The following is a 70,658-nucleotide window of genomic DNA, read 5'->3' as shown; positions in this document are numbered from 1 at the left end:
ACCTTAACTCAAACCCAACCAAGTACTGTTCTCCCTGACTTGTCTGGAATTTAGCTACCTGGCAGAGGGCTGGGGAAGGTGGCTAATGGTCCCAGGGATTAGTGTTTGGTTTCCATTTGATCCTCCCATCTCAGCCCCATGCCTTTACTTAGTTTTCTGATGAGTCTCATGTTCCCAGTTCCAGTCCAAACTCTCTTATACTCACTCTTCTTTTTCTCACATCTTTATTGGAGTATAAATGCTTTACAATGTTGTGTTAGTTTCTGCTGTACAACAGAGTGAATCAGCTATATGTATACATATATCCCCCATCCCCTCCCTCTTGCTTCTCCCTCCCACCCTCCCTATCCCACCCCTCTAGGTGGTCACAAAGTACCAAGCTGATCTCCCTGTGCTATGCGGCTGCTTCCCACTAGCTATCTATTTTACATTTGGTAGTGTATACATGTCCATGCCACTCTCTCACTTCATCCCAGCTTCCCCCTCCCCCGCCATGTCCTTAAGTCTGTTCTCTACATCTGCATCTATATTCCTGCCCTGCCAATAGGTTCATCTGTACCGTTTTTTAAAATTCCATATATATGCTTTAGCATACGGTATTTGTTTTTTCTCGTTCTGACTTACTTCATTCTGTATGACAGATTCTAGGTCCATCCACCTCACTACAAATAACTCAGTTTTGTTCCTTTTTATGGCTGAGTAATATTCCATTGTATATATGTGTCACATCTTCTTTATCCGTTCATCTGTTGATGGACATTTAGTTTGCTTCCATGTCTTGGCTACTGTAAATAGTGCTGCAATGAACACTGTGGTACATGTATCTTTTTGAATTATGATTTTCACAGGGTATATCTCCAGTAGTGGGATTGCTGGGTCATATGGTAGTTCTATTTTTAGTGTTTTAAGGAACCTCCATACTGTTCTCCATAGTGACTGTATCAATTTACATTCCCACCAACAGTGCAGGAGAGTTCCCTTTTCTCCACACCCTCTCCAGCATTTATTGTTTGTAGATTTTTTGATGATGGCCATTCTGACTGGTGTGAGGGGACACCTCATTGTGGTTTTGATTTGCATTTCTCTAATGATTTGTGATGTTGAGCATCTTTTCATGTATTTGTTGTCCATCTGTATGTCTTCTTTGGAGAGATGTCTATTTAGGTCTCTGCCCATTTTTGGATTGGGTTGTTTGTTTTTGTGATATTGAGCTGCATGAGTTGCTTGTATATTTTGGAGATTAATCCTTTGTCAGTTGCTTCGTTTGCAAATATTTTCTCCCACTCTGAAGTTTGTTTTTCATCTTCTTTATGTTTTCCTTTGCTGTGCAAGAGGCTTAAGTTTCATTAGTTCCCCTTGGTTTATTTTTGTTTTTATTTCGCTTACTCTAGGAGGTGGGTCATAAAAGATCTTGCTGTGATTTATGTCATAGAGTGTTCTGCCTATGGTTTCCTCTAAGAGTTTTATAGTGTCTGGCCTTACGTTTAGGTCTTTAATCCATTTTGAGTTTATTTTTGAGTATGGGGTTAGGGTGTGTTCTAATTTCATTCTTTTACATGGATCTATCCATTTTTTCCAGCACCACTTATTGAAGAGGCTGTCTTTTCTCCATTGTACATTCTTGCCTCCTTTGTCAAAGATAAGATGACCATATCTGCGTGGGTTTATCTCTGGGCTTTCTATCCTGTTCCATTGATCTATATTTCTGTTTTTGTGCCAGTACCATACTATCTTGATTACTGTAGCTTTGTAGTATAGTCTGAAGTCAGGGAGCCTGATTCCTCCAGCTCCGTTTTTCTTTCTTAAGATTGCTTTGGCTATTCGGGGTCTTTGTGTTTCCATAAAAATTGTAAAATTTCTTGTTCTAGTTCTGTGAAAAATGCCATTGGTAATTTGATAGGGATTGCACTGAACCTGTAGATTGCTTTGGGTAGTATAGTCATTTTCACAATATTGATTCTTCCAATCCAGGAGCACGGTATATCTCTCCATCTGTTTATGCTATCTTTGATTTAGTTCATCAGTGTTTTATAGTTTTCTGAGTACAGGTCTTTTGCCTCCTTAGGTAGGTTTATTCCTAGGTATTTTTCTCTTTTTGTTGTGATGGTAAATGGGATTGTTTCCTTACTTTCTCTTTCTGATCTTTCATTGTTAGTGTATAGGAATGCAAAAGGCTTCTGTGCATTAATTTTGTATCCTGCAACCTTACCAAATTCATTGATTAGTTCTTGTAGTTTTCTGGTGGCGTCTTTAGGATTTTCTATGTATAGTATCATGTCATCGGCAACAGTGACAGTTTTACTTCTTCTTTTCCAATTTGTGTTCTTTTTATTTCTTTTTCTTCTCTGATTGCTGTGGTTAGGACTTCCAATACTATTTTGAATAATAGTGGTGAGAGTGGACATCATTGTCTTGTTCCTGATCTTAGAGGAAATGCTTTCAGTTTTTCACTATTGAGAATGATATTTGCTGTGGGTTTGTCATATATGGCTTTTATTATGTTGGGGTAGGTTCCTTCTATGCCCGCTTTCTGGAGATTTTTTTTTATCATAAATGAGTGTTGAATTTTGTCAAATGCTTTTTCTGCATCCCTTGAGATGAGCATATGGTTTTTATTCTTTAATTTGTTAATATGGTGTATCACATTGTTTTGCATATATTGAAGAATCCTTGCATCTCTGAGATAAATCCCACTTGATCACGGTGTATGATCCTTTTAATGTGTTGTTGGATTCTGTTTGCTAGTATTTTGTGGAGGATTTTTGTGTCTATGTTCATCAGTGATATTGGTCTATAATTTTCTTTGTTTGTGATATTTGTCTTGTTTTGGTATCAGGGTGGTGGTGGCCTCAGAAAGAGTTTGGGAGTGTTCCTCCCTCCACAATTTTTTGGAAGAGTTTGAGAAGGATAGGTGTTAACTCTTCTCTAAATGTTTGATACAATTTGCCTGTGAAGCCATCTGGTCCTGGACTTTTGTTTGTTGGAAGATTTTTAATTAGTTTCAATTTCATTACCTGTGATTGGTCTGTTTATATTTTCTAATTCTTCCTGGTTCAACATTGGAAGGTTGTACTTTTCCAATAATTTGTCCATTTCTTCCAGGTTGTCCATTATATTGGCATATAGTTGCTTGTAGTAATCTCTTATGATTTTTTGTATTTCTGTGGTGTCAGTTGTAACCTCTCCTTTTTCATTTTTAATTTTATTGATTTGAGTCCTCTCCCTTTTTTTCTTGATGAGTCTGGCTAACGGTTTATCAATTTTGTTTATCTTCTCAAAGAACCAACTTTTAGTCTTATTGATCTTTGCTATTGTTTTCTTCATTTCTATTTCATTTATCTCTGCTCTGATCTTTATGATTTCTTTCCTTCTACTAACTTTGGGTTTTCTTTATTCTTCTTTTTCTAGTTGCTTTAGGGGTAAGGTTAGATTGTTTATTTGAGATTTTTCTTGTTTCTTCAGGTGAGGTTGAATTGCTATGAACTTCCCTCTTAGAACTGCTTTCGCTGCGTCCATAGGTTTTGGATCATCATGTTTTTGTTGTCTTTTTTTTTTTAGGTAGTTTTTGATTTCTTCTTTGATTTCTTCAGTGATCTCTTGGTTATTTAGCAGTGCACTGTTTAGCCTCCATGTGTTTGTATTTTTTACTTTTTTTCCCTGTAATTGATATCTAGTCTCCTAGTGTTGTGGTCAGAAAAGATTATTGATATGATTTCAGTTTTCTTAAATTTACTGAGGTTTGATTTGTGACCCAAGAGGTGATCTAATCTAGAGAATGTTCCGTGTGTACTTGAGAAGAAAGTATATTCTTCTGCTTTCAGGTGGAATGTCTTAAAAATATCAATTAAGTTTATCTGGTCTATTGTGTCACTTAAAGCTTGTGTTTCCTTATTTATTTTCTGTCTGGATGGTCTGTCTATTGGTGTAAGTGAGGTATTAAAGTCCCCCACTATTATTGTGTTGCTGTTGATTTCTCCTTTTATGGCTGTTAGTCTTTGCCTTATGTATTGAGGTGCTCCTATGTTGGGTGCATAAATATTTATAATTGTTATGTTTTCTTCTTGGATTGATCCCTTAATCATTATGTAGTGTCCTTCCTTATCTCTTTTTTAAAAAAAATATTTATTTTATTTTTATTATTTAGTTTTTGGCTGTGTTGGGTCTTCGATGCTGTATGGGCTTTCTCCAGTTGTGGTGAGTGGGGGCTACTTTTTGTTGTGGTGCACGGGCTTCTCACTGTGGTGGCTTTTCTTGTTGTGGAGCATGGGCTCTAGGCTCATGGGCTCTAGACCACAGGCTCAGTATTTGTGGCCCATGGGCTTAGTTGCTCTGCGGCATGTGGGATCTTCCCGGACCAGGGCTTGAATCCATGTCCCCTGCTGTGGTAGGCAGATTCTTAACCACTACACCACCAGGGAAGTCCTTTCCTTCTCTCTTGTAACAGTCTTTATTTTAAAGTCTATTTTATCTGATATGAGTATTGCTACTCCCGCTTTCTTGTGATTTCCATTTGCATGGAATATCTTTTTCCGTCTCCTCACTTTCAGTCTGTATGTGTCCCTAGGTCTGAAGTGGGTTTCTTAAATATAAGGGTCATGTTTTTGTATCCATTCAGCCAGTCTGTGTCTTTTGGTTGGAGCATTTAATCCATTTACATTCAAGGTGATTATTGATATATATGTTCCTAGTACCATTTTCTTAATTGATTTGGGTTTGTTTTTCTGGGTCTTTTTCTTCTCTTGTGTTTCCCACTTAGAGGAGTTCCTTTATCATTTGTTGTAAAGCTGGTTTGGTGGTGCTGAATTCTCATAGCTTTTGCTTGTCTGTAAAGCTTTTTATTTCTCTGTCAAATCTGAATGAGATCCTTGTTGGGTAGAGTAATCTTGGTTGTAAGTTCTTCCCTTTTGTCCCTTTAAATATGTCCTGCCACTCCCTTCTGGCCTGCAGAGTTTCTGCTGGAAGATCAGCTGTTAAACCTTATGGGGATTCCCTTGTATGTTTTTTGTTGCTTTTCACTTGCTGCTTTTAATATTTTTTCTTTGCATTTAATTTTTGATAGTTTAATATGTGTCGGTGTGTTTCTCTTTGGGTGTATCCTGTATTGGACTCTCTGTGCTTCCTGGACTTGATTGACTATTTCCTTTCCCATGTTAGGGAGGTTTTTGACAATAATCTCTTCAAATATTTCCTCTGACCCTTTCTTTTTCTCTTCTTCTTCTGGGATCCCTATAATTCGAATGTTAGTGCATTTAATGTTGTCCCAGAGGTCTCTGAGACAGTCCTTAATTCTTTTCATTATTTTTTCTTTATTCTGCTCCCCAGTAGCTATTTCCACCATTTTATCTTACAGCTCACTTATCCGTTCTTCTGCCTCAGTTATTCTGCTATTGATTCCTTCTAGAGTATTTTAAATTTCAGTTATTGTGTTGTTCATCACTGTTTGTTTGCTCTTTAGTTCTTCTAGATCCTTGTTAAATGTTTCTTGTATCTTCATTCTGTTTCTGAGATTTTGGATCATTTTTACTATCATTACTCTGAATTCTTTTTCAGGTAGGTTGCCTATTTCATCTTCATTTATTTGGTCTTGTAGGTTTTTGCCTTGATCCTTTATCTGTAACATATTTTTTTTGTCATTTCTTTCTTTTTTATTTCTCACTGCCTCTTTGATCAGGTCTTTATTCAAAATTAGTGTCCAAAATGATTTGACCTTTACCGAATAAACAAATTTAAGTTTATGCAGCAGCCTTCTTTTCCTCTGTGGTGGTTTTCTTTTCTGTGGGCTTCTTTTTAGTGAGCTTCTTTTCAGCTGCTGGTTTCTTGGTCACTGAAGACTTTTTTCCCACCAAAGGCTTCTTTGGCTTCTTCAGCTTCTTAATGCAAACAGCCTCCTTTCCTTTCTTTCCCACCACAGGCTTCTTGCCTGCAATCCCCTTCTCATCTGATTTGGCTTCTAGTGCTACTGCTGCCCTATCCATCCGGATTTTGTCATTCTTGGCCTGGTGAAGAATGGTGTTCCGGCACATGGTCTTTGCATATGGGTTTAGCTTCAACATGATTCTCAGATTTTTCAGTGGATTCTTCTTCAGGACTGCAATGAATCTTCTTGTGTGGTGCTCGGAGGGCTCTTTGGATCTCTGGGTTTTTCAAGATTCTGCTAAGGTCTTAAACGAGCATCTTGTGCATGGGGAGGTTGTAGTTACTCTTGAGGGAGGCAGCTTTATGCCAACTGCCACACAGCTCATCTAACTTGCAGAAAGCACTTTCAGTCCAAATGCAGAAACGTCCCACATGCCCACCAGGAGCAGGTTTCAAAATGTTCAGTTTGCTTACATTAAGCAGAGTAATTCCAGGGATGTTTCTGAAGGCCTTGATGATACCATTGTCCTCATTATAGATGATGCAGGGTCCCCTGTGCTGGATACGGCAACGGTTTCTCATTTTGCCTTTGCTAGCTCTCATTCGCTGCAAGGTGTAGACATTTTTGATATCATTCCAGGCCTTAAGTTTCTTCAGGAGCAAAACAGCCCCCTCGGTCTTCTTGTAGACTTTAACTTTATCTTCAATCCCCAAAGGAAGTTCAGGAACTTCCTCTATACTATGACCTTTAGACATGACCAGCTCTGGTAAAGCCGAGGCAGCCAGTGCAGAGCAGATGGCATATCGCTTCTGTGTTGTATTCACACTGCGGTGCCAACGTTGCCAGGTCTTGGTTGGAGCAAACATGCGGCCCCCATGACACATATTTCCAAAAGCACCCTGGCCAGAATGGTGAGTGCCACCACCTCAAACCCTGGGAATTCGAGCCACAGCTCTGCCAGTACCCCAAGACTCAGAACCGGTTTGATGACCTGTTAATTCACCAACAGCATAGGGCTGTCCGTTGTTTTTGCACAAGTTGGTGTGAACAAAGTTCACAATATCTGGTCGAATGGGAGACTTGAACACAGCAGACAAAGTGAGATTTTTGCCAGATGACTCCCCTTTTCAGAGTACACTGATATCAGTGGACGAGCACATGCCATGGTGGGGAGAGGAGAAGGCCATGCTCCCCTCAACCTGGCGGCTCCCACAAGAAAAAAAAAAGCTCATTTTTTGTTTTTTGATGGGTGGGGCTGTATTCCTGTCTTACTGGTTGTTTGGCCTGAGGCGTCCAGCACTGGAGTTTGCAGGCAGTTGGGTAGAGCCCGGTCTTGGTGCCAAGATGAGGACCTCCGGGAGGCCTCACTCCAATTAATATTCCCTGGGGTCTGAGGTTCTCTGTTAGTCCAGCAGTTTGGAGTTGGTGCTCCCACTACAGGAGTTTGGGCCCGACCTCCAGCTTGAGAACCAAGATCCCACAAGCCTCATGGCATGGCAAAAAAAGAAAAAAAGGAGCAGTACAATAACTGCTGAATAAAAAATAAAATAAAATTAGAAAGATAAAAGATATATTAGAGGGCTTCCCTGGTGGTGCAGTGGTTGAGAATCTGCCTGCCAATGCAGGGGACATGGGCTCGAGCCCTGGTCTGGGAAGATCCCACATGCCACGGAGCAACTAGGCCCCTGAGCCACAACTACTGAGCCTGCGCATGTGGAGCCTGTGCTCCGCAACAAGAAAGGCCGCGATAGTGAGAGGCCCGTGCACCGCGATGAAGAGTGGCCCCCGCTTGCCGCAACTAGAGAAAGCCCTCGCACAGAAACGAAGACCCAACACAGCCAAAAATAAATAAATAAATAAATTAATTAAACTATATATATATTAGGAAAAATAAAAATATAATTGAAACAACTGCAACAAGGTAGAACAAAACCACAGCAGAAAAGAGAAAATAAAAAAGGGGGCAACAAGCCAAAAGGAGCAGAAAAATAAAAGTATAAAGAATGAAATAAGAAAAATAAAAGATTAGAAAAAATATATACAAATGAATCCGCGACCACAATGTAAAACTAAACCCCAACCTAAAAGAAGAAAAAAGAAAGAAAGAAAAAAAAAAGGCCTTGGCTATGGGGGGAGGAGTTTAGGCCGGGTGGGGAGGGGAACTTAGGCAGGGGTGGGGTTTAGGGTGGGGCAGGGCCTAGGTGGGGTGACGTTTGAATGTAGGGTGGGGCCTAACCTCAGGACCCATGCAGCCGGAGAAGGCCTTGGGGGCGGGGCTTAGCACAGGCAACGTTCAAGTGTGGGTCGGGGCCTCTGCTTAGGACCTGCGTGGAAGGGGAGAGGCGGCACGTGTGGAGTGTGGAGTTCCGGAGTTTGGAGGTAAAGCCCTGGGTGAGGGTGTGTGGGTGGGGTTTTGCCCAGCGGTTGGAGGAGTCTCAGAGGGGGGTCTCTGAGTGTAGAGGTGGGGCCCTGGGTGGGTGTGTAGGGGCGGGGCTTGGGCTCTGCGAGAGAGGCTCCAAGGGCAGAGGATTAGGCCCAGGAGCCCAAGAGGCTCCCCAGTGCCTAAGTGGACAGGGAAAGCACTGCCGTGTTCCCTTCCTGTCCTCTGTGCTACCCCCTCTTGGTCTCCCCCAGGGTCTCCCCTGTCACCGCTGGACCCCTAACCATGGGTGCGTCCCCCTGGGTGTAGGAACTCCTCCCTTCCCCCAGCTGCCCCTCAGGGGTGCTGGTCCCGTCCTGCCTCCACTTCTCCTCCCCCCTCACTCCCCCCCACACCCCACGTCCTACCCAGTCGCTGGGGGTTCCTCCCGTCCCCTTAGGTGTCCGTGGTCCCCCACCGGTGCCTGATAGGTGCCCTAGTTGTGCGGAGACGCGAATTCCACGTCATCCTAGTCCGCCATCTTGACTCCACCCCCTATACTCATTCTTTTTTTTTTTAATTTTAAAGAATTTTAATACAAACCTAATATGAACTATTTCAGTCCCTCTTAACATGTAAGACCCTGACTCAAAGTACTTTGAGTTATCATAGAAACGGTTATTTTCAAGTATTGCACAATATAGGTACAAAATTAATGTTTATGATTACATGTTCTTCCATAATATATAGCAAAAATCTTTAAACCTTTAACAGAAAATACATTTTTTTTGAAAAAGCAAATATTCATACATTTTAATTCCACCACTAAAGGAATATCCTGTACACAATTTAGAATAGTTGATGTCATTTAGATGGCTATTTTACAATTTCAGTAAAAAAAAAAATACAACATGAAGCTGCTACTGTCACAGATCACTGTAGTAAAAAGATATAAATGCAATACTATGTCGTAGAAACAATATATATATAACCTCTGATATTTTACAAACTTTGTACTAAATTAAATTATACAATTAGAAGAGACCAATCAACCCACTTATTAGTGCCAATTTTTTATAAAAGAAAAAAGTCAGCCATGTCCTTGCTATATCTTAACTACTATAAGAGGCCATATCTGAGAGTATACTTTAAAATATACAGTCAGGGCTTCCCTGGTGGCGCAGTGGTTGAGAGTCCGCCTGCCGATGCAGGGGACTCGGGTTTGTGCCCCGGTCCGGGAAGATCTCACATGCCACGGAGCGGCTGGGCCCGTGAGCCATGGTCGCTGAGCCTCTGCGTCCGGAGGCTTGCTCCGCAACGGGAGAGGCCGCAACAGCGAGAGCCCCACGTACTGCAAAAAAATAAATAAATAAAATAATAAATAAAATATACAGTCAGTATAAAATAACTTTGTGCTTGGTTCGCAATGAAAAATGATGCATGTTTTATTTTTGTAACCAAGCTTGAATGTATCCTTACTATAAGCTTAAAAAAAAAAACTCAAGGAGGTTATAAAAAAAAATCCTCCTTGGGCCTGAGCATTTTAACTTGTACGATACATCTTTTCTTTTTTTTTAGTTAGCCATAACAGGCTGGAATGGCTGGTTAGAATACTGCATGTTATTTATTTTTTTAGAAGATGTTGGAGGTAGGAGTTAATTAATTAATTAATTTTTACTGTGTTGGGTCTTAGTTTCTGTGCGAGGACTTTCTCTAGTTGCGGCAAGTGGGGGGCCACTCTTCATCGCGGTGCACGGGCCTCTCACTATCACGGCCTCTCTTGTTGCGGAGCACAGGCTCCAGACGCACAGGCTCAGTAGTTGTGGCTCACGGGCCTAGTTGCTCCGCGGCTGTGGGATCCTCCCAGACCAGGGCTGGAACCCGTGTCCCCTGCATTAGCAGGCAGATAGATTCTCAACCACTGTGCCACCAGGGAAGCCCCTGCATGTTATTTAAGCTAAAATTCAAGCCATCTACAAACGACTTCTCGTGGAGGCATCCATAGGCCGCAAACACATCAAAGGCATTACTGTACTGGAGAGGACTGAGGTTAAGGGGACTGTCACCTGGGAACATTCTATTGATTCTACTACCTTGACCCTGCATATTAGGAAAAATCAATTCCTTGGCATTAGGAGAAAGAGCGGAGGTTTTCTGCTGTTGCTGCTGCTGCGGTGGTGGTGAGCTGGGATGGCTGTTGCTATTGCTGTGGCTTCTGCTGGCTGCCCGGGCCAAGCCCAGGCCGAGAGTGCACGGAGGAAGAGACGGCCTTCTGCTTCAGGAGGTCATTCACGTTCAAGCCGAGGTTGATAGGGGAAGTACGTGCAACCTTTTTGCTTCGACCACTATTCTTCATTTTGGTAGAGCCGAACTTGGTGGCAGCAAAAGTGGCAGTGGTAAAGGTTAAAGGCTGAGTGGACCTGGGCATGAATGGAGGGCTTACAGCAGCAGAGTGACCAAAGGGAGGAGATGGAGAGCTGGACGCTGATGAGGCTGGGTCACCTGTGGGCATAAAAACCGGGGCCTCTGGGGCTTCCCTGGTGGCGCAGTGGTTGAGAGTCCGCCTGCCGATGCAGGGGATACGGGTTCGTGCCCCGGTCCGGGAAGATCCCACATGCCATGGAGCGGCTGGGCCCGTGAGCCATGGCCTCTGAGCCTGCGCGTCCGGAGCCTGTGCTCCGCAACGGGAGAGGCCACAACAGTGAGAGGCCCGCATACCACAAAAAAAAAAAAAAAAAAAAAAAAACCGGGGCCTCTGGGTTCAAGCTGGTTTTGATCTCCTTTTCCAACTCACATCCATTTTCATGATTATCATCCACAAAACACCTTCACTGGTCCCTTTTCACCAGTTTGGAAGGAAATTTCAAATGGGTCGATCCAAACACTAGGATCCTGCGGCAGATTGCCACGAACGCCGTCAGTGTCCAAACCACTCTCTTTGGAGGCTTGTTCAATCACTGGGTCCACTTTCTCCCCTACGTGTATACATCTAAACCCTGATCCTTTGTATGGCTTTTCAGGATACCAGTGCCCTTCATATTTCTTCTTAAGAAATCTTCCAGGCTCTTCACCAAAAATGTTGACACGTCTGCTGGGAAGGGGCTGCTTCCACCACAGAGCTGGCCGCTGGGCAGGGGCACGGGAGGGTAGGCGGCGGGGAGCTGGCCGGGCTGAGGGCACGCCCACGCCGCCAGGCGGAGGTTGCGGAGGACGAGGGCCTCAGGAGCTCGCCCCTTCTGGCCTGGGGTGGCGAGGACGGGGTCAGGCAAGCGCGCTCACTTCTCCGCACAGCCCGGTGCCCGGCCCAGCGTCCCCATAGAGCGCCCACTCCGCGCCGGGCCAGGGCTTTGCTCCGTTCCCCCTACACTCATTCTTTAAAGACTCAACTTCTGGCCTCTGAGGAGGAAGAGGAGGGTGCTTTTTGTCTGACTGTGGGATCAGAGAAGGGTTGTAGCTGTTTAACTCGGTATATAATGGTCAACCAACAACAATTGCTTGGGTTACGGATTGCGTTCAAAGGCCCCCAACAAAACCTGACCAAGTGGTTTAGCAAGGTAAGTGTTGATTTTTAAAAAGAGTATAACACGAAGTCTAGTGGGAGTGATCCAGGCTGGTGCAGCAGCGGTGCACCCCATTTTCCTCTGTCTTTCTTTTCGGCCATTCTCAGTATGTGACTTTCATGTTTCTGGCATCCTTCCGGGCACTTTGATCACTCCTGGGCAGGAGGAAAGGGGAAGGGCAAAGGGGAAAGCTCATGCCTACTCGGTGTGTCCCCTTAATTCAAGAAAGCGTCCTTAGAAGTCCCCAAGTGGACTTTTCATTGGCCAGAAATGGGTCCCATGGCTGCCCCTAGTGGGAAGAGTCTCAGGGTGGAGTTTTTTGTTTTTGTTTTTGTGTTCAGATGGCCTTTAACTCAAAAAGGAGTTTTTATTTTTAACAGGGCACCCTGTATCCCTGAATAAAACCAAGTTCTCTGGGTAGGAAAGAAGGGTGACAGGATACTAGGTAGACAACCTGAAGCGACTGTCACCCCTGTCTCCCCACCTTTGGTAATTCCTGTGCTCCAAGTACGTAGCTTCTCAGGGCTTCACCTGAGTAAATTGATTCACCTCTAGGTAGATTGTAACTTCCTGTCATCTGCAGTTTGCTTTCCATCTTCCAAGGTGACCTCTTTTATCTGCCAGGGCCTTCTCTCCATTTCTCCCTGTCCTTGTGGCGATATACTTTTAAACATCATCTGTTATCATTTTAGTAGGATTTGGAAGGGAGGGATGACCCATATATGTGACTGATAACACCATTAAAAATCAGAGGTTGCCTAGAGCTCCAAGGAGGTGATTCTAAACACAGTGGCTCTTGGTTTTCTAGGAGGAGAGGAAGTGGAGGGCTCCCAGGGGGAGAGTGAGGAGGTGGGACCAGAGCAGGAGGAACCGGGAGGGACAGGGTGGGGCGTGTTAGCGGGACAGAGGAAGGGATTGAAGGGGAGGGAGGGAAGGAGGAAGAAAAGAAGAAAGGAAGGAACAACTTACATTTCCTGAACGTTGAGGAGGAGGAGACACCGATGCACCGCTTTACAACCCTCATCTCTTCTAACCTCAGCCACTCCGCGGACAACCCAAGTCCCCCCTGGTCTTTGGCCATAGTGGCCAGAGTGTGTCTGTTTCAGCCTCTTGTCTATGGCTTCAGGTCCTCCCAGGGTCACTGGGTAGCAACTCCCCAGCTCCACCACTCTCAGCCACGTGGGGAAAAGGCTTTCCCACTGGTCCCACTGGGGGCAGAGTGGGAATCGGTGAGCTCCCTCCAGCCCTTCTAGGGTGTGCAGAAGTCTTGGAGGGGACTTCCCGAGTGGTCCAGTGGCTAAGACTCTGTGTTCCCAATGCAGGGGGCCTGGGTTCGATCCCTGCTGCGGGAACTAGGTCCCGCATGCCACAACTAAAGATCCTGCATGCTGCAATGAAGATTCCACACGCAGCAATGAGGTCCTGGGTGCCACAACTGAGAGCCGGCGCAGCCAGTTAAAAAAAAAAATGTCTTGGGGCTTGCTCCCCGCCTCCCCCCAGGACTTTCATACAAGAAATGGGACTCAGACCTCTCTTTTCTGAGATTCCCGAACTCATTTAGGAGTTCGAGTACCCCTGACTCCAGGAGATGAATTTCTTGAGAAACAGGTCATGAGGCAGTTTTTAGGACCTCCACATAAACCTGTCCCAAGATTGTTCTTAGAAGATCTTAGATCCAGCTTTCTCCTCCTCCCTGCTGACCAGAGAATTTTTAATCAGTCAGGATGGGAAATGTGTGAGTGCAAATAGATTCTGCCTGCGGTTGGATTCCTAGAAATAGTTTTTATTTATAACTGGACTGTGGTTTTTAAACTCAAAAGCCAAAAATTTGAGGTCTGCAAGTCTCATTGGTAGTGCAGTCACGCTATAAAGAGAGATATGGGAGAGGGAAAGAAGGCACATAAATTTATTCCACGCCGTACAGTTAAAAAAAATGATATAGAAGAATTTAAAGTGAAAAGTAGGGCTTCCCTGGTGGCGCAGTGGTTGAGAATCCGCCTGCCGATGCAGGGGACACGGGTTCGTGTCCCGGTCTGGGAAGATCCCACATGCCGCACAGCGGCTGGGCCCGTGAACCATGGCCGCTGAGCCTGCGCGTCCGGAGCCTGCGCTCCGCAATGGGAGAGGCCACAACAGTGAGAGGCCCGCATACCACAATAAATAAATAAATAAAAATAAAAAATAAATAAATTAATTTTAAAAATAAAGTGAAAAGTAATAGTCTTCTGTCCCAAAATTTTTTAAAAATTTACTCTATTTTTATTGAAGTGTAGTTGATTCAAAATATTATGCTAGTTTCAGGTGTACAGCAAAGTGATTCCATTATATATATATAATACATATATATGTAAATTCTTTTTCAGATCCTTTTCCATTATAGGTTATTACAAGATATTGAATATAGTTTCCTGTGCTATGCAGTAGGACCTTGTTGTTTATCTATTTTATATCTGTTTTGTGTCTGTTAATCCCATACTCCTAATTTATCCCTCTCTCCCCTTCCCCCTTTGGTAACCATAAATTTGTTCTCCATGTCTGTGAGCTTGTTTCCGTTTTGTAAATAAGTTCACTTGTATTGTAGTTAGATTCCACATGTGATATCATATATTTGCCTTTGTCTGACTTAGTTCACTTAGTATGATAATCTCTAGGTCCATCCAAGTTGCTGCAAATGGCATGATTTCATTCTTTTTTAATGGTTGAGTAATATTCCATTCTATATGTATATACCACATTTTCTTTATCCATTGCTCTGTTGATGGACTTTTAGTTTGCTTCCATGTCCTGGCTATTGTTAACAGCGCTGCAGTGAACATTGGGAGTATGTGTGTATCCTTTCGGACCATCTTTTTCTCTGGATATATGCCCAGGAGTGGGATTGCAGGATCATACAATAGGTAACTCTATTTTTAGTTTTCTAAGGCACCTCCATACTGTTCTCCACGGTGGCTATACCAATTTACATTCCCACCAACGGTGTAGGAGGGTTCCCTTTTCTCCACACCCTCTCCAGCATTTATTGTTTGTAGATATTTTGATGATGGCCATTCTGACTGGTGTGAGGTGATATCGTATTATAGTTTTGATGTACATTTCTCTAATAATTAACGACGTTGAACATCTTTTCATGTGCTCCTTGGCCATCTGTATGTCTTTGGAGAAATGTCTATTTAGATCTTCTGCCCATTTTTTGATTGGGTTGTTTGTTTCTATGATATTAAGCTGCATGAGCTGTTTGTAAATTTTGGAGATTAATCCCTTGTCAGTCTCATCGTTTGCAAATATTTTCTCCCATTCTGTGGGTTGTCTTTTTGGTTTGTTTATGGTTTCCTTTGCTGTGCAAAAGCTTTTGAGTTTAATTAGGTCCAATTTGTTTATTTTTGTTTTTATTTCCATTACTCTGGGAGACGGATCGAAAAAGATATTGCTGCAATTTATGTCAGAGAGTGTTCTGCCTTTATTTTCCTCTAAGAGTTTTATAGTATCCAGTCTTACATTTAGTTGTTTAATTCTTTTTTTTTTTTTTTTTTTTTTTGCGGTACGCGGGCCTCTCACTGTTGTGGCCTCTCCCGTTGCGGAGCACAGGCTCCGGACGCACAGGCTCAGCGGCCAATGGCTCACAGGCCCAGCCGCTCCAGGGCATGTGGGATCTTCCCAGACGGGGGCACAAACCCGTGTCCCCTGCATCGGCAGGCGGACTCTCAACCACTGCGCCACCAGGGAAGCCCTTTAATCCATTTTGAGTTTATTTTTGTGTATGGTGTTAAAGTGTTCTAATTTCATTCTTTTACATGGAGCTGTCCAGTTTTCCCAGCACCATTTATTGAAGAGACTGTCTTCCCTCCATTGTATAGTCTTGCTTTCTTTGTCATAGGTTAAGTGTCTTGACTATTGATTGACTCTGAAAGTTGGAGATCAATAGCTCGTGTTTGCATTACTGTCCTTCCATCTCCAAGTCTTGGGCTCTCTCTGTCCTAAATGATTCAGCACCTCCTTCCATTCTAATACTGTAACTCAAATACTTTTGGAAAGAACTAAGATATAAGTCGTAAATAAAATCCTGTTTGTTCTATTAATGTATTACTAACCCTACGCTTTAAATTTGTCAATATCAATATCTCTTTATCTATCATCTTCTCATCCTAGACTGTAGTTCTCCTGGGGCCGCGATTATGTCTGGCAGCCCCTCCCTCTTTGTCACAGGCTTTTTGCCAAGCAGTTTGTTAATAACGTTTGTGCCGTGGCTGATAAAGGAGGATGAGGAGCATGGTGAGAGCAGGGTTTGAATCTCAGCCCTTTTCTTTTTTTTTTTTTTTTTTAAAGATTTATTTATTTTTGGCTGCGTTGGGTCTTCGTTGCTGCGCGTGGGCTTTCTCTACTTGCAGTGAACGGGGGCTACCCTTCGTTGCGGTGAGCGGGCTTCTCGTTGCGGTGGCTTCTCTTGTTGAGGAGTACGGACTCTAGGTATGCAGGCTTCATTAGTTTTGGCACGTGCGTTCAGTAGTTGTGGCTCTCAGGCTCTAGAGCGCAGGCTCAGTAGTTGTGGCACACGGGCTTAGTTGCTCCGCGGCATGTGGGATCTTCCCGGACCAGGGCTCGAACCCGTGTCCCCTGCATTGGCAGGCGGATTCTTAACCACTGCGCCACCAGAGAAGTCCCTCAGCCCTTTTCTAATGGGATAAATGAGACGCTCCTCTGGCTGGGAATTTACAGACTAGGCTGAAGGCACTTCTCTCAGAGAGGCATCATTTCTTACTGCCCTTCCCGGGGGTAGATGGAATCAAGCAGGTGTCCTCCAGGCCAGCTTCTGCGGTCCACTACAGTCCAGAGGTACAGGACGCCGTTACAGCTCTCTGGCCACAATCCGGCACTGTTCCCTTAAGGATCCCCTGGTAGAGGATTTACGATTATAATGTTGGCCACTGGTGGGAGCTTTCTCCATCCGCAGCCACTCTGATACAGATAAGGTCACGCTCTGTGTAGAGTTCTGTAACTTCCTCTTCTCACTCAGTAATGCAGCTTGGACCCCATTCTGTGTCAGTGCATGTAGAGCAATTGGTGGTTATTTAGATTGTTTACAACTCTTGGCAACTCTTGGTAAACATAATTGAGATGATCATTATGGTTCCTACATTGCTTGGATTGGAGCTGCTTACAACCCACTCTTCGCCTGCCTGTAGGAGAGAGGTTGTCCCTTCTCACCAGGAGAATGGCTGTGAAACTGGGCAATGGATTATGGGGTATGTGAAGCTATGCACCCCTCCTTGGCTCCCTCAGGATCTGGCTGCTTGCAGGCTACTCATCTCTGCTCCTTTCCTGTCCCAGGGGGTATTCTGGGGTATAATTGTCTGCACTTCTTATTTTTTTTTTTTTTTTTTGCGGTACACGGGCCTCTCACTGTTGTGGCCTCTCCCGTTGCGGAGCACAGGCTCCGGGCGCGCAGGCTCAGCGGCCATGGCTCACGGGCCCAGCCGCTCCGCGGCATGTGGGATCTTCCCGGACCGGGGCACGAACCCGTGTCCCCTGCATCGGCAGGCGGACTCTCAACCACTGCGCCACCAGGGAAGCCCTGCACTTCTTATAACACTCTGGGATGTAGGTAAGGGTGTTATCATTCCCATTTCCCCCCGTTTGTACATAACTGCTCTGCTCCTGCTTCAGTGATATCTTTTTTTGTTTGTTTTTTTGCTTGTTTTATTCTTTTTTTGCTTTCTTTCTCTCTTTAAATTTTTTAATTACTTTTTGTTGTTGTTTTCTTTTTCTTTTTTTTCTTGTTTGCTTCTGCCATGTCTTTCAGCTCACTGGGGCAGGCCGGGGATGGCGCCAGTAGATGGTAGCTGTTCACCGGAGCTTGGGTAAGTTCATTTTGGCCTAGAATTCAGCTTTATGGAGCTGATCTTTTGATCGCTATTTTACTCCCATGTATATTTTTCACTTGATTCAGAACTCGGAGGGAGAGATGTGAAAATTCAACACTCTCACAAACAACAGTGTGGGCTCTGGAGACAGGATCCAGTCTCAAATCCCAGTCCTTTCATTTACTAGTTTTGTGACCTCTGGCAAGTAACCTTCCCTGAGCCTCAATTTATACATCTGGAACATGGGGATTGTCATAATTAGCCACCTTTAGAGCTGTTTAAATAGTGGGTATAATGAACGTAATACATTTCTTGACATATTAAATGCCCAATAAATGTTAATTATTTTGACCTACACTCTGAAACAGTTCAAATGGCATAGAAATTATCTGATCCTTGCAGGTTAGTGAAAATTATTTAGTAAATCCATCTGGTCTGGGAGCTTTTTGTGAGTTAGATCAGGGGTCAGGAAGTCATGGCCCATGGGTCAAATCTGGCCCTACACCTGTTTTTGCGTGGCCTAAAAGCTAAGAATAGATTTTACTTTTTATTTATTTATTTATTTTCTTGAGGTACGCGGGCCTCTCAGTGCTGTGGCCTCTCCCGATGCGGAGCACAGGCTCTGGACGCGCAGGCTCAGCGGCCACAGCTTATGGGCCCAGCCGCTCCTTGGCATGTGGGATCTTCCCGGACCGGGGCACGAACCCGTGTCCCCTGCATCGGCAGGCAGACTCTCAACCGCTGCACCACCAGGGAAGCCCTACATTTTTTAAATGATTGAAAAAATCAAAGGAGGAATAATATTATTCATTTATTTATCTTGGAAAACTATTTTTTTATTGAAGTATATCTGACATATAACATTGGGTAAATTTAAGGTGTACAACAGGTTAATTTGATACATTTATATGTTGTAATATGATCGCCAGTGTAGCAATAATTAGCATGTCTGTCATGTCATATAATTATCATTTCTTTTTAGTGGTTGGAATGGTTAAGTTCTAGTCTCTTAGCAGGTCTGATGGTTATAATATAATATTGTTGTCTATATTCATTATGCTGTGCATTAGATCTCTAGGGCTTATTTACTACTTGTTGCAAGTTTGTGTCCTTAAACAACATCTGTCTTATACCCCCACCCCCCCATCCCCTGGGAGCCACCATTTTACTTTCTGTTTCTACACGTTTGGCTTTTTAAATTAGATTTAGCATATGAGGGTATCATACAGTATTTGTTTTTCTCTGTCTGACTTATCTCACTTAGCATAACGTCTCAAGCTCCATTCATGTTGTCGCAAATGGCAGGATGTCCTTTCTCATGACTGAATAATATTCCATGATATATAAATATATACCACATCTTCTTTATCCATTCGTCCACTGATGGGCACTTAGGTTGTTTCCATATCTTGGCTCCTGTGCATAATGGTGAAATGCACCATGGGAGTGCAAATACTTCCAAAAGAAGAAGAATACATTGTGACACTTGGAGATTATGTGGAAGTCAAATTTCAGTGTCCGTAAATAACGATTGATTGGGAGATGACCATCCTCATTTGTTACAGACTGTTTTCATGTTACAATGGCCGAGTTGAGCAGTTGCAGCAGAGGCCTGTGTGTCCCATCAAGCCTAGAATATTTCCTACCTGGCCCCTTACGGAAAACGTTTGCTGACCCTGAGGCAGACGACTGACACCTTTTAATTTCTTCTCTGCTTATTATCCCATTCAGAAATAGAGTAAGAGTAAGAGAGGAGGATTTTCTCCTTTGCCATGTTGAGCAGGCAGTGATGATGGCATAGCCAATGAGAGATGGTATGTAGATAGCAAATATCTCAATGAGATTGTCATTAGATTCCCGTCAATGTAGAGCAGGAAAATGTTAAAATGAAGCCTGAGTTTTCCATTCCCGTGCATTACAAGGTCAAGGGCCCACACTGAAATCCCGGAGTGTGTGTCTGCTTAGGGCAATCCTGGCGACCTTAATTGTTTCTTCTGAGCTGGACTATTGTCCCTCTGTTCAAATAAATCCAGACCGTTGTCTTCCAGGAGCCACTTCAGAATATGTTCCTTACCATCGATCAATGGAAAGAAATGATGTATGTGAAAGTATTGTGTGAAATGTGGACTAGAATAAAATGTTGACTATTATTGTTATTTTATACAAATGCGATTGTCTGGGTTTGTTTGGTTTGCTTGATCAACCCTGGCACAGCCTTTCCTGCTGCTTGCTGCAGTCCTATTTCTGCTTATCCTGGGTTTCATCTCTGCTGCCGATGTTGGGTTCTGTCCTTTGGATGGAGAAGAGGATGCCTGCAGACCCAGAGCTGCTGTTTATAATCAACATTACTGTAGTTTTATTTTTGTTAACAGAGCTCATCCTCTTTGTCTGATGGAACTCAGCTACCTTCCATCAATGTACAATGACCAAGGACATTGTTATGCCTTTGGGAAAGGGTTGATAGGGGGATGCAACAGCAACTAGGGTGTCAATGACAAAGTCACAGGTTCCCATCCTCCTGTATCCAGGCTAACTGCCAAGCCTCTGGGTAAATGTCTAAGTGTCCTAGACAAGGCATCCTGTATTGCCCTTTGGGTTTGGATTCTGTCATCGCTGCTCCAGGCAATTCTGTTAATCGTCTCCTTTGCCAACTTTACCCAAGGTTGGGCGGATCCAATGAGCAGATTCCCTTAAACTCACACGCCCCTGACTTGTAAGCCAGAGCCATCAACTTTCAGTGGGAACTGTGAGGGCTGGAGATGCCTTAAACCAGCGGACACTCTCCATAGCTGTATGGTCCAGTGAGAGTTTAACACCGGCCTATTTTATGCTTGGGCAATGAGGCTTTGTGCCCAAATTCATAATTTTATATTATCGCTATGTCCCTCATTGTGGGGGGGACCCAGAAGTTATAGTAACACTCTCTAGAGGCAACGCCTCGATAAAGTCCAGAGAATTTGCCAACGATGTCCTCTTCTGCCCCATTCCATCACCCACTCACTCCTGCACGCACTCCATTCCAGCCACTGCCACAGTAGACCACTGGAACTCTTCTCTCCGAGGTCGACAGCGTCCACTCAACCACCAAGTTTAAAAGACAGTTTTTCATTCTTACCTTGCATTTCATATCTGTCCTCAAAACCCCCTCTTCCTTACCTCCTGTGATCTTGCACCCGGGAGGATTAGAACACGCATCTCCAGATGCTGCAGGGTCCGTGTCAGGTGTGACCCTCACTCTGGAATTCTGGTGAGTCTGAGGCGACCTCCACATTAGTCAATGGAAGGAGAGGCGCTCAGCAGAAAGCCCACCGCCAGATCCTGTAGGCAGGAAGGCAGAGGAGCTGAAGCCTTTGTGCTGTGGCCTTGGTTAGTTAACCCGATTAAAACCCGTACTCAGACCTGCGTGAGAATCCCGGTCCTCTCTCTCAGCAGACATGTTCACTTCCTGTTTCAGAGGAGACAGAAGCCCCGGGCTGGATCCCAAGTGGTCACGTCTAATAAGCCCTTTGCGTGCCTTATCTGGCTTGACTCTGCAGATTTTACGTCACCCCTCCTTTCCACTGTGACCCCTCTTATGTCTCTGCCCTTATTTTATAAGTCTCCTTGGTGGCTTCCCTTCCTTCTGTTTGTCTAGACTTTTCTGACAGTCAATTCTCTTCTCTCTTCATGAGCTTGGTAATTTAAACCTCACTCATGGCTTCACTTAACAATTTTTGTGATCACTAAAGCCCTGTCTCCAGCCCAGGGCTCTCTTTTTTTTTTTTTTTTTTTTTGCGGTATGCGGGCCTCTCACTGTTGTGGCCTCTCCCGTTGCGGAGCACAGGCTCCGGACGCACAGGCTCAGCGGCCATGGCTCACGGGCTTAGCTGCTCCGCGGCATGTGGGATCTTCCCGGACCAGGGCACGAACCCGTGTCCCCTGCATCGGCAGGCGGATTCTCAACCACTGCGCCACCAGGGAAGCCAGGGCTCTCTTGATAGCTCCACATCTGCTTATTGGTTGCCCACGGGAGTATTCTAGGTGCTTCCAACTTGACAGATGGAACTCTGCTTCCTTCTTCCAGGCATCTTGTAGCACTCTGCCCCAGGCCCGACGTTTGTTCAGACACGTGGCACTGCCTGCAGCTCCCAGACGCATCATTCTCACCACTCCCTAGCGGCGTTTATGCTGCTGTGTGTTTCCTCCGCCGGGAAACTCCCTTCTCTTCCTTATTCCCCATGCCCCAGTTTTCTCAAGATGGAGTTCAGAAGTCATTCCAGCCAGGGTAGCCTTCCTCGAGCCCCTTTGCTGTTACCCTATGTGCACACCTGTGTGGAACTCATTACGCCGAATTCTGATTGTGTGCTTCTCTTCTTTCCCTGCTGGCTTGTGGTGAGCTCTCTGGGGCCAGAACCCCACCGATAGCACAGCCCCAGTCTCTTGCCATTCTGCTGTTGACTGAAGGAAAAACGCACAACATGGGAGCTGTGAGTTTGGGTTTTATTTGGGGACCTCACTGAGGACTCTAGCCTCTCAGGAGCTCTGAGAGAACCGCTCTGAAGAGGCAGGGGAGAGGCCAGTATACATATATGATGTTTGGCCGTGGAGTACGTGCAGGCAAGCAGACATCTCGGTAAGAGATTACGGGTGGTCACAAGGAGCAGATATCTCAGTTAATGGTTTGGTATTTTTGTGTGTGTGTATGGGAAGATGCAAGAATCTGGGTTCATTAAAATTCTTCCTGCGGGGCTTCCCTGGTGGCGCAGTGGTTGAGAGTCCGCCTGCCAATGCAGGGGACGCGGGTTCGTGCCCCAGTCCGGGAAGATCCCACATGCCACAGAGCGGCTGGGCCCGTGAGCCATGGCCGCTGGGCCTGCACATCTGGAGCCTGTGCTCCACAGTGGGAGAGGCCACAACAGTGAGAGGCCCGCGTACCGCAAAAAAAAAAAAAAAAAAATTCTTCCTGCGATTTCTCCGTCTAAGGGGACTGCTTCTCCCAAGCACAGAGTATCCTGTTATTGTCCTAATTTCCTCAGTGACTTAATCCTTGTAGGGCTGGGTGGTGAGCAACACCCTTTGTTCCTCTTTGTTTACATTGCTCTGTGTGAGGGAGAAGGCTTTTTAAAATCACAAATTATCCACTGATGTTAAAGTATATTTGAGAGTTCTGGCCACAGGTTTGCTCTCTTGCTTGTGCAATCAAACCACTTGGGAGTTTTAAAAAAAATACAGATGCCCCGTGCTCCCCTTTCTGGAGATTTTGACTCAATAGATTTGAGGTAAATTCCAGACTTCCAGACACTTGGACTAGTTAAACTCCACTAGTGGCTCTGTGGGGCAGCAGGACTGGGAACCACCGAGAAGGTCCTTTACTAACGAGGGACACGCTTATGAACTGCGTTATCGGTGAGCACGTTGGCAGGGTTTGGTAAGTCCCAGCCAGGGGGCAGCAGTGGTGCGCGCCTCAATCCCACAGGATGCTGGGGAGGTCCTGCAGCCAGCTCCCCCTCCGTCCCCAAGGAGCAGCGGGCACAGTAACGAAAGCCACGGAGACCTGGGTTCATGTTGTTGGCAGTTGCAGATCGTAGGACAGTTACTCTGTTTATATAAGTTAATGCAGTTTTCTCATTTGTAAAAGATGGCTAATAAAAGTGCCACACCATAGGTTTTATATGATGAATAAATTGTGTGGGTTTGTGTGTAAAATTTACCAGTCTGACACAAACTTAACTCTCAATAAAAGTTGACTACTATTTTCTTGTCCATTTTGTCAAGAAACGTGTCATGGGCTCTTCCTAGTTTAGAGCACTGACGAAAGCCACATAATCACCAATTTTCAGAACTAGAAGGAAACCTAGATTCACTTCCTCTCTCTGAAATAGATGGAGAAGCAAACACAGCTCATGGTTTCTGAGTCTGTAGACCCATGGACCCAAGTAGGTAGTCAAATCTCTCTTACAGCACTTGGAGCTGTGAAGAATTCTGCTGAACAGAGCTTGTGCTGGTGCAAGTATATTCCGTTACGTGGACGGATATCTCTCAAAGAGGGTTGTGTCCACATATTTTTATTACTCCAAAAGCTTTTCCCACTGGCTCAGGGTTTTTTTAGCTCATAGCTTATCCTTTTTCATGTCTGCCTTCCTCCTTGACTAGCTGGCTCTCTATTTCAATTCAGTCTTCCCATCCTTGGGGAATTGGTCCCTCCCTCCCGATGACTTGGTCAGCGTTCTGTCTTATGGCTGGGCTGGTACCATGCACATCTTTGGCAGCCATGACGAGGTTGTGGTTTACAAAAGTAAACTCAGTTAATGGATGCGAGCACCGTTGGACTTTAGCTCCATAATTGCAGGGGCAATATCTGGTTTTCTCTTCCTTGCTTAGAACGGTGCCAGGCTCGGAGAAGAGGAACAGCAGACATTCTTTGCTGGAAACATACAGTTGTCACCTTCCATACATGCTCTTGGGTTGCAAAAATATCTGCAGCTAATAACAATGGTGGTAATAGAAAGAGTAGAAACATTTGATTGCTAATTATGGCCAGACACTGTAGAAACACAATTTATTATATTTAATCCTTGCTACAAATGTATAAACTATAAACTATTACAATTTCCATTGTATAGTTGAGGCAGCCGAGTGTAGAAAGCGAGAAACTTGCTCAAAATTGTACATTTTCAAGGCCAGAAAGTCCACCTCAAGCATTGATGATCTGTGCATTGTAAAGAAAGTGGTACTTTCAGGTTGGATGTCTAGTAGTGGTAACATGTCAGATGGACTGGAGGTGGATGCAAGTTAATTTCCATCTCAGTTGCCCCTTGCACCTCAGTTTCTTTTTTTTTTTTTAACATCTTTATTGGAGTATAATTGCTTTACAATGGTGTGTTAGTTTCTGCTTTATAACAAAGTGAATCAGTTATACATATACATATGTTCCCATATCTCTTCCCTCTTGCATCTCCGTCCCGTACCTCAGTTTCTGATCAAAAAAATTTTTCTAGTCGAGGACTCCTCACTGTAGTTCCTTCATCTGTCTCTCTTTAATTCTTTTTTCATTCTTTTGTTTTTTAGACAAGATTATATATTAACAACAGCAAACACCGGCATGGATGTAAGCACCAGAAATTCTCATTCAGTGGGAATGCAAAACAGTACAGCCACCTTTGAAGGCACTTTGTTAGTCTCTTAAAAACTAAACATACTCTCACCATATAAGCCAGCAATTATGCTCTTTGGTATTTACCCCAAAGAGTTGACAACCTATGTCCACATGAAAACCAGACAAGGATGTTCATACCTGCTTTATTCATAGTTGCCCAACTTGGAAGCAATCAAGATTTTCAAGTAAGTGAGTGGATAAATAAACCATGGCACATCGGACAACGGACTGTTATTCAGTACTAAAAGGAAATGAGCTATCAAACCTTGAAAAGACACGGAGGAATCTAAATGCATATCACTAAGCGAAAGAAGCCCATCTGGAAAAGGATACATGCTGTATGATCCCCACTATATGATATCCTGTAAAAGGTAGAACTGTGGAGACAGTAAAAAGATCAGTGGTTTCCACAGGTTGAGAAGGAGGAAGAGATGAATACACATGGCACAGGTGATTTTTCAGGGCAGTGAGACTATTACACATGGTGCCATAATGAGGATAATTAGTATCATACATCTGTCGAACCCCATAGAACATACAACACCAAGAATGAACACTAAACTATGGATCTGGGGTGATAATGATGTGTCAATGTGTTACCAAGTCCAAGCTCATACTGCTTGCTGCCCAGCAAGCCAATAAATCGAGAGACAGGTTGCTGGGGCAAGGCATGACAACTTTATTAGGAAAGCCAGCAGACCGAGAAGATGCTGGACTTGCGTCCCAAAGAACCATCGTCCCTGAGTTAGAACTCAGGCTTCTTGTACACTAAAAGGGGTGGGGGGTAAAGTCAAACATTTCCTGGTTCCAGTCAGACTCCAGAGGGGATGTATTAATTTCTTCCTTCCAGGAGTCATTCACAGGTAGGCTTTGTCAGGAGATTTCCTGTGAGGTAAACAAAGGTATTTTAGCTTAATTCTCATTGCATGGGAGGCTGTGTGCCCAGGGATGGGCCATGATGTATAATTTAAGCTTGTAGGCACATCTCTTTAGTGATTAACTTACAGCCAAAGCAATAGAATACAAAGGTTAAAGTAAAAGAAACAGATCCAACATGGAGTCAGATTTGTTCTTTCCTATTACAAATGTAGGTTCATCAATGGAACAAATGAACTATCTGATGAGAGCTGTTGGTAGTTGGGAAAGCTGTGCCCGTGTGAGGGAGGGACTATATGGGAACTTTCTGCTCAATTTTGCTGTGGACCTAAAACTGCTGTAAAAAATAAAAGTCTGGGGGCTTCCCTGGTGGTGCAGTGGTTGAGAATCCACCTGCCAACGCAGGGGTCACGGATTCGTGTCCCTGTCCAGGAAGATCCCACATGCCGCGGAGCGGCTGGGCCCGTGAGCCATGGCCGCTAAGCCTGCGCGTCCGGAGCCTGTGCTCCGCGATGGGAGAGGCCACAGCAGTGAGAGGCCTGCACACCACAAAAAAAAAAAAAAAAAAAAAAAAAGTCTGCTTTCAAAAAAAGAGGGACATATGTTGTTAAAATATCCTCTTCAAGCAAGGGGAAAAATCCATGGAGAAAGACAAATCAAGGAATCAGTCATCACTTATAACAGCTGATCAACTATCAGGGAATTAAAGGCAGTCTATTGAAAACACCATTAGAACTCATTAGAATTCATCAAGTTAGCTGATCAGCATATAAACATCAAGCACAATCGATAAACCAGCTGTTACCAGTACATAACATAATGGAAATAATGATAAATGGATGAAGGTAATGATAGCAACAAAAGAAATATTGAAATATATTTAATTGGAAATATACAAACATTTAAGGGTAACATCATGAAACTTTACTCCTGGATAAAAAAGGGGGTCTACCATGAGGTTTTTGTATAGCAGTCAAAATACAGACACACACACACACACACACACACATAATATATATATGATTGTTTTAAGTTGCTGATCTCTTAATTGCAAATGGATTTTAAAAACCCTGCATTTGTACTCTCCTCCCATTACAATTACTGTTTTTGATATCATATTTTACATCTAATTATTTTGCATATCCCTTAACTGCTTGTTGTGGATACAGATGATTTTACTGCTTTTGTCTTTTAACCTCCCTACTAGCTTTGTGTGTGGATGGTTTCCTACCTTTATTGTATGTTACCTTCACTGGTGAGCTTTCACATTTCATAATTTTGTTTCTAGTTGTAGCCAAAAAAGGGGTCTAAATAAATGGAGGCACCCACCTTATTTTCAAGGAACTGTGAAAGCATTTAATGATGTCAACTGTTCTCACATTACAAATTCAGTGCAGTTCCCATTGGAATCCTAATATGATAGTTGTGGGTTTAGTTTAAATTCGAAAGTGCTGTTTGAATGTCTCAAAATTAGCACATACTCAGTTACTGAGTGGAGAGGAGGAGCCCGACTTTGGTCCCAGGTTCAAGCCCAGCTCTGGCACTTTCTACCTGTGGGGACACCAGCAAGGTGCTCACCCTTCCACCCTCAGTTTCCCCATCTGTAAAATAAGGCGACACAATACTGCCTACTTCATGGGATTTGTCTTAGGATAAATAAATTTATACAGGAAAAAATGTCCAGCACAGTATCTGGCAGTAAAAGTAGCTATGACACTTACGTAACAAAAAGGAAAAAAATATAAGTACTAAGCCAAACAAAGTAAATCACCTCTCTCCCAAAGTCAAATATCAAACTGAGTCTACCTGACTTTGCCAATGAGGAATGTTTATTTATCCTAAGTGCTAACAAACTGTGCTTCAGAATTTGGCCTTGTTCCATTGGGATTTCTCTCAGTTAAGAAGAGACCATTACTTTTTCAATCACTTCATTGTTTTAGGGCGAGTTCTAAGTGACTGTTATTATGGTTTTAGTATTCTTAGTATTGACTCTAGGAAAAAGGGTATAGGAAGGTGGTGGGTGGAGATAGATATTATTTATCCCAAGACGCACAGGGACTCTTGGGGACCCATGTCTTCAGCAGGATATGCTCTGGTCACTCGTGTCCTTTTGGCTGAGATTGGAAATCCCAGAGATTCTTTTTTTTTGGTTTTTTTTTTGTGGTACACGGACCTCTCACTGTTGTGGCCTCTCCCGTTGTGGAGCACAGGTTCCGGACGCACAGGCTCAGCGGCCATGGCTCATGGGCCCAGCCGCTCCGCAGCATGTGGGATCTTCCCGGACTGGGACACGAACCCGTGTCCCCTGCATCGGCAGGCGGATTCTCAACCACTGCGCCACCAGGGAAGCCCCCAGAGATTCTTTAGGTCTTGCAACTGATGAACATGTGTCCCACCTCCCCTTTCCTAATCCCTCTTGTTCCAATTTACCAAAGACAGTAGGTTTCTGCATCATCCGCCAGAATCTCAACACAGAGCCTTGACTGCATTTAGAGATCTGTGGACCTCAGAGAAACAGTTTAAAGTCTTATTTGGTGATACAGAAAAAGTTTGCTATATCAAGTGATTTCTACTTCTTTCCTCTAATAAAATCAAAAGAGGACCTGATTTAGCTGTGAGTGATAAATTATTAAAAATCATTTGGAGCGATAAATTACGAGGCCATTTTTAGCCTGTAGTTCAGGATGATTGAAAAAATTGAATGGCGTCGCTATCACAAAACTCATTCTTTCTGCAACTGCAAATTCATGTGACAAGTGTTTTCAGAGTTTACACCCATGAAGATGAAAAACATGAATAAAAGTACCTCATTTTAGCAATAATTCACAGTGTCCATGTATATGTAAAATCAAGAGTCCTCATTCAGTTCATGAAGAGATACGTTTATCAATAACATTTTACATCATGTTGGTTTTTTTTTTTTAATTTTTATTTTTATGGTGGTACGCGGGCCTCTCACTGTTGTGGCGTCTCACGTTGCGGAGCACAGGCTCCGGACACGCAGGCTCAGCGGCCATGGCTCACGGGCCCAGCCGCTCCGCGGCACGTGGGATCTTCCCGGACCGGGGCACGACGGATTCTCAACCACTGCGCCACCAGGGAAGCCCTACATCATGTATTTAAAAAGAATCAACAATTGAAATAAATGTCTGGTCTTCATGCAAAGTTGCAAGCATCTCTGCTGGTGCCCAAATCACCAATGCACCTTATCTTACAAACTCCTTGAAGCCATTTTCTTCTTTCTTCCCATGCCTTTCTGCGTTGTGGAGCCTATGAGACTTATGCCCTGAAGTTCCTCAGGGAAACGTGTGAGTGTTGTAGCCACTCCTTACTCCTCCCACAGACCACCTGCCAGCACCCCCCCTCCTACACCTAAGGCAGCTCAGACTTTGGGCCACGGCTGTGAGCTGTAGAGGGAGGCCCATGACATGGGAAAGGCCACTGGGCACCAGAGACTGTTTCCTTCGCCTTGTTCACCAACTCTTGCCATGAAGTGATGGCCCTGTGCTGTTTAAATCTCTTTTCTGTGTCATACCTTAGGCAGAAGGAGGTAGGAAAATATCAGAAATGCTTGGGTTGCTTCTGAATTCTCCATAACAGTTACTCATTTGTGTGCACTGGGCTACTTGTGCTGTTCATGGTGCTGGGGATCCAGCCCAGGTACCACTTGAGACAGAACCTAGAGTTTGGGGACCACCATCCACTTGTAAATTGACTTCGTCCACCATGTGGCATCAGCGGGGTACTGCCATGAGCCAGTGATATCAGGTGCACTATTTGGATGGTCCAAGGCCTCCTCTCCTGAGAAGGCAGAGCTGTGTTCATCACAATACATTTTGCCTCAATAATACAATTTTTAACTTTGTATTTGGAATTAACTTCAAACACGCAGAAACATTGTAATGATATGTATAATAGAAGACCATCCTGTCATTACCCAGATGCACTTTTTAAAAAACATTGAAGTATAGTTGGTGTACAATATTCTATAAGTTGCAAGTGTACAACAGAGTCACAATTTTTCAAGGTTTTATTCCATTTATAGTTATTATAAAATATTGGATATGTTCCCTGTGTTGTACAATATATCCCCTGTAGCTTATACATAATAGTTTTAATTCCCTCCCACCCTCCCTCTCCCCACTGGTAACCACTAGTTTGTTCTCTCTACCTGTGAGTCTGTCTGTTTTTTGTTACAGTCACTAATTTATTGTATTTTTAAGATTCCACATATGAGTGGTACCATACAATATCTGTCTTTCTCTGTCTGACTTATTTCACTGAGCGTAATACCCTCCAGGTCCATACATGGGGTCGCAAATGGCAACATTTCATTCTTTTCTGTGGCTGAGTAGTATTCCATTATATACACACCAGATGCGCTTATTGTTGATGCACTCCTTGATTTACTTTATATACATTCTTTTGGAGACTTCTTCTCACAAAGACACAGGCCAAAGACTTCAATACATGGAAGAAAAATTCCAACAGACATGCACAGCCTTTAACATGAAATTATACCCATATATTCCATTGGCCCCAAAGCTGTGGCAAGGCCATACATACATAAAGTCAGGGACAACGTAGGGATTAAAGAAGCTACAATAGGCAGATCTTTGGCGGTTGAGAACCCTCCCATGTCAAGAAGAACATGTGGACTGCATTTCATAGACTGAAAGAGCACAGCATTAATGAAACTGTCATGGGCTCCTGGTCTCCAGGCAGTGTTCCAGAGGTTTCCCTTACCGTGTAGAAGACACTTGAATGTCAAGGACTCTCCCTCCATCCGAAGTCCTTTTCTGCAGGAGTCAAGACTGCCAGACCAAGGTGAGGGAGGCACTGTTCCAATACGTCTGTTCTACCTGGAACGGATGTTACCGGAAGCAATTCCGAGGGAGAGCTGCCTTGCAGCAGTGAAGCCAGGTGTTAACAACTCTTCCTGCCCCTTCCACAGTAAGGTGAGCTGGTGTGTCCTTGAGATACACGTTCTCATTGTAGGGCAGCCCCACAGGTGCAGGAGACCCCTGAGGACAGCAAGTCACAACTCCTTCGCTGGTCCTTTCCTGACTAGGGGAGTTTGAGTCCTCTGCAAACACAAGTGCCACTTATGAAAATGGAAATAGCAGATTTTCGCCATCTTTCCCCTTGAGAAGAAAGGAGTAACCCTATGGTGTCCATGACAGGTTGAATGAAAAGGAAGGTTTTAAAAAAATTTTTGTTTATTTATTTGTTTGTTTTGGCTGTGTTGGGTCTTCGTTGCTGGGTGCGGGCTTTTTCTAGTTGCGGTGAGCAAGGGCTACTCTTTGTCGTGGTACGTGGGGTTCTCATTGCAGGAGAAGCGGTTGGCTCAGCAGTTGTGGTACGCAGGCCCTAGAGCATGCAGGCTCAGTAGTTGTGGTTCGTGGGCTCTAGAGCTCAGTCTCAGTAGTTGCGGCGCACGGGCTTAGTTGCTCCACAGCATATGGGATCTTCCCCAACCAAGGATTGAACCCATGTCCCCTGCATTGGCAGGCAGATTCTTAACCACTTTGCCAGAGGGAGGTCCCGGCCTCAGACTCTCTTGCCAGCTGCCTTCTCATTAGGTTCTCTAGTGGAAGGCACTGATGAAGATAGGGAGGCGGGAAGAGGGCAGAAGTCATGTGCTGCGGTATTGTTTAAGGGAGACAAGCTTTCTAGAATCCAGTTTAGAATTTGTCTATCTGTGGCAGACCACTAATTGGGGACCTGATGCCTTCCCACGATCAATAGAGAAAGAGGCAGAGAACTCAATCAATAAAATAAAGAATTTGAGGTGTGGCTCTGACTTGCCAGCCCTGGGCTATATGGACTATGTCAGCTTGAGAGAACCAGTTCATCTTCAGTCTCAGTAAATGGAGATACACTTTCTTCTTTACATGAGGGTCTGTATTGTGCTCATCTGGTGTACTGAAACTTTTTAACGGGAATCTGGACCTCTCATAAAGGTGTTTTGGTCCATGTATCATTGTGTTGTTTTTGTTTTTGTTTTTTTAAAAAAATATTTATTTATCTTTGGCTGCATTGGGTCTTCGTTGCTGTGCGCGGGCTTTCTCTATTTGCAGCGAGCGGGGGCTACTCTTCGTTGCAGTGGCTTCTCTTGTTGTGGAGCACGGGCTCTAGGTGTGTGGGCTTCAGTAGTTATGGCATGTGGGCTCAGTAATTGTGGCTCTCGCGGCCCTAGAGCACAGACTCAGTAGTTGTGGCGCACGGGCTTAGTTGCTCCGCGGCATGTGGGATCTTCCCGGACCAGGGATCGAACCTGTATCCCTTGCATTGGCAGGCGGATTCTTAACCACTGTGCCACCAGGGAAGCCCCGTGTATCATTGTTAAATCAGTCTTTCTGCGAGGGAATAAAGGCTGGGACTTCCGCCATCTTGCTGATTTCACTCTGGGGATATCCTAGTTCCTCTCTAATTTCCAGTAGCTACCACAGAGAGCATATAAAAGCTGCTGTAATTTTACATATTGTTGATACATCTAGCCACCTTACAAAGTATCTCATCTTACTATCTTAATACTGCTTGTTGTATTTCAAGAGCCTGTCTCATGTTTCCTGGCAAAACAATTATGCTCTCTGCAAATGAACGTGTTTTCTCTCTTCTTTGGAAATATTTAGGATTGGTTCACTTTATTCTTTTTGTCGCTACTTAGGGGGGTTGACACAAAGCAAGGTTGACTGACTGCATGTGACAGGCATATTTTTGTTTATCCTGGATTTTAATGGAAATGTCATTAGCATCCTTTATTTTATTTTATTTTTTTAATGATTTTTTTTTTTTTTTTTGGCCGTGCTACGTGGCTTGTGGGATCTTAGTTCCCCAAACAGGGATGGAACCCAGGCTCTCGGCAGTGACATCACCAAGTCCTAACCACTGGACCGCCAGGGAATTTCTGCATCCATTATTTTAGAACTGCACTTGCTCTTGGTATTGTAAATTATTTTTTTGTACCTAAATAGTTTTCTTCTATGCTTATTTTACTTTAAATTTTTATTAAGAATGGTCATTGAGTTTCATTAAATAACCTTCATCTAGTCATATAATAGGGAGATTTCTTTTTTTCAGTTGTTGAGATGATGATATTGATAGAGTGTATGATATTGAACTGCACCCTTGGTTTTGGAATTCCCTGTGTATGTTTCACATTTTAATCCAAGGCCACCTCTGGCCTATATTTAATGATTTCAGAGGAGAACTTTTATATACACAGACACACACACACACACACACACACACACACTGACATAATACTGTGGTCCTCAAAGCATGGTCCATGGGCCACTGTGGAACTCTGAGATTCTTACAAGGGGTCCTGGGAGATCAAACTCTTTTAATAATAATACTAAGTTATTATTTTTCAGGTCACTCTCATTCTCTTACAATTGTTCATTGCAGTTTTCCAGAGGCTATGTGATATGTGACACAGCAACAGATTTAATGCAGAAAAAAATATATTTCAGCAGTTTTCTATCAGTCATATGTTAAAGAGACTTGCAAAAATCTAAACATTGGTAATCCCAATGCAACGCAATTTTTTTGTCCTTTTGGAAAATATAAACTTTTTAATAAAGATATGCTATATATTAAAATATATGAATTTATTATTCTTATGATTAAATAAAAAATAAATATTTTATAAATGTCTCCATTTTAAACTCTGTGTAAATGTAGATATTTATAAGCCACTTAAACAGAAGCTCTTTTTTGTGGTCCTTAATCGTTTTTACGGTTATAATGGATTCCCCTTTCTGAGAACCACTGACATAATATAACCACAGACATGTAAGTACATTTTATATATGTATCATTTGAATAATACTAACTACCCTACTTATTATTTTCACTCCTAACTATCAATACTCATAAAAACAAGGAAGCCTGAGGGACCTTCCTAGTGGTCCAATGGTAAAGAATCCACCTTCCAAGATCCCACATGCCCTCAGGGCAACTAAGCCCCCGCACCACAACTACTGAGCTCGCACCTCAACTAGAGAGCCTGCATGCCGCAAACTACTGAGCCCAAGCGCTCTGGAACCCACGTGCCACAACTAGAGAAGAGAAAACCTGCACGCTGCAACTAGAGAGAAGCCCGTGCGCCACAGCGAAGAGCCTGCATGCCTCAGTGAAGATCCCGTGTGCCGCAACTAAGACCTGACGCAGCCAAAAAAAAAAAAAAAATAATAATAATAATTAAAAAAAAAAAAACAAGGACAGTTGAGAAGAAGTGGAAGTTGACAAAAGGACGATCAAGGAAGATCTCACTGAGAAGGAGACATTTGAGTAGAGACCAAGGAAACAAGAGAAATTGAAATGAGATTAAAACAGGATTGGTATGCACTGCATATTCCTATATGTGTTCAAAGGCAAATAATAATAAATTTTAAAATAGTATTCAGTTGTTAGATTGTGTATATTTGGCAAATACACTGCTCAGAGACAGGACTAAGTGGGCAATTAATAGATTTTTTTTGGATGTGGACCATTTTTTAAAGTTTTTGTTGAATTTGTTACAATATTGCTTCTGTTTTATGTTTTGTTTTGTTTTTCTTGCTGTGAGGCACGTGGGATCTTAGCTCCCTGACCAGGGATGGAACCCGTACCGCCCCCCCCCACCAGTGGAAGGTGAAGTCTAAACCACTGGACCACCAGGGAAGTCCCAATAGGTCTGAATCCAATAATTCTTTCAGTCTCTGATATTCTTTCTTTACCTCCAAAACACATATATATCTTCATCCTTCTACTTATTTTTATATGATCTCAGTGGTTTCTCTAAAAATGGTTATTACTGTTACATATGAGTCCAAGTTGGGGGACTGGAGCTGGGGGTGCCCCTCAGAACCCAGTGGGTGCTGAGAGTGGGCCGTGGGAGTATTTGCACTGGGGGTGGGTGTCAAGAGGTGCAGTGCCTGTGGAGCATTTGAAAGGGAAGCTTCCCCGGAACCTACTTTTCTAAATAACATCAGTGATAAAGTACACCTCCCTGAAGAGATATCAGTATAAGTTTTAATACTCGTTCTACCTTCCATCGCCCTGGAGCAGACCACTCCCAGAGCCCTGTCCCTGATACCCCCCCGACTCCATGCAGCCACCCAGGCACCCAGGCTTTCCTGATGGAGGCCTCAAGCATCTCTTAGGGCCTTAGGACTCTCCTGGATCTTGGCATCAGGTGGCAGATGGTGGAATAGGGAAGGGGCTTTCTGAGACAGCTCTGGAGGTGATGTTTCTCATGACTCCCACATTCCATCGACCTGAACTCAGTGACATGGCCACACCCCAGGGAAACAAAGCCAGCTGTGTGTCCCGGCGGCAGAGGAAAATGGCTTGGTAAATAGCAATCTAGTATCTGTTTTTCCGTTTTTTTTTTTTTTTTGCTTTTTAAAACTGCTTTACTGACTTCACAATATATAATGAACATCTCTCCGTGCAATAGGTGAAACTCTCCTGCTGATAGAAACGTACAGATTGGGTCAGAAACACAACATTCAATTAGAAGCTGGTAATAGGAGACCCACAAGAAACAAGTTAACACCAAAAGGTTTACAACGAAGGTACGTCACAAACATCTACGTTTAGGAAACGGTGCGTCTCTCTACTAACTTCAGGGAAAACATCAGGATTCAAGGCAGGAGGCCAAACTCATCATGATGGTCATGGTGAGGGGGGTCAGGGCTCACTGCCCGCAGACTGTGACTCACTGCTTTTCCCTCAGCTGCCTCGCCTCCTCCCCAATCCTTTCCATTTTGCCTTCTCTCATCCTTACCTGTGGCTCTCTAAGACTCTGAGTCATGTCCCATCTACACTGCAGGATGGGTTGCCTAATGCAGAACCGCCTACGATTTCCTCTAGGTACACAAACAATATTCACCAGCTCCCAGAGGGCCACAGGCTCTCCTTTCTTAGCATCTTGCCCCTTTTCATCCTTGTTTTCATCCTCCTGGTTGCCATGTTCCACGTTGAGAGTTTTACTGCTTGTTCCCCTTGGGACGCCATTGCTCCTCGGCCTGTCCTCGCGGTCTCCTGCTCTTCCCGATTCTTGCTGCAAGTGCGCCGCCGCGACACTTGGACTCGCAGACCGTTTTCTGTGGCCAAACGCCATGCCGCGGGGGGGATGGGGGCTGCCGTCTCTGCCCCGGGACCCCTGGAGAGGGGTCCATAGGCCATGTCCGCTCGCCCACGCCATCTCTGGGGACCACCCCCCCGCTCCGGGTGCCTTACCTGCTACCCCCGCACCTCCTACTCTTGGGGTCCCACCCCGGCCCGCACTCCCTCAGGGCCACCAGGAGCAGGGACAGAGAAGAGAGCGAGCGACGGCCGGGCTGATATCTGTTTTTAATATCCTTACTGTCTAGAGCATAAAGTATTTTGTAAATTGTTGATCTTAGTAGGCAAATACTATATTTCATTTCTTTTCCTTACATTGTTTTTTTAAAAATAATTTTTTTAAAATTTATTTTTATGTATTTTATTTTTTGGCCCTGTCACGCAGCATGTGGGATCTTAGTTCCTCGACCAGGGATGGAACCCGTGCCCCCTGCATTGGAAGCGCAAAGTCTTAACCACTGAGCCGCCAGGGAGGTCCCAATATTTCATTTCTAATCCTGTCACCCTCAGCAAGATCTATAAACAAAACACATTTTTTCAACGGCTTTATTATTATTATTTTTAAATTATTATTATTTTTTTGTGGTATGTGGGCCCCTCACTGTTGTGGCCTCTCCCGTTGCGGAGCACAGGCTCCGGATGTGCAGGCTCAGTGGCCACGGCTCACGGGCCCAGCAGCTCCGCGGCATGTGGGATCCTCCCGGACCAGAGCACGAACCCGTGTCCCTTGCATCGGCAGGCGGACTCTCAACCACTGCGCCACCAGGGAAGCCCTAGTTTTATATTTTTAGTTTTTACATTTAGGCCTATGATCCATCATGAATTAACCTGATAGATGGTATGAGAAGGGTGGGAGATTTTTAAATATATCCAGTTGTCCCAAGACAATTTTTTGAAAAACATTATCCTTCCCACACTGAACTGCCTTTCCACCTTTGTCAAAAACCAAGTGACTATGCATATGTAGTTCTATTTATGGACCCTAAACAGTTCCATGGATCTATTTGTCTATCTTTACACTAATACCATACTATCCTGATTACTGTAGCTTTGTAATAGTCTCGAAGTTATGCAGTGTAGCCCCCTCAAATTTGTTCTTATTGACATCTTAAGAACATTGAGTTTCCAATTCATGAACATTGTATTATACATATCCCTTTTAGGTCTTCATTAGTTTCTCTCAGCAATTTTTTTTTCTCTTTTTTTTACTATACAGGTCTTTCACATCTTTTGTCAAATTTACTAAGATTTTGATAATTTTGGACATTATCAATTGCGTTGTTTTTTAATTTCAACTTCTGGTTGTGCAAGGTAGGTGTGTAGAAATACAATCGCTTTTCATATATTAATCTTGAATCCTGCATCCATGCTAAACTCACTTATTAATCCTTTTGTAGACACTGTCAAATTGTCTACAAGTCATCTCTGAATATAATTTTAATTCTTTCTTTCTCGTACCTTTTTTCTTTACTGCCCTCTTGCACTGGCTAGAACCTCCAGTAAAATGTTCAGAATTAATGACAGTGGACATCCTTGCCTTGGACCTGTTAGTAGGAGGAATGCATCCCGACATTCACCATGTTTGCTGAAGATTTTTTGGTAGAAGGGTTTTTTCAAACTGGGGAATTTCCCTTTAAATTCTTATTTGCTTAAAGCTTTTATCATGAATCAGTGTTAAACTGTCCAACTCACTTTCTGTATCTATCAATTTAATCACATGATTTTCCCCCTGTATTAATATGGTGAATTACATTAATTGACTTTCAAATGTTAAACCTACTTTGCAATGCTGGGATAAACCCTATTTGGTTAAGATATATTATGCTCTTTATATGAGTTATTTGTTGGATTTCATTTGCTAAAACTCAAAGAACCTTGATGTTCATGGCATGTAATCTTCTAGCTTTCCTTTCTTGCAACATCTTTTGTCTGGTTTGGGGATCAGAGCAATGTTGACCACATAGATGGAGCAGGAAAATATTTTTTCCTCTTTGATTTCTTGGGAGAGGTTGTGTAGAATTGGTGTTATTTCTTCCTTGAACATTTACCGCTAATGATCTAAGCCTAGAGGGTTCTTTGTGAGATTTTATTTATTTTAAAAATTTATTTATTTTTGTCTGCATTGGGTCTTTGTTGCCGTGCACGGGCTTTCTCTAGTTGCGGCAAGTGGGGTCTACTCTTAGTTGTGGTGCGAGGGCTCCTCATTGAGATGGTGTCTCTTGTTGCACAGCACGGGCTCTAGGTGCACGGGCTTCAGTAGTTGTGGTGCGTGGGCTTCAGTAGTTGTGGCATGCGGGCTCAGTAGTTGTGGCGTACAGGCTTAGCTGCTCCGCGGCATGTGGGATCTTCCCGGACCGGGGATCAAACCCATGTCCCCTGATTTGGCAGGTGGATTCTTAACCACTGTAACACCAGTGAAGACCCTTTTTGTGAGATTTTAAGCTACAAATTAAACTTCTGTCATAGATAGGGCTGTTTAGATATTATATTTTTTCTTGAGTGAACTGAGATAATTTTTATCTTCCTAGGAATTTGTGTCCATGTCATCTAAATTGTCAAATTACCATAAGTTGTTCATAATATTCTCTTTTAGTTTTAGTTGACATAGGTCATTTATTTATTCTTTTTCTCCTTACCAGTCTCAACAGAGGTTTACATTCTTTTTTTATGAGCTTCTTAAAGAACCAGCTTTTGGTTTAATAAAGTTTTCTTTATCATTTTTCTCTTTCCAATGTCACTGACTTCTGCTCTACCTCTGTTATTTTCCTTCTTCTGCTTATATTTTTGTTTGCTCTTCTTTTTCTAGTTTCTTAAAGTGGATTTGACACTTTTTCTAACATAGGCATTTTAGTGCTATAAATTTCCCTCTAAGTACTGCTTCAGTTGCATCACAAGATACAAGGTCAATACGTCAAAGTATGGAAACTGCATTTCTATATACTAGCAATGAACAAGTAGAAACCAAAATGAGAAGGACAATACCATTTATAACAGCTCCAAGAAAATAAATACTTAGCTATACATCTAACAAAACGTATACAGGATCTGCATGCTGAAACTACAAAATGCTGATAAAAGAAACCAAAGATGTAAATAAATGAAGAGATATATCATGTTCATGGATTAGTAGACTCACTATCATAAACATGTGACTTCTCCCCAAACTTATAATATATAGATTTAATGTAATTTCAATCAAAATCCCAGCAGTGTTTTTGTACAGCTTCTAAAGTTTATACAGAAAAGCAAAATTGATAGAAAAGCCAAAATAATTTTGCAAAGAATAAAGATGGAGAGATCACACTACCAGATTTTTAAGACTTATACAAGCTACAGTAATCTTGACCATGTGGTATTGGTAAAAGGACAGACCCATAGATCACCGAAAGAGAATATAAAGTCTGGAAATAGACCCATACAAATATGGCTGATTGACTCTTGACAAAGATACAAAAAAAATTCAGTGAAAAGAATAGTCTTTTAAACAAATGGTTCTAGAACTGGACATCCATCTATATGCTCCCCAAAACAAAAAAACATAAACCTCACATTAAAAAAAAATTAACTCAAAACAGATCATAAGCCTAAATGTAATATATAAATCTATAAACTATTTAGAAGAAAATATAGGAGAAAATCTTTGAGAACTGGGGCTAGACAAAGATTTCTTAGACATGAAGCCAAAAAAAGCACAATCCATAAAAAGGAAAAAAAGTTGATAAATTGGATTTCATCAAATTAAAATTTTTGCTCTATGAAAAATACTGTTAAGTGAATGAAAAGACAAGTTGCAGACTAGGAGAAAATACTGCAAAGCATGTATCTGACATCAGATTTGTATCCATAATATGTAGAGATTCTAAACACAACAGTAAGAAAACTAACAACTCAATTTAAAAATGAACAAATGAGGGACTTCCCTGGTGGCCCTGTGGTTAAGACTCCGTGCTTCCACTGCAGGGGGCATGGGTTTGACACCTGGTCCCCTGGCTGGGGAAGTAAAATCTCTCATGCCATGTGGCATGGCAAAAAAAAGAAAAACCAGAAAGAAAACACAAGACACATGAAGAAAGAAATCATGTCGAACACTTTGCTAAAGAAGATACACAGATGGCAAGTAAGCACACGAGCAGATGTTCACCATCACCAGCTATTACGGAAACGCAAACTAAAACCACGATGAGAATTCACTACGCGTGTATTAGAATGGCTAAAATAAGAAGCACTGACAATATCAAGTACTAGTGAAGATAGAGTGCAACCTGTAACTACCTTTTTGCTGAATAACAATTTTTTTCTCAAACACACTATATAAATATGCTTTTATAAGAGGTAATATTTTGACATTGTGGTTTCAACCAAAGACACACTCACCAGTTGACTCAACACAACAGTTTCTCATCAGAGAACTTATGGAACAAATTTAAATTCGCACTGTATTTGAATGAACTATAAAATGTTTTTCTTTGCATGGTGGAATCTTCTAGATTTCAGCCTGTTGTGTGCATTCACTCTTTACTCATTTTAAAAAGCTCTCTTATATTCAGCCTTGACTTTGTCCTAAAGCAGGGTCAGCAAACATTTTCTGTAAAGGTTCATAGTAAATATTCTCAGCTTTGCGAACCATAAGGTCTCTGTTGTAACTACTTAACTCTGCCCTCAGCAGAGTAGCCGGAGACAACAGGCATTCATTTCTACTGTGCGGGTTCCAATGAAACTTTACAAAAATGGACTGTGACTTGATTTGGCCCATAGGCCCAAATTCACCAACCCCCATTTCCAGGGGCTGGAGTAGGAGATGATGCAGCTGTGGCACGTTTAGAACACGGTTGGCAGCGATGGGGCAGGGCCAGCTTCCATGGACACTAAGCATTTAATTAGTAGCTGCCTGGATTTGTTGGAGAAACATCTCAACTACTTGCACGTACTGGTCCCGAGGTAGTTTCAAGAGACGGCCCCTTCCTAACCCAGATCTCCTGCTTCAGCAGCACGTCCACGTTCTTAAGTCCTTTCACCATCTGTGCAGCAAGGGTGGGTGGAGCCTGAGGCGTGGAGGAGCTGAGGGCCTCTCTGAAGCAGCAGAGCTGTGTCAAGAGCCCAATTCCCCTGACCTCAACTCCAGGTCTTACCCACTGAATGAGCCCCCCTTTACAGGCGGGGCGCTCCCCAGAAAAACAGGAAGTACCATCACCTGCCCCAACATGAAAGTAACTGAAGCGTTTCTCAGGCTTGTCCAGGGCTGGCATCAGAATCACCCACTCCATCGGCATCTCTGGGGGTGGGACCCAGGTGACCTTGACGCACACACCCCAGGAGAATAAGCAGTTCCTACTCCTCCAGCCCATCCAGCAGCCCGAGACAGGGCCAGGGTCCAGGGCTTTCTGCAGAGAAGCCCAGTCTTCATGATACTCACAGCAGGCATGAAGGAATAGACTTTATTAATCTAGCTCTCAAACACTAGAGGCTAAAATTCAGCTGAACTCTAACAATCTATTTACACAGTGCTGTCAGCAGACCAGGCAAGGCTGGGCCTGGGTCTTCCCCGAACACCCATCAATCAAGCTCAGCCTCCCAACAGGCCTGAGCCGCTTTCCCCCTGTAGCCCACAGAGGATGTTTATATACACTTGACTGAACCCTCAGCGACAGGATACAAGGCAGGATGGCACCAGACCAACAGAGACACAGACATATAGACACAGATGAAGGCTGAGACTGTTGAGCTGGCCCGAGGGCCTGGCTCAGTGCTTTTTCAGGCTGTAGACCAGGCTGCCAGGGACCCTGGTGCCCTGCAGGGGCGGCGAGTTCCACACGGCAGAGCTGGTGCGCTTATGGTAGCGGGGCTTGCTCTTCTTGAAGATGTCCTCCAAGTCCAGTGGGAGAATGGTTCCGAAGAGCTCCAGAAGGTTCGGGGGGTGGTAGTACTGGTGGATGATGGCCTGGCTAAGCTGGGTGCCTGCAGGAGGACACCAAGGGCTGGGTCACTGCCCTGGGGCTCCCCCTGTCCCCCGACAAAGAGCCCTCGTCGCCCTCTCCACCTCAGCATTCCTTCACCTCCTGACAAATCAGCCCCTATCAGGGCCCTCCTCCAGCCGCGCCCCCCTCCACCCCAAACACTGATAACCTCTCACTGCGCGCTCCTACAGCTGCTCTCCAGCGACTCACGTGAGCCAGGCGCGCGGCTGAGCTCACTGGACGACCCCCTCGTCCCCATAGCCACCTCGGAGGCAGGCCCTCTACCTGCCCCGGTTTACAAGGGTGCCGTCTGCCCAGAGGCACACAGCTAGAGACTGGCGAGCTGGGACTTGAGGACAAGTCCAGCTCCACAACCAAAGCATCTGATGCCATCCTCGACTGCCTCGGTTGGCTACTCATCTCATCAGCACCACAGCCCCACAACGCCTGGTGCAGGCTGACATGGCCGGTGGCTCAGAGCCCGGCCAGCGAGGCTGAGGAGGACCCCGGGGGTCGGGAAGCAGAATGTGTGCCCAGCGCTTGCCCTGCACCAGGCCTTCCTACGCTAACTCACTTCATCCTCGATAGCCCTTCTCAGCTGGGTGCTCTTAGCACCCCCATTCCACAGATGGGAAAACTGAGTGAGAGTTTAAGTAGGCTGGTAAAGGTCAAGGGCTCCCCGGCCACGCTGACCCCTGCCCGCTGCCACCTCCGGAATGACTGGATGTTAAGGAGACGAAGTCCGATTCCAGTCACTGGGGTTCAGATGAGGTGAAACTCACAAAGCAAGCTCTCTTCTGTACAGCGCTGATCCCCTCCAGGGTTCTGGGCCCTTCCTCTGGGCAGAGAGACTGCAGTCCGCCCCGACCCCAGTTCGGCCAACTCCGTAAGGCAGCCGCTGCATATGCACTCACCCTGCTCGCTCCCCCCACAGGCCTTGCACCCAGGCCCGAGGTGGCGCCTTCACACTTAGCCACACTCCTGTTTAGAGGCCTGTAAACTCAGCGCCCAATCCTGCTGAGCCTCAGGTACCCCCGTCCCCATCTGCAACTCCTCTCCCAGCTGGCTGGAACCCCTTGCTCCAGCTCTGTGTGCTGCCGAAACCCCGCTGCTCTGAGCTCTATTCCCACCCCCAGGCAGCGTATTTGGGTCCCTGTGGCCTGCTGGGCGGGACTCCAAAGGGGCAGCCAGATAGAGTCTGAGGTGGGACACCCAGCACCACGCCTGCCGGCAGCCAGCTGAGATCTAATGCATCTGCTGAGAATGGAAGCGCCCAGCGTCGTAGGTCTGGTCCTCAGATGAGCCCACTGGCCACGGGGCGCCCATCCTTCCCCAGGCGCATCCCGAGGCCCGATGCAGACTTGTCGGCCAACGACTCAAGCTGCCAGCCCACGGGTACAACGGGCTCCTGACCCCCGCAGCCGCTGAGCCACCCCCTCCACGGCTCGAAGTCACAAGTGGGGACCCAGCTCTGCTGGGGAGCTCCGGGCCCCACTCACCTCTGGCCCAGTTGGGGATGGGTTTCCGGGGATGGGCCTCGTCATCGGTGGAGTCATCGCTGTTCAGGTCCATCCCGTAGTTGTCCGGGTTGATCTTAGGGGGCGCCCTGTGTCCCTGGGGAGTCATCTGATACGAGGTACAAGCTGGAGACTGGGAAAGATGAACAAGGCCTTCAGCTGCCTGCCCTGCAGGCTGGCGTCTCCCACCACTGGGGAGCGTGGGGCTCTCCCCTCATTTCACGGGAAAAAAAGAAAAAGGTTCAGGGGTCGCTTTTTAATTTAAAAAAAAAAAAAAAAAAACACACCACATACATGACTCCATGTCTTCCTTTTTCACGTGAAAGTATGTTGTAAACATCCTTTTAGGTTCGTGTCAGTGTGTGTCCTGTGACCCGCAGCAGGGCACTTCACTGGGAACCCCACGATTTGTAATTTAACCATGCGGTTCAGCTAACTTCCAAGTTTTCAACATCTTAAACCGTGTTGCAATGAAAACCTTATATTACCTTTTGTTGGTAACAGCATTAATAGCCTCAATGCGTGTCATTAGGGACTGGTTAAAGACATTCTGGTACCAATAACTGGAACACAGCGGTCAAAAGTAAGAGATTTGGGCTTCCCTGGTGGCGCAGTGGTTGAGAGTCCGCCTGCCGATGCAGGGGACGCGGGTTCGTGCCCCGGTCCGGGAAGATCCCACGTGCCGCAGAGCGGCTGGGCCCCTGAGCCATGGCCGCTGAGCCTGCGCGTCCGGAGCCCGTGCTCCGCAACGGGAGAGGCCACAGCAGTGAGAGGCCCGCGTACCGCAAAAAAAAAAAAAAAAAAAGTAAGAGATTTACAAGCAGTGAAACAGACAGATGTCTAGGATACATTAAATGAAAGGAAAAAAATGAGAAAAAAACCAAACTGCCAAATGGTATGAATTGTGGACTAAATGTCTGTATCCCCGCCCCCCAAATTCCCATGTTAAATCCTAACCCACGATGTGATGGTATTTGGAGGTGGGGCCTTCGGGAGGTACTCAGGTCATGAGGGCAGAGCCCTCATGAATGGGATTAGTTCCCTTAGAAAAGAGAGCTCCCTCTCCCCTTTGGCCACGTGAGGACACAGCGAGAAGACGGCCGTCTGTGAACCAGAGAGGAGGGCTCTCATCAGACAGTGGACCTGCCAGCGCCTTGACCCTGGACTTCCCAGCATGCCTGTCGTTTAAGCCACTCAGTCTAGGGTAATTTGTTGTAGCAGCACGAACAGACTAAGACAGGATGTATAGTCTGTGCCCATTTAAAACTATGTAGATGTGTGTGTGAGAGAAAGTGTGTGTATAAAATATATTTATACGTAAAATATAGAAAGATATATACCAGACTTAGACTTTCCCTCTGGGGATACCTTTCTTTTGCTTTTGCTTTCTATTCTTTTATAAAGTTTAGTTTCTTTTCTTTTCCTTTTTTTTTTTTTTTTACAACAAATTCTACTTTCCAAATAAGGAAGAAGATATATTTCAAAAATAGTAAAAAAAAAAAAAACCCTGGGCCAACTGTATTCTTCCACTTTCTTATGGTCCTGATATATACAGCTGTGCCTCCAGCTACTGGGAAGAGAATGATCAGAGCCAGGGGCCCTCTCCACCCTGGTGCCCGGGCCTCGCCTGCACATCCACGGTCACGTTCAGGCTTTGGCTGGCTGCCGCGGCCTCCCTGGCTTTCTCCTCCTGCTCCTCCTGTGGCCGCTTCTCAGCCAGGCGCTGCTGTTCTTCCTGGGACCCGGCAGACGGGCGGGATGTCATGGACCACGTGTGCGTCCTCCCCTCCCCCACACCAACGCCGCGCAGCAAGGCAGGCAGGGCGGCTTCCTGCACCGGGGGGGCCCCGGACCAGGCCTCCCCAGCCCAAAGCTCAGGGCAGACCCCGGGAGACCACAGGCCTGGCTCCCCCTTACCTTTTTCTTCTTCTCCTCCAGCTCCCTCAGCAGCCGCTCCTTCTGTAGCCGCAGGGCCTTCTCCCTCTCCTGCAGCTCCCTGAGGATGAGCGAGAGCCTGTCAGGGCAGGAAGCGGAGGCCCGGCCCTGTTCCGTCCTCACCAGGGAAGCCAGGCCCCTGGCATACGCCGTAGAAGAGGGAACGGCAGGACGGGCACGCCGGCTAAGAGCCAGCAGCTGCGCTTGCGCCCAAGGGGCTAGAAGCGCACAGCCGGGGGTGCGGGAGCACTCAGCCTCGAGGCCCCCCAAACCGGGCTCCCGCTCCTCCACACAACTTAGATCTCTGTGCCTCAGTCTTGCCTGCTGTACAATGGGGAGCACGACACCTTCCCTCCAGAGCTGCCACGAGAACACAGTGAGGTCATCTGAGCTACCGCCACTCGCCCTGACCCACAGGCCAACAGCCGGCCCCAAGCCTGACCCGAAGCAGGGAGGGGCCGTTCTCGGGCTCAGAGCCACCTCCACTTACTCGCTCGTGACCCTGAACAAGTCACGGGACCTCTCTGGACCTGTGTCCCCTTCTGGGAAGTGGAGCAGCTGGCACCCACGCTGCAGGTGTCTTCAGGTGAGGATTAAACAAGGAAATGCATGGAAAGCGTGGGGCTCGGTGCCCGCCCAAGCTGCCAAACGCTATGACCATCACCCCCTGAAGCCCCGGGCGCTGCCTGACACACATCCAATTCAAAAGCCACATCAGCTGCCGCCCTCTGTCCCCCTCCCAGACTCCTGTCTCTGATTCTGCCCACAGGACCAGGGGCCCCTTTGTGCCAAACCAACACGATGGCCCTGGCGCAGTCAGCCCTCTGGTTGTGACCCACCTCCTTCTCCACTGGGCCTGTAGCCACCCACAAAGACGGACACGGAAAGAAGTGCCGCCTGGTGTTTCCCAGCTCATCCGGTTGGAAGCAGAACAGAGACACAATCCCGGGTGACCCTGCCCGTTCGTACTCCTTGAATCTCCAGCAGCCAACACACCACGTTTGGGTGGTTCGCCTTGTTTGGAGCCAGGAAGAAAGCCTGTCCTTCTTTTCCTAAGTCCCGAGCGAAGGCGGGAGCTGGCTCTAGCTGACGGCTACATCGGTCTCTCACCCACACACCACACGCACAGGAGGACAGCTGATGTGGCGGCGAGGTGCTGCAGGGTCACCTGGGGGCCGGGCCACCGGGACCCCTCACCTCTCGGCCTGGAGCCGCCCCTGCTCGCGCTGCTCCGCCAGCCTCTTGGCCTCGGCCGCCCTCCGCAGCCGTTCCTGCTCCTCCTCCTTCCTCTTCTGCAGCAGCTCCTGGGAGCGCTTCTCCTCCTCCTCCTGTGACCAGAGAGCAAGGTCAGGGTCCGCAGGCCAGCCTGGGCTGCAGAGGCAAGAGCGGGTCTGGGAGGGAGGAATGGAGGCGTGGGGGGAGGAGCGGCTGGCCGGAGGGCCTGTCCTTCCCAGCAGCTCCTCTCCCGTCAAGAACAGCAGGGGCCGACTTCCCTGGTGGCGCAGTGGCTAAGAATCCGCCTGCCGATGCAGGGGACACGGGTTCGAGCCCCGGTCTGGGAAGATCCCACGTGCTGCGGAGCAACTAAAGCCCGTGCGCCACAACTACTGAGCTCGCGCTCTAGAGCCCACGAGCCACAACTGCTGAGCCCGTGCGCCACAACTACTGAAGCCTGTGCACCTAGACCCCGTGCTCCGCAACAAGAGAAGCCACCACGATGAGAAGCCCGCGCGCCTCAACGAAGAGTAGCCCCCGCTCGCCCCAACTAGAGAAAGCCCGCACAGCAAGAAGACCCAACGCAGCCAAAAATTTTTAAAAAGTAAATAAATTAAAAAAAAAAAGAAGAGCAGGGGCTGAGTCCAGGGACACTCCGTACGAGGCTCCATCCACAAGGACCACTGCAACCCGCTTGAGGAGCATCTTGCGACAACTTCTTTTGCTGCAGCAGCAGACTTAGTAGTTAAGGGTACAGACTGGAAGGAGCGAAACTCATGAGCTGGGCGACAGGAGGCAAGTCACAGAAGCCTTCTGGCCTCGGTTTTACCCTCATTGATAAAATGGGGACAACAGTCACGCCCACGCCTCCTAAGACTGCTGAGTTTACATCTGCGATGCACTTAGAACAGTGCCTGGCACAATGTAACTACTCCACAAATGTTAGCCATTGGTCTTATAACCCCCTAATGACAGACTTGTGTTCCCTAGAGTCATAAGACGGACAGTGCCCAGGAAGAGGCGGGCTCGTAATCTTAGAGGCAGAACGTTTAATCCTCACAACAACCCTATCCAGCAGATACCACTGCTACCTGAAGGAACCAAAGCACAGAGAGGTCAAATAACCCACCCAGGGTCACACAGCCAACAGATGGCAGAACTGAGACTGCAAGTCTGGCTCCGGAGTCCGTGCACTTAACCCTCAAACTGCTGCCTCTACAGAAAACACAAGGCAGGTCACCCTCCCCGTCCCCACCTCCATGGCCTTTGTTAAACCTTCTTGTGAGCTCAAGGCAGCCAAGACCCACCAAGATCAACCCGACAGAGGGGGGTGTCCCCAGCGGCCCAGGGGCACGGAGGCAGTGCCGTCCTCCCCCGCCTCCTCCTGACGCCCGAGCCCGGCGCTCGTACCTGCTGTAGCCACCTGAGCCTCCGCGCCTCCTCCTCCTGCCTCCTGCGCGCCTCCACCTCCTCCATCTTCTTGGCCGCCGCCTTCTTCTTGGCTTTCTCCTCGGCCAGCCGCTCCTCCTTGGCCTGCGGAGCCCACCCGCAGACGCCCATTGGAGCAGCCCCCCGCCACTCAGCCGTACAGGGTGGGGCCCAGTACTCTGCGGGGCAGACACTCCATGTCCCTGTGGCCCCGGCTGGCTCCCCACAGCCCGGGGGAGGGGGCACCCGGGGGCCAGTCGTGCCAGGAGCGCAGGGCTGTGCTCGGTCCAGGGCAGACCTTCCACCCTCCACGTGGCTCAGATCACACCCCACGGCCCACGGGCGGCCAGGAGAGGGATACAGGGCATCAGCCCCGTTAACTTCCCGAGGGGTCCAGTCCTAAGCCTCGGGCCGCCCCGTGTGATGGGCCTGGGTCCCGCCAGCGCACAGCCCACGGAAGCCGCTGCCCACAGCCCAAGGCCTGTACCTTCTCCGTCTTCTCGTCGATCTGAGCGAACTTCTGCTCGATCTGCTTCTTCTTCTCCTCCTTCATCTGCTCCACCCGTTCCCGGGCCTGCAGCACCTTACGGAGGCGCTCCTCACGCTTCCTGCGGGCACAGGGCGGTCAGGGGGGCCCAGCAGGGCCGGGGGAGCCGGAGGGGGCGGGCACTTACAGCTTCACCTCCTCCAGCCGTCGCCGCTTGTCCTCCTCCACCTTCTGCCGGCGGAGCTGCTCGGCCTCCTCCTTCCGCCGCAGGTTCTCCAGGCGCTGCCGCTCCTTCTCCTGGGGAGGGGGGGGTGTGTGTGGCGGTGGGGGAGTGAGGGCAGCCCCGCGCTGGGCCAGGACGACCCCAAAGGCCTCCCAAGGGCCTGAGTCACGAGTGCCCTCACCTGAGCCCTGCCAAGTTGTGGGCAACACGAAAGTCAGGCTCAAGACTGCATGATTCAGATTGATCTGCTGAACCAACTAGTACTTTTAAAAAGTTGTTTTTGAAATTATTATGTAGCCATATCACAAGAAGTTTGGAAAATAAAGGGAAAAAATGCCATCCCTAATCTACTTCTGTTAGCAGAGGTTATAACTATATAAAAAGTTGTATTTGAAAAAAGAGTTAAGAACGAGGGACTTCCCTGGTGGTGCAGTGGCTGAGAATCCTCCTGCCAAGGCAGCGGACACGGGTTCGAGCCCTGGTCCGGGAAGATCCCACACGCCGCGGAGCAACTAAGCCCGTGCGCCACAACTACTGAGCCTGCGCTCTAGAGCCCGTGAGCCACAACTACTGAGCCCACGTGCCTAAAGCCTGTGCTCTGCAACAAGAGGAGCCACTGCAATGAGAAGCCCACGCACCACAAGGAAGAGTAGCCCCCGCTCGCCGCAACTAAAAAAGCCCACGTGCAACAACAAAGACCCAACGCAGCCAAAAGTAATAATAAAAATTAAAAAAAAGAACCAGATTGGGAAGGGACAGAAAGGCAGCTTTGAAAGTTATGGTTAATGTTCTATTTAAGGGGGTGGATGGGTACACATGTGTTAATTCTTTATTAGTATGCTTTATAACTTTTATGAGTGTACACACACACACACAGTGTATCGACTCTTTCCTAACAGTTGAAAAAAAAAAGAAAATACTGTCAAATGCTAACAGAGGTTACTATATAGGCTGGTGACATAGATTAGGGATGGCATTTTTTCCCCTTCACTTTCCAAACTTGTGATATGGCTACATACCAATTTCAAAAACAACTTTTAAAAAGTCCTAGTTGCTTCAGCAGATTGATGCTGGTACCTTCCTCCTCCACAGGCCCAGAAAGCCCCAGGGGCACGGCCATAGCAGTAGGCAACCAGCAGGACAGGCGGGGCCTCCAAGCCCTCCCTGGCCAAGGACGAGACTGGTGCTTTACCAGTAATGGTCAGGGGATAAGGGTAGAGGCTGGGACCTGGCCTAGAGGCCCACCCCTCACCCCAACCTGGCTCCCATTAGACACCACCTCTGGGCTAAGCCACCCATCGGCCTCCCTCTCTCTGTACTAGTTACTGTCCATTTCTCCTTGGCCACTGACCTTGACTGCAGATTTCCCACCTAGAAATCTGGCCCCAAGGTAACACCATCCTAAAGATGGAGAGAAGGGCTCTGGTTAGGGGTGAGAGGGAGTAGACACTCCCATCTGTCTCTCCCAGTACACGTGGCTGTATAACCTAACAGAATGCACGGAGCAGTTATTTGAGGCCTCTGCAAGGTCAATAGCCGCAGGCAGACTGGGGAAGGAGACCAAACTTTGAAGCATCACCGAACCAGCAATGAGCTGAATGCATTTTTTTCCCTCCAGCACTACTCAGTGAAGCCTGAGACCCCAAAGAGATCACCGAGGTGCTGACAGAACTCCGGGAAGAGCCCTCTGGTTCTGACTCAAAACACTGTGTTTTTTTCCCTTTTCTCCCTTCTCTCATGCTCTGGCCCACATGCTGTACCACAAACAGGTACAGCAGCAGTTACTGGAACCTGCAGAGTCAAAACTCAAGGAGAACCTTCCATGCCACACTATGGAGCTGTGATCCCAAAACGCTGGGAAACACTGTTGCCTTTCTTTCTGTCTCCCAGCCGAAGGCCCTCAACGTGGTTAGGGGAGCACATAGCAGAGTAACTAAGGCCCCAGCTTCCTGGCTGGGGGGCAGAAAGGGGGAGCCCCAGAGAAGAGGAAAGTAATGGATAGATTGAGAAAGTAATACCATAAGGTTTTTATGAACTCCCGGGCACAGCACCAAACTGGAGATGTTTGGATTTGACCCGAACTATCACACCTGAAACTTTGAGAACTAAACTCACAGGCCGCCTGCCAGATCCCAGACAGACTGCTGACTGGCACACCCACGACAGATCCAAAGAGCACTGTAAAGGCTTTGAAATGTGAACGGATGTTGGAACCACAGGCCACAGAAAGCAGGTTGGAACCACAGCCAGAACCAGTGGGTTACTGCTAAAGCAAACTATCAACAGTCTCCATAAGATTTAAACAAGACCCAGAGTCTCCTAACATCACATTCAAAATGTGCAGGCTGCAATCCAGAATTACTAAGCATACAAGGACCAGAAAAATCTCAACTCCCACGGGAAAAGGCACCAATGCCAAGATGTCCGGTTGGAACTCTCTGACAAAAATGCTCCAACAAATAATCACAGCACTCTTAAGACAACTGGAAAAACAGAAAATCTCAGGAACTAGAAGATCTAAAGAAGAAGCAAATGGCGATTTTGGAACTAAAAATACAATAACTGAAAAAGAAAATTCAGTGGACAGATCCAAGAGCAGAATGGAGAAAACATGAAGATGAATCAATAAAATTTATCCAATCTAAACACAGAGAGAAAATATACTGAAGAAAAATTAACAAACCCTGAGGGAACTGTGAGATGACAACAAAAGTTCTATGAGGACTTCCCTGGTGGCCTAGTGGTTAGGATTCTGGGCTTTCACTGCAGTGGCCTGGGTTTAATCCCTGGTTGGGGAAGATCCTGCAAGCCGTGTGGCACGGCAAAAAAAAAAAAGTCTATGAAATGCTGAAAACAACCCCAAAACCTTGAAGAAATAATGGCTGAAGATGTCCAGATTTGCTGAAAGATATAAATCTACAGATTCAAGAAGGTCATCAAAACCCAAACAGGATAAACCCAAGGAAACTCATGTCCAGCCACAAAAGAATCAAAATGCTAAAAACTTAATATTAAAACAAAGGAAAAAAAATTCTGAAAAGCAGGCACCAGAAGAAAAAAGACACATTATCAGGGAGCAATGATCTGAATGACTGGGGATTTCTCATCAGAAAGTATCGAGGCCAGACGGAAGGAGCATATTTTAAGATTGCTAAAAGGAAAGAACTTTTAATCTGGAACTCTACCTATATTCAGTGAAAATATCCTTCAGAAATGAAGCGAAATAAACTTTCTCAAATAAAGGAAAACTAGAGAATTTGTTGCCAGCAGACTTCTTCTCAAAGAATTGCTAAAGGAAGTTTTTCAGACAGAAGAGAAATGATACCAGAAGGAAAACTAGAGAATTTGTTGCCAGCAGACTTCTTCTCAAAGAATTGCTAAAGGAAGTTTTTCAGACAGAAGAGAAATGATACCAGAAGGAAAGGTGAAGCATCAAGAATGAAGAACAACAGAAATGACAAATATCTGGGTAAATATCAACAGACTTCTTTTCCTCGAGTTTCATTAAAATATTTGACAGTTGAAAGCAAAAATTATTCTGCTGGAGTCATCGATGTATGGAGATGGAATATGTAAGACAAGGATTCCACACAGTGGGAAGTCAAGGCATCTATAGGTGGTAAGGTTTCTACATTCCAATTCAACTGATAAGATACCGATGCTAAAGGGAATGTGAAAGTTAAGTATGTAATGCCTCAGAACAAACATTAAAAACCCTCAAAATGATATAATCCAAATCGCAAGAGACAAATTAAAATGGAATACTAAAAAACGTCAAGGGACCCCAAAAAAGGCAAGAAAGGGGAAACAGAAGAAAAAAACAAAGGTAACAGCCAACAATAATAAAACAGTAGACATAAATTGAAACATACCACTAAATATATCAAATAAGACACTGTTAGATTTTAAAAAGAAACAAAACAACCACCCTGACTCAACTATATGCTGTCTACAAGAAACTGACTTCAAATGTAATGATTGAGTTCAGAAGCATTATGCTGAGTGAGAGAAGCCAATCTCAAGAGGTCACCTGTTGTATGATTACACTCATGTGACATTCTCAAAAAGACAAAACTATAGTGATGAAGAACATGCGGTAGGGGCTGGGGAGTTTTGTGGGGTGATGGAACTGCTCTGCACCCCAACTGCGGCAGTGATTACATAAACCTATGCTTTCACAAAGTATAGATTTCACCGTCTGATAATTTTTAACATAAATTTTACTGTAAAATGTTTTTTAATATAAATTTTTTTTTTTTAAAGATGGAAAGAGAGATGATCATGAGTCATAGAAGCCAAGCTGGGGTAGGAAGCCAGGCTGGAGGAGGATGCTGGCCTTGGGAGGACCCCTCAGGGAGGGAGCTGGTGGCCTTTTGCTCTCCAACCACACGGACCCAGGGAAACCCAGCAAGAGGCCACACTGGCCCGCTGGCCTCTGAGGAAAGCACCTGGGAAACAAAGGCCACGTGGCATCTGGAGCGCTCACCACCCTCTCTCTTCCTGCCCCTAGACTCCTGCTCTCAGCAGGGCTCAGCAAAACAGGCTTTTGTCCTGAAGCTTGACTATTAGGGTTTCCCAGCCCAGGTCAGAGAATTTATCCTGTTGCACTGTGAATTTTATAGAAAACAAGAGTTTCTTAGGTCGCAGAATCCGTGCTTCCTCTCTGCCCCAACCTTGGAAGGTGGGCTGCTCCCCACGGGCCACCATCAAGCCCAGAGCAGAGGGTGGGAGGGATCCAAAAGCTTGTGCAGCCCCTTCTGCCTCCAGGGGGCTCAAATGAGCAGCCTCTCTGCCATCCATCAAACCACCACTTCACGCCGATCCACGTGCTGGGTGTTTGGCACTTGCTACTACTCCCTGGTTCACCCAATCTCCCTGAATGAACCTCTGTCTCCACACTTTGTAGCCAAGGAAATTTAGGCCCAAAGGTTAGGAAACCAGTCCAATGCCACAGCGACCTACCTAGGTAGGTCCCCTGGCCTCCTGAGGACTGTCCCACCCGCGCAGATGTCGCATGCAGGGACCTGGGCTCCCCAAAGCAGGAAAGGGCAGCTTCCTGAACCTCTTGGTCATTCCTGCAAGGCCCTGATCAGTCTGGGGGGGGCACAGGTAGTTCCTTGTAGGAGGAAAAAGTCCGAGGCTGGTTCACTGCTGTGGGCCCAGGTGCCTCGTAGGGCCCTGGCACAAAGACAGGTACATCAGGACCACACAGCCTGCTTGCTGGCATGTTGGATGACACGCCATGGCCCTGTCCACCCAGATGGGACCAGCCTTCTTGCAGGAGAGGCCAGTTCAGGACCTGCCTGTCCAGCTGCTGGGCAGCCTCTTGACTCGCCAAGCTCCACGGCAGTGCTGCTGAGGCCCTAAGACCCCTGGCTGGAGGCAGAAGCCCTCCAGGTAGGTGGCCCCTCAAAGCGCCAGTGGACACTAAAGGACTCAGGGGGGCTGCAACCTTGCAGCTGCTCGGGAGACCCTGGGAGCTGGGACTGTGGGCCGAGCAGGTCCCAGGCCCCCGTGGCTCCCTGCACACAGCTGGTGGTCCAGCTCAGCTCTGGGGTGTCTGAGAAGAGAACAGCTTCTGTCTGTGGCCTTCTTTCTGGAGGATGGCACTGACAGTTCCACCGTTACCCAGCAGACCCAGATCTCCTTTCCCCACTGCCCCACCCCTCAAGGCAGCAGCTTAGGTCTGCGATCCTGTAAATCTCGGTGGCCTGGGATCAGAGATGCCTCGTCTATTCTCTTTGCAGCCCCAGACCCTGAGGGCCAGCCCGGCACCGGGGAGGTGGGAGGGACGTGGCTGGGGGGGAAACACTGCAAGATGTGGCCTGGTGACCCATCGCGGGTCACACCCCCTCTGCTTCTTCCTGCCTGGGGACCAGTCGCAGGTCACACCCCCTCTCATCCTCCTGGGCAGGCTCTGCAGAGGGAGGACACTGGCTCCAGAACTGCTGGGCCGGCGGGCCAGCCAGCCAGCAAGTCTAGCTCACCTCCCACCTCCCGGCCCCCTTAACGCCCCCACCGATGATGTTAGTGCCTCTACAAGTGCTGTCAGTTTTGCAGGGACAGGTAAGTGCTTACGGCGGGTAAGTGCTGCGTGGAGCTAGGTTACAAGGACAGGGAAAGGTTTTACTTACAACAAAGCTGCACTGTGGAGGAGAGGAGACAAGGAAAAAGCCAAGAGTTAATGCCAGGCGGAGGGCATCCTGGAAAGTAGGAGGCCCTCCCGAAGACACCATTGAGTCTGCTTGGGGCCCGCGCCCTCTCCCAGCGCCACCACCTCCTCTCGCGTCACCCAGCCCTCATCCCCAACAAGTCAGCGTCCACGTGAGTCCCTCACCTTAACTACTCAGGCCGCCGGGAAGGAACGGGGGCGGTGCCTGGGGACGGATAGCCATGGCGGTGGCCAGCCAGGCCAATTCTGCAATTTCCCAGCCCCGGATCCAAGACCCGGGAGGTCACCCTGAGCCGGCCGAGCCTCTAGGCTGCAGCGCAGAGCCCAAGGGGTCGGGACAGTCACTAGATGTCGAGGTAGCCCCGGGCCACAGAGGCTCCAGCTGGTCCTTGACCAGTGCCAGGTCACCCCCGCCTTGGCCCAGGCCCCCTCTGCTCCCAGCGGCCTGGGGACACACCGCAGCCTTCGGCCGGGACGCCCTCACCTTGGGGTCCACGCGCAGGGGAGTGTTGCGCTTCATGAAGGACTTCATGCCGCTGCTGTGAGGGGTCGAGGTCGGGGTCATGAGCGTCTGGTTCCTCTGCACGGTGTGCAGGAAGGCCCGGAGGGGCCGCACCACCTGCAGGGGGACCAGGGTCAGACCTCGTGGGCGGGGCAGGGGGCGGAGGGAGGGCAGACGCGCACTCACTCACCTTGCTGGCGGGACAGGGCGGGGAAGGGGTCTTGCTCCTGGGGGGCTGCAGCTCCTCATCCCCCAGCTGCTGCCCCTCGTCCAGCTCACTCACGGCCTGCTTGTAGCTGCGCTTCCTCCTGCCGGCGTGCGGGTGCAGCAGTGTCACAGGGACCGTCCTCGCATCCCCCACGGCGCCCCCCGCCACGCCCCAGAAAAGGTCACCCTTGTGGATGGAACTGGGCCCAGCCCCCGGGACTCCAGACTGAAAAGCCCTGCAGAGGTGGGCTCTGCCTGACCGACCGTCTGCCGCCCAGTCAGAGGAAGGGGAGTGACCAGTCCAAGGTCACACGGCCAGGAGGACACGGGGGGGGGGGGGGGGAGCGGGGGGCGTCTGGGATCCCGTGGCCCACCCCCAGGCCAGGCTCCTCCCACAGCCTGAAGCCACCTCCGTTCTTAAGTGAGAGCGCCGGTCCCCACCCCTGCTGAGAGGACGCGGAGGTCCCTGACCACAGGCCCGCCCTTCCCGAGGGAGGACTCAAGGTTCGTGCCCCGCTGGGCCCCCCACAACGGTCGCCCGCACACGCCTTCCCGCGTGCAAACCTGACACTCTGAGGTGGCTCCTTGGGGCCATCGGCTTGGACGGTCTGGGCCTCTGTGGAGACAGAGTTTCAGGGGGGCGGTCGGGAGAGCCCGGAGGGGTCAGGGGAAAGCGCCCACCGGCGGCAGCCACGGCTCTCTGCCCGGCAGGCCCCAGGGGAGCCAGGAGCATCCGGCGGGGCACCGCCCGGCCTGGACCCATCTGTGGACGTGCAGAGCTGGCACGCTGCCCCCGGCCCCTCAGATCCCTCGCCCCCAGGCCTGGCCTCTGGGGCGAGAGCAGCAGGACGGTCCCAGCGAGGGGGCCCTAACCACATCCCACCCACCTCTAGCACCGAGAGCCAGGGGCAGAGACCTGTGGAAGCTGCAGGCTCTAACGGGCCCCTTGACTGGCTTCGGAATCCCACTCCTCCCAGCCCTCCCGGCTGGGGCTGGCACGGGGGCGGGGGCCTCCTGAGCGGGGTCAACGTGTGGGGTGCGGGTCTGTACGTTTCATTTCTTTACCAGGAGGAAGCGCCCGTCTCTCCCCCCGCTCTCCAACACTCTTTACTCCAAAGGGTCCCGGCAGCCGCCTGGGGCCTATGGGGCTGGCATGGCCATTGTCCTACCCCCGTCCAGCAGCTGGGGGGTGGGGGGGCCGTGTTCAAGGTCTCACGGCTACAGCGCTCCTCCCACCAGGGAGATGCAGGCCAGGCCCCAGAGCCCACAGCTCTCACGCCATTTAGCCAGGAGACCCACAGAGGTTGAGAAGTGAGCCGGCGACAGAGACAGAACGCGAGGCTCCAGGCCCTGACCCGGCACGTTCGCAGTTAATGCCCCAATTCAGCTCCCACCCCCAGCTTCCCGCACCAACCAGCCACGGCCACCCAGGGCCACTCGGCAGCGGCTCCAGCCAAAAGGTGGGAGGCGAAACGTGCAGACCCGAAGGAGATCGCTGCACCCTGGGTCTCATTTTCCCTCGGCCTATCAGCCCGGAAAACTGGGCTTGCCTCTCCTCCGAGATGAAGTCAGGCCGAGGCCACCACAGACTGCATGGCCCTGAGGGTCTGTAGGTCAGAAGACTCACCCTGCCGCCCTTCAGCGGGCATTCCGTGGCCACCGGCCGCAGGCTGCGAGCCGGGTGTGCTAATGGCGATCTGGGTGGCGCTGTGGAGCCGCAAGGCGCTGCCACTGTTCTTGGGGACCTACGGGAAGAACCATGGCTTTAGGGGTCTGCACGTGGGACTCGCAGGCCTGCCCCTCCCCGGCCTGCCCGTCTCACCTCCGGCTCAGCTGTCTCCTCTGGCTCCGCTTCCTTGCTGGGCTCCTCCGCCGTGGGGCTGGAAGCAGAGCAGGGGGCACTGTGGGACCCGCCCGGCCCAAGCCTCCCCGCAGGAGCCCCGCCCCTACGCCCTGGGGTAGCGACCTAGGATGGGATGGGAGGGTGGGCAGCCAGAGCCAGTGGCTCCGAGGTTTAAGTCTGCGGCCTGGGCAGACGAGGGGTGCCAGCTTCTGAATTTGGCTTCTCTTATACTCCGTCAGGGCCTTGATTCGGGAGGTCGGCCTTTTCCCAGCTCTGTCTTGACCCTTTTGGCCTGAATGAGTCACGTCTCTTTTGGGGCCCGTTCTCCATTCACCGTGGGGCCGGCAAAGTCACCGGTCTCCCCGTCTCAAGCACTGCCCCTCTGCCCCAGAGCAGGGAGTCGTGGTGGTGGTGGAATCGTTTTAGTGATGGCAGGACGTGGCCCCCAGGAAAAGGAGCACTGGCTCAAAGCAGTGCTGGGGTGTAAGCCTGGAGCAGGAAGCACCCCACCAACCCCCATGTCACCCTCCCCAGTCTCAACTGGCTCCTCATGGCTGCACTGGCTCATCCACAGGCCTTTGGATTTGACAGATCAATGGAGCCCAGGCCCCAGGGTAAGGCCTGGAGGGGTCAAGCCCAGGCCAGGACTGACAAGCGATGTTGACAAGCAATTCGGGAAGACCTGACACCCGGGTGGCACTGCCTGGTAAGACGGGGGCGGGGGCAGGGGGCAGCGGTGGGCAGCCCAGGGGCAGTCCCTGTGATGAGGTGAGGCTCGAGCACAGGAAACGCCTCCACCTGGGAGGCTCACCTAGAAAGCCCCCCACCGCCACCGTGTGCCCTGCCCAGCCCTGGGAAGGTCCCCAAGCCCTGGAACTGAACTCACCTCACTTTCTGGGGCACCTCGACATTCAGGAGCCTCTCCAGGTAACTGTGGCCTGACGGGAACACAAAGGAACAAAAGATGCCCTCAGAATCAGCCAGGTGCCCCTCCAAGAGGTCCAGGGAACCAGGCTCTGATGGGGGCTCCACCACTTCGCATCTGCAGCCAGACCCTCTCCACCTGCAGACCCCTCCCTTCACTAGACACAGACCCTCTCGACCCCGTAGACCACTCCCCCTTCCCTGGGTGCAGAGTCCTGCCGTCAGCACTCCCTCGACTCCTAACACCCTCAACAGAGAGCTGCTGGCTTGATGTCTCCTGCTACCCCCTACAGGGTAACATGCCCATCTGAGGGCACGTCTTGGCTCCTTCACTGGGCTGGGAGTATCCTGGGAAGAGGGACGATGTCCAGCTCCGAGCCTCCAACTCCCAGCACAGGCCGACACAAAGCAGCTTATTCATTCAACAAACATACGTCGAGGGCCTACCATGCACAGGCCCTGGGGACCCAGCGGAGAGCAAACCAGACTGGGCCACGACCTGGTCTAGATGATCATCAGATGATCCTGTAACCGACATGTGCCATGTGCCATGACAGAACCGAGCAGAGGACTTGAAAAGCCTGTGATGGGAAGCCGAGCTGCTCTGGAGGCTGGGACGTAAAGGATAAGCAGGTAAGAAGGTCGCAAAGCAGGAGGGGGAGGGAGGAGGATGTCCTGGCCAGCGGTTCTCAAAGTGTACTCTGGGGTTCTGGAAGTCGAGTGCCCAAGAGGACCCTTTCGGGGGACCCGCGAGGTCCTAACTATTTCCACCATAACACCAAAATGTTATCTTCCCTTTTCATGGTGTTGAGATTTGCCCTGACAGAGTGAAAGCAATGGAGGTAAAGTACAAAGCCTGGGTACCAAACTGCATCCCACACTCGGGACGGAAACGTCTGGTTTCACTTAAGCATGTCCTTGGTGAAGGAATGAAAACTATTAATTTTATGAAATCTAAACTTAAGTACATGTCTTTCTAATACACTATGTGATAAAGTAGGAAGTATGCAAAAATGCCCTTGGGCTGCATAGTCAAGTCTCTGAAAAGCACAGGGGTCTCAGGTCTCAGCTGAACTGGCCCCTTTTTAACGGAATGCTGTTTTTAAGTCAAAGAACAACTGACAAACTATGGCTAATCAAGCTTGGGTATTTGGCAGACATTTTCTTAAAAATGAACAAAGGGAGTCTGTCCCTTCAAATAAAACGAACAGTATTTGTTGCCAAGAATAAAAAACGGAGCCCCCAAAAAAGCCAAAAATAGAATTTTGGAACTTGTATCCACCACCATGAACTTCATAGCTTCCCAATAATACCTAAAGATGTTTCTGTGAGTATGCACCAATTATCTGGAAAAAAAAAAGAATATGCACCATTATCTGAAAAGGCTTTTCAGGTACTCTTCCCTTTTCCAACTATGTATCTGTGTAAGGCCAGGTTTTCTTCATATACTTGAACCCAAACAACACAATGCAACAGACTGAATGCAGAACCCAGCTGTCTGCTTTTATGCCACACATGAACAGGATCTGCAAAATGCAGAAATAACGCCAGTCTCCTCATCACCCTTTTGTTTGGAAAACAGTTATTTTTTCTTAAATAAACCCAACTAACCTTAACAGGTAATTGGCTTTTTACTTTTATATTAAAGTATGAAATAATACTTTTAATATCAAAATAGTAAGTAATATTAGTGTAAAAAATAAAATATCAATGAACATTAAGGATTTTTTTAATCCTTCAAGTTAATTTCTAATATAGTAACTGTCAACAGATAGCACCCTCATAATCAAAAGCTCTTTGGGGTCCTCAATGATTTTGAAGTCTGGAAGCAGGGGCTGAGGCCAAAAGTTGAGAGGTGCCAGTCTAGGCAGAAGGAACAGCATCTGCAAAGGCCGTGAGGCAGGAAAGAGCACGCGTTGCTGGGCACAGAAGAAGCCTGGCTCGGCTGGAGCATCTGGGCCACAGGCGCGTGGCCAGAGGTTAAGGCTGAGACGAGGCCGGAAGCAGGGACCTTCCTGGGGTGAGGCAGGCAGGCCTGGAGGTGTGGGAGGGAGCAGAACAGGGCCAGCTCCCACCTGAGGGATCTGTAGCCAGGAGACAGCTCACACGCCCTGCCTCCCATCCCAGCTCAGGGCTCGCTGATGAGGGGGCAGAAGGGGGAGAAGACGCCCATGTGACCGCACAACTATTGCACAAGACTGCTCTGGAATGTTAAGTGCCACCTGCATGCCATTCAGGCTTCAGAACAGGTCTGGGGGCAGGGAGGAGGCCTGGAAGGGGGTCGAGGGGCGCCACACTGGCCCCAGAGGCTCCCCCGGAGGCCCCAGGCCTGCTATGGGCGTTACTGGTGGTCCTCTCTCCCCGGCTCACCTCCTCGCTCCCCTGCTGCAAGAGCTTCCTTCCCCTCCCACAGTAACAAGTGACACTCAAATACTGATATCAGGGGCTGCTTCTGGGGTAACGCAAACTAAAATCCAACCTCTGAGTTGCCCGCCCAGCCAAGCCCCAGGGCCTGGGCGTCAGGAAGGCCTCCAGGAAGCCCCCTCTCCCCTCCCTGCTCCACACCCTTGAGCGCCCACGAGGGTCACCCAGGCCACACCTCCACGGAACTTCAGGGACCCAGGCCGTCTGCAGTTTTATCATCCAGTTTTGTTTTGATTTAGATGGACTGAGCTGTACCATATCCAAGAACTAAGATGGGTCCTCTACCCACATTCAAGGCAGGTGTTCTTACCATTTAACACATGGGGAGACTGAGGTTCGGAGAAGGATGTGCCCCAGGCCCCCCAGGCTCTCTGTGACTCCAAGGCTTAACCACTGTGTTTGACTGTCTTCCTTCCACAGCACTGGGTCAAAGGCAAATCAATTCAGAAGCCCACCCGTGTGCAGGGCGGGGGGCCGAGCAAACGGACTGGCTTAAGAGCTTCCGGACGTCTGATCCAGAAGCATGGGGAGGGCCTCTAGGGTCTCTCCCCCAACCTCCCTCTAGAGTTCCAGGCGTGCCCGCCCCCTTGGGCCCCTGCCCAGGATCAGATTCACACCAGAGGAAATCTCCAAGGCAGGTCAGAATCACTTGGGCCCTTCTGAGAATCCAAAGATGGACAGTATGCCAGACCGCATGTCTGCACAGGCCCCCGATTGTGTGTCCCTGAGCCCCAGGCCCTGGAGCAAACCCTTCCCCAGGCGGGGAAGAAACCGGGCCCAGGGAGGTGTCCTCACCTGCCTGACAAGCCCGCCCTGTGGCTTTCCACCTGGCCTCCTCAGCAAGCGGCCACCATCCCAGAAGGGACGGAACATGCGGGGCTCTTCCCAACTTACAGACTCGGTAGCCTCCTTAAGCCTCAGTTTAAAGGTACAGCTGGGCCCAGACCAAACAGTTACGTTAACAGGAGGTGGCCCACAAACATGGTGAATCTAAGTGAGAGCCTCCACAGGAAGCAAGGGGAACAGGGGGGCCCTGGGGGAAAAGGCCCAGGTTCAAGCTCAGCATGGCATTAACCACAGGGACACTGCGGCCAACGGCCCCGGACCTCAGTTTCCTCATTTGTAAAACAAGAGCGTTGGACCAGATCTGCCCCGTCCAACATGGTAGCCACTAGGTACGTGTGGCAACTTAAATCTGAACTAAGCAAAATGTAATAAAACTAAAAATTCAGTTCCTCGATCGAACGAGCCACACTTTGAGGGTTCAACAGCCATACGTGGCTAGCTAGTGGCCACAGCATGGGACGGCACAGATCTGGAACATCTACACCACTGCAGAAAGTTCTGTGGACAGCTCCTTGCTAAACGGTCCCCAGAGCCCCTCTGGCTGAGCCAGCATGAAGGACCACCCTCCACAGCCTTGCCCAGTGCTGAGCCCCAGACTCACAGATGATGCGGGCGGAGGCGGCCGGCTCTTTGGTGGCCTTCCTGGCGACCCTTCTGCTTGATCTCCGGACGGTGCTCTCCTCTTTGGAAACCAGGGAGTAATTCTGGGCCAGCGAGACCTGGGGACCCGGGGAGGACGGGGCGATCAGGCTGCGCCGCACCGACCTGCGGTCCACACGGGAGCCCGTGGGCGTGGAGAAGTTATCCGGCAGGATGGGAGCCAGCACCCGCTGCCGCCACGGGGAGGCTGGAGAGCTGGGCGAGTCCTGCGGGCCTGGGGAGGTCGCGGCGATTCTGAGCTTGGAGGCGGACCTTCCTGCTCCGACCCCTCGGCCCTTGGGGTCCTGGGGTGTAGTTATCAGGGAGCTCACGGTGACAGACTCCAGTCTCCCGGCCTCCGGCTTCTGGGGTGTTGAGTCCTCCTCCGAGGTCAAGGTGATCTGGGAGGCCAGGGCAGTGGCCGGAGCCGGGGTGGGGGGTGGAGCCTGGGCAGACTGGACCTGGCTGAGGTGCTGCTCAGCGCTCCGGCGCTCGCGGATGCCAATCTCCACCACGGGTACCAGCTGGCACGGGGCCAGGCTCTCTTCGGGCTTCTTGGTCGGCACCGTGGGAGACTCAGGGGTGGGTGAAGGCGTGGCTGCCGCGGAGGTCGCTGCGGCTGCGGCCGCAGCACGGGTCACCCGCCGCAGGACGGAGCCGTCCTCCCCCACCACTGTGGCCAGCCTCTCCCCCTTGTCCTTGCTGCGGAGGTGCCGGGAGCTCTGACGGCTGCTCCGCGTCTTTCTGCGTGACAACCTGCTGGAGGAGGTGGGGCAGAGGCTGAGATGACCGAGCAGGGCGGGGAGGCTCCCCGAAATTCCAGCTGCAGGCACCGGCCTCCCCATGAGCCGCCAGCTCGGGTGGAATCTGAAGCGGAGGGCTAGGAGGCAGAAGACCAGGGTTCCGCTCCAGGCTCTGCTGCCTCCTCTGGGCCTCAGTCTCCCTACCTGTAAATTGGGATAACGCCCATCCTCTCAGAACCACTGGGAAGATTAAATTCCCCTAAACCTCCCACTGACCAGGGTCACACTAGGCCGGACATCTTGCTGGAGGCATTACTCATGCTGTCGCCTAAACCACCAGACAGCCCCGAGAGGCAGGGACCATTATCCTCCCTTTAGGTTCCAGAAACTTGAGGCTTAGCGACGTGGAAAATTAACCCAAGGACAAACCGTTGCTAAGGGGCAGAGCTGGGGTGTGCACCCAAGACCACCTGACCCCCAAGACCCAGCCTCTTTCCCCGGGTACTCTGCACCCCATGGTCGTTACCAGGGCAGTTATAACCAGCACAGCAACAGGGGGTTAGGGAACAGCCCCCGGTCTACACCTCTGGTCACTCTCCCCCAAGCAGAAGGTCAGGTTCTCTTGCTTCTCCTACCTCTGGAAGGAGAAGCCCAGATCAAACGCCACCCCCACCTCCAACACACACAAGCTCCGGACCCCACGGCCTCGGGTCATGCTTCATTTCCCCTCAGCACGGCATGCGTTGTACCCACTGCTCCCGATCTCAGTTAACACCGGCGGATCAAACTCTCCATGTGGGCCCCAAGCCTCCGGCCCCTCCTACCTTCTCCGGATGGGGTCTCTGTTTTCATCCTGAACGTAAGAAATCCGTCTCTTTTTCCGTCGGTTCTTCTGAGAAGGTGTTTTGGGCATCAGCTCGGGCTCTTTGCTGAATTCTCTGTTTGGTACAAAGAGGGTGATGTTCGAGGCTGCCTGGAAACCATGGGTCCCCCTTCCCCACCCAGCCCGCCCCCTGCCCCCTTCCGGGCAGTGCCTGGTCAAGCTGGGGTGACCAGCACCAAGCGAGCTCTCCAAGGCTGCAAGTGAGACGCCGCAGGCACTCAGGGCTCCCCCCGCCCCCCCCCGCCCCGAGACACGGCAGGGGAGCAAGGTTGCCAGGCAGCCCCACCCTCTGAGGTGCAGCCCAACACCTCTCCCCCGCTTCCCATCACCCTAGCCCTGAGCATCCTGCACACTCAGGAGGGACCGCTGGCAGCCAGTCTGTCCTGCCTGTCAGGTGGGGAAGAGGCCCCCGCTGGCGCCTTAGGCAGCCCCTGGTGTGTCCCTCCGGCACGCCCCTGCCCGCACCTGGTGAACATGCGCTCGGCCTCCTCCTCGATCTCCTCCAGCCACACCATGTCCTTATTGTCCACGTTGCAGACAAACTCCATGAGCTTCTGCTCACAGAGCTCCAGCAGGTGAATGGGCCCTGGGGCTGTCGTCCCCATGATGGCTCTGTCTGGAGAAAGCAGAGACAAGAGGCGTGAGGGCTCAGGGCTGGAATCTCACACTCTTCAATGCCTCCCCGTCCCCACCCCACATGGCACATGGTCCCCAGAGGCCCACAATGACCAGCCAATTCTGGTGTCAATGGACCTCCTTACAAATGGCTTTCTCTGGGGCTTGAAATGACAGGGCACGGCCAACTGCCTTCCTGGATCAGGAGAAACTGTGGTCCCACTAGGTAGGACCCCTTGACCTGCCCAAAGGCTTGCTCTTACCCTCCTAAGGGCTCCTCTCCTACTGCCAGAGGGTGAGTTACCCACGAGCTGAGCCCAGGCATCAGGCCAAGGAACATCAAATCCAATTGCCTCTTCAGCAGGCCAGTGGATGGAAGGGGTTCTGCGTCCCAAAGTAGTGGGTAAGAAAGCGGGGGTCTACAGACAGGCTCTTCTCTAAGGGGCCCCTACAACCCTCTCCCTTGAGCTGAAATGCCCTTGAAATGCATGAGGGAGCACAAGGGGAGCAGATAAGCAATGTCTTGTTTTTAAGAAAACTTGTCTAGAAATATCAGGCAGTGGAAAATACAAAATTAGTTTTCTCTTAATTTACTTTTAAAAAAATTTTTATAGAAGTCTAGTTGATTTACAGTGTTGTGTTAGTTTCAGGTATACGGCAAAGTGATTCAGTTATGCATATATATATTTATTGTTTTTAAGATTCTTTTTCATTATAGGTTATTACAAGATATTGAGTACAATTCCCTGTGCTCTACAGTAGGTTATTTATTTTATATATAGCAGTGTGTATATCTTAATCCCCAACTCCTAATTTATCCCTTCCCCCTCTTCCCCCTTGGTACCTATATTTGTTCTATGTCTTCACTTAATTTCTTAAAAAACTAGGAACTCAAAAAAGCAAACAAATAAACGAACAAAAACAAAAAAACAACTGGCAACTCAGATATTCTCCTCAAAACTCAGTTATAAAATCATCACTAAAGCCCCAGGCAAGGAAGAAGTGTTCTATTCTGGTCATAGCAGGAGCTCAATAAATATCCCGACTGGTGGAATGAATGAAAGAACAAATGAATGGGTGTCGTTAGCCATAACAGACTGCACGTCTCATGCCATGGCAGTAACCCACCACCTTAATCTATAACTTCAAAACTAAGAACCACACATAGCTCAGCCTCCCACCTAAGATGGGAACTCCTTAGAAGGAGGGGCTAAGTCACTGACCCCTTATAGAGCTTAATGCCAGGTCCTGTTGCAGCCTCATAGGACTTCCTGGGGGCTGATTTCCAGGGCACACGAGCCTTTGTTCCTTGAGCAAGCTCTGCCCTCTGTCTGGAACCTTCTGTCTATTTTGTGCAGCTCATTCCTCAGCACTTGGCTCTCAGCAACTCAGGGAGGACCTGACCACCAGCTACCATCCTATCCATCAATTTCAATTCTCCGCATGGCACTTGGGTGACTGTATCTGTTTGCTTGCTGCCTGTCTCCGACCTCTAAGCATTTGTTCCCTGAGGACAAGCCCTTGTCTGTCTTGCTCGCAGCTTTGAGAGCCCGGAGTATGGCACAGTGCCCGGCACAAAAGGGATACCTGTTAAATGAATTCATCCATCTATCAACTCTATACCTAGAAATAAACATTCTACAGTTACTCCCACCCCAACACATACACATGTACAGGGACACCAAATGAACTCATTCTACACAGGTTAGGGCATGCCTTACTCATCCAAAGGCCTATTCCTAGATGCCAAAGGCAGCACTCATTGGGGCAGGGCCAATCGGGCAGCGCAGAGGCTTTGGGCAGAGACAGCTCTGCAGCCAGCCAGTCACCGACACAGCCTCTTGGCTGCCATCCTTCTGGATCCCCCCAGTCCCTGTGTCCCAGAGCTTAGCCCTGGCTAAGGGCAGGAACCCAGTTTGAAGCTAGGAAAGAGAAAAATGTTAAAGGAAGACAAAACACTTTGTTGCTATGGAAAGCAAAACCTTGCTCTTTTTTTAAAAGTATTTGTTCGAAATGGCAAAATGGGCAAAAGCTTCTTTCACAAAGTGCAAAAAGGTGTTTGGGCTTCTTCCATGAGGACGTTTGTTTTCAGCAGCCTCAGCCTGGGTATTTAAAAAGGGTCATTGTCATTAGATCAGAGGTGACCCTGTGAAAGGAGGATCAGTGTAAGAATGAGGGTCTTGGGAAAAGCAGCAAAAATCTCTTCATCCCCTGCAAGAACCTGGGCACAAACCCAGAGCACCCTACATCCCACCAAGGGTGAAGTGTGTTTGCTCGTTTTCCTCTCCCAATACTTCTCTCACGTCATACACCAGACTAGAGCCCCACGGCCCTCCTTCACAATGCCTGTTCTTTTGAGGGTACAGGAAGTCGGGCACCTAACTCTGACCTCGCCTCAGCAAAGAAGGGTCACAACAGTTGCTTTCTTTAAAGAGTCCTACTCCCTGCTTGGATGGAGCATCATCTCATTTAATTCTCGCCACAACCTCAAGGAGACCCTTGTGCAGGTGAGCAAATTGAGGCAAAGAGAAGTTAAGTCAAGGGCAGGGCCTGGGTGTAAATTGTGCTCTTAACCACAAACTTTGACGCCTACTCCATTTCAATCTCGGGAAGGCAGGCGCTAAGTTCTGGCTCTGGGGGCCCCAGAGAAGGCCACTGTCAGTGAACGTGCTTGGGGAATGACAAGATCAGGGGTAGCAGCGGACTCCAGAAATGGTCAGTTTAAAATGTTGCTCAGCCGATGAGGGAGGTGTTGAGCGAGAGTTAACTGTACAGAAATGCCATCTGGCATAATTCCGTCATACAACCCGGTCAGTGTGCGCTTCCTGCGCGTCCAGATCAACAAAGGGCCTCCTGGGCACAAAAGAAGGTGCTAGGAACCGGGAGGGAGAAGGGACGGGGTTATTCTCTAGGATGGAGGGTGGGGGTCATCTCTGGCCCCAGGACCAAGGCAGGTCACCTCGTCACTTGGAAGACGTGACTCGTCCACTGCCAGGCAGCAACGGGGGGTAGAGGGTCACGCCCCCGGTCCGGGGCTGGAGGAAGGGGTAACAAATCGCTGACTACCCCCCACTCCCTCCGGCCGCCCGCGCGTACTCACTCGACTGCACCGCGTCTCCTAAGTGCTGCTCCGATCCAAGTCCGGCGACCTTCCCAGCACAAATCTCAGCCCGCCCAAGTCCCACCGCTCCCGGCCTCCAAAGCTCGCGGCTGCAAGGAAGCAACGGGGCGGTGCAGCGCGGGCCAAACCTACGATTTTCAAAACTGAAGGCTCGACCAATCCCCGGCAAGTTTGTCTGCGCGGCTGCAAAAACCTAAGCCAATCAAGCAAAAGGAAGCACCAGTCCTACCACCTATTGGCTACTTGGATTGGCAGTCTGCGGGACTAAGAGGCGGGGAAAGGAAGCTTTGAAACTTTAACCCACACAGCTTCCGGGAACGGCGGCGCGCGGCCTAGAGAGGAAGTCGCCCGCGGTGGGGGTTGCGTGCGCAGGATCTCGCACGCCGGAACTACAAGTCCCAGCGCGCACTGCGAGTGCCCTAGGGGACGTGGGAAGTGCGTGGGGCCTTAAGTCGTGGACCTGGAGGTCGTGCTCTTTCTGGGAGTCTTATGCTTTGCCATTGCCATTACTTCACCCAATCTGTCCTCTATACGAGATGACAACCTTCTGACCTCTGCCACTTTTGAGAAATAATACTTGCTATAGACTTGATAATGTTTCTTAATGATTTCAACTTAAAATTACAAACTGAAACAGCACTTACACGCAAAATTTATGATACAGTGAAATCATTTCGATGACAATTAACAGTGTTTAAGTCACAAGTAAAGCCAAGTTGCTTATATGCTTCCCATGCTGTCAAATGTTAAAACAAGAATCTAGATCTCTGTTCCCACACAAATTTGCAGCAAGTATATTTTCCAAGCTCAAACTGCAGTTCCAGCATAGTTTTCCAGACTGATGCAAATGCAAAGGAAATTTCCATTATTTCAAAATCCATTTAACTATGCGATCCAGGAGTTTCCACCTAATCTCAAGTTGGGAGTGATTAATCTGCAATGTGATGACCTGCTAAAAGGCAAATATCAAGAGAAGAAATCTAACAGATTCTACGAATGCCTTCCTGCTGATGAATATGATTGATTGAAATCATCTGCTCAGGGGCGGATATCAGCATCTGGCAGTACATATCGGTGTGAAGAGACATTTCAAAAAGGAAGTGGGTAAAAATCTCACTGTAGATCTGCATTAACAGATGAACATCGCAATCGAGTTTTAATGATAGGGAACACTAACTGAGCCACAATTAAGAAAATATTATCCTCCACGCCTCACCCTTATCCCCCAAATAGAATTCTATTGTTATTAGTAGGCATATACCCTTAAAAATTATATTCAATTATTATTACTATATTTTGAATCACATCAATTTTTAAAACTGTAGATATTTGTTTCCTCTATTGTTAGGTAAGTACCTACATAATATCCGAGATTTTGCCTCTTGACCCACAAAGCCGAAAGTATTTACTGTCTACACTTTATGGAAGTTTGCTTATCCCTACGCAAGAACAACATTTCTGGAACTAAACACGGGTACCCCCTTAGGAACGTGCAACTCAGTCCAGGGGACACGCGACCGCAGCTCCTAGTCACGTAATGATACTTTGCCCACCGGGCAGCTGCCAACGACTCCCTCCCTCCAGGTGCTGCTGGACTGGAGTTAAAGCCTAGCGGGGCAGACAGCGCACGCGCAGCCGAGTCTTCCGCGGGCACGTCAGCGCAGGCGCAGGTGGCGAGAAGCCACTGACGGGGAACCTGACTGCTGAGCTGCCAAGAGGATGATCCGGGCAGTTTAGTTTCCAGGCTGTTTGTGCCGGAGGATCTGGCGACCAGCGAAGGAAGGGATACACTTGATGGGGCTTCATGCTGCGGGTGGTGGATGGTCCTGAGGGCAGGTCCTGGCTTCTTGAACACCTCAGATTATTCTGAATGAGGGTTTCTTTTTCTTTTCTCTCCCTCCCAACCTTCCTCCCTCCCTCCCTTCCTTCTTTCCAACATTTTAATTGTGAAATATAGCACACATCTAGAAAAAGTCACAAAACAGAGATATACAGCTTATTAATTTGTCAAAATCATTCCTTAAAAACCACCTCCCACGTCAAGAAATAGAGCTTGGCCAGCTTCCCAGAAACCCCCCTGCTCTCTCCCCCAAAGTAAAACCTTTTAAAAAGTATGGTAACCTTTGCATTGTATTGCTTGTACAATAGTCTCCCCTTATCCATGGTTTCACTTTCCGTGTTTCAATTACTGGGGTCAAATGCAGTCTAAAAATATTACATGGAAAATTCCAGAAATAAATAATTCATAAGTTTTAAATTGTGCTGTGTTCAGAGTGGGGTGTTGAAATCTCACACCACCTGCTCTATCCAGCTGGTGACAAGAATCAACCCTTGCCCTGTGTATCCCACCCATTGGTCACTTACTGTCTTGGTTAGTGGATCAACTGTCGAGTTATCGCAATGCTTGTGTTCAAGTGACCCTTATTTTACTTAATAATGGCCCCAAAACATCAGAGTAGTGATGCGAGCAATTCGGATATGACAAAGAGAAGCCATAATGTGCTTCCTTGAAGTGAAAGGTGAAAGTTCTCAACTTAATAAGGAAAAAAATATCGTATACTAAGATTACTAAGATCTATGGTAAGAATGAATCTTCTATCTGTGAAGTTGTGAAGAAGGAACAAGAAACTCGTGCTAGTTTTGCTGTCACACCTCAAAGTGCAAATGTTACAGCCACAGTGCCCAATAACTGCTTAGTTAGGTTGGAAAAAGCATTAAATTTGTACAATAAGATATTTTGAGAGACCACATTCACATAGCTTTTACTACAGTATATTGTTATGATTGTCCTATTATTGTCAGTCTCTTACGGTGCCTAATTTATAAATTAAACTTTATCATAGGTATGTATGTATAGGGAAATACTTGGTATATATAGAGTTTGGTAATATTTGAGGTTTTAGGCATCCACTGGGGATCTTGGAAGGTATCCCCCATGGATAAGGGGGACTACTGTATAGTTTTACCACCCCAAAACATGCATCTCTCAACAATATAGTTTTGTTTGTGTTTAAAAAAAATAAAGTGTTATACAGTTTGCTCTTATGTCTGGCATTTTTTGCTCAGTATTATGTGAGATTCATCTATGCTGTTGTTCATGGATCTAGTTCCTTCACTCTTATTGCTGCTGTATAAAAGTACAATTCATGAGTATTTTGCAATTTTAATTCATTCTACTGATGATGGACATTTGGGATACAGACTTTTCCCCCCAAA

The 70,658-nt window shown here is 48.0% G+C and overlaps 2 protein-coding genes and 1 pseudogene across 6 annotated transcripts; all 3 read right to left on the bottom strand.

Moving 5' to 3' along the window:
• Nucleotides 1-5,679: 5,679 nt before the first annotated feature.
• On the bottom strand, nucleotides 5,680-7,058 carry LOC131760014 (large ribosomal subunit protein uL4 pseudogene; annotated as a pseudogene).
• Nucleotides 7,059-9,790: 2,732 nt separating this feature from the next.
• LOC131759750 (protein Tob1-like) lies at nucleotides 9,791-10,728 on the bottom strand. Its single transcript, XM_067039406.1, is given in 3 exon segments — nucleotides 9,791-9,835; nucleotides 10,164-10,407; nucleotides 10,409-10,728. Coding segments are annotated over 3 exon segments (609 nt in total).
• A 27,108-nt stretch (nucleotides 10,729-37,836) lies between these two features.
• Nucleotides 37,837-67,550, bottom strand: INCENP (inner centromere protein). Of its 5 annotated transcripts, none has more exons than XM_059069643.2 (18): nucleotides 67,422-67,550; nucleotides 64,172-64,322; nucleotides 63,648-63,761; nucleotides 62,043-62,836; nucleotides 58,134-58,185; nucleotides 57,227-57,284; nucleotides 57,032-57,149; nucleotides 55,969-56,020; nucleotides 55,388-55,505; nucleotides 55,180-55,314; nucleotides 48,488-48,597; nucleotides 48,301-48,421; nucleotides 47,796-47,918; nucleotides 46,368-46,498; nucleotides 45,153-45,231; nucleotides 44,863-44,970; nucleotides 43,218-43,368; nucleotides 41,186-41,719 (listed from the first exon to the last, which is right to left on the bottom strand). In XM_059069643.2, exons 2-18 carry the CDS (start codon nucleotides 64,309-64,311, stop codon nucleotides 41,505-41,507), a joined length of 2,619 nt encoding a protein of 872 aa, XP_058925626.1. In that variant the 5' UTR covers nucleotides 64,312-64,322; nucleotides 67,422-67,550; the 3' UTR covers nucleotides 41,186-41,504. The 5 variants fall into 5 exon arrangements, with proteins under 5 accessions (XP_066893503.1, XP_066893504.1, XP_066893505.1 ...); XM_059069642.2 differs by having other exon boundaries at nucleotides 62,043-62,839; nucleotides 67,422-67,541; XM_067037402.1 differs by lacking the exon at nucleotides 44,863-44,970 and having other exon boundaries at nucleotides 37,837-41,719; nucleotides 62,043-62,839; nucleotides 67,422-67,532.
• Between the last annotated feature and the right edge of the window lie 3,108 nt (nucleotides 67,551-70,658).

This window comes from Kogia breviceps, chromosome 7 (genome assembly GCF_026419965.1).
Source record: "Kogia breviceps isolate mKogBre1 chromosome 7, mKogBre1 haplotype 1, whole genome shotgun sequence".
Lineage (NCBI taxonomy): Eukaryota > Metazoa > Chordata > Mammalia > Artiodactyla > Physeteridae > Kogia > Kogia breviceps.
Note: the sequence above shows the minus strand (reverse complement) of the source record. Positions and strands in the feature narration are given on the sequence as shown.

Excerpts from the sequence above, each read along its gene's own strand:
- INCENP (XM_059069642.2), bottom strand. The coding sequence starts at position 64,311 with ATGGGGACGACAGCCCCAGGGCCCATTCACCTGCTGGAGCTCTGTGAG. Across the intron at positions 56,021-57,031 it reads GCCCGCTGAAGGGCGGCAGG|AGGCCCAGACCGTCCAAGCC; the intron begins GTGAGTCTTCTG and ends CTGTCTCCACAG. Across the intron at positions 47,919-48,300 it reads TCGACGAGAAGACGGAGAAG|GCCAAGGAGGAGCGGCTGGC; the intron begins GTACAGGCCTTG and ends TGGGCTCCGCAG.